General features: G+C 64.5%; 3 protein-coding genes across 10 annotated transcripts in view; 2 read left to right on the forward strand and 1 right to left on the reverse strand.

Moving 5' to 3' along the window:
- Nucleotides 1-1,394, reverse strand: part of SEMA4B (semaphorin 4B) — an 8,256-nt gene extending 6,862 nt beyond the window's left edge. Inside the window, exon 1 of the mRNA XM_082005445.1 lies at nt 1,258-1,394. Within this exon, the coding sequence (XP_081861571.1) occupies nt 1,258-1,366 (109 nt within the window). The 5' untranslated portion in view covers nt 1,367-1,394. The remainder of the gene's footprint in view (nt 1-1,257) is intronic.
- Nucleotides 1,395-10,019: 8,625 nt separating this feature from the next.
- IDH2 (isocitrate dehydrogenase (NADP(+)) 2) lies at nt 10,020-13,556 on the forward strand (the record flags this gene model as incomplete). Its single annotated transcript, XM_082005170.1, has 10 exons — nt 10,020-10,706; nt 11,058-11,223; nt 11,624-11,784; nt 11,872-12,015; nt 12,141-12,277; nt 12,392-12,543; nt 12,635-12,747; nt 12,839-12,936; nt 13,091-13,183; nt 13,469-13,556. Exons 1-10 carry the CDS (start codon nt 10,656-10,658, stop codon nt 13,554-13,556), a joined length of 1,203 nt encoding a protein of 400 aa, XP_081861296.1. The 5' UTR covers nt 10,020-10,655.
- A 36,852-nt stretch (nt 13,557-50,408) lies between these two features.
- Nucleotides 50,409-57,465, forward strand: AP3S2 (adaptor related protein complex 3 subunit sigma 2; the record flags this gene model as incomplete). 8 transcript variants are annotated; one of them, XM_082004892.1, is made up of 6 exons in its annotated part: nt 50,409-50,740; nt 51,053-51,144; nt 51,254-51,365; nt 52,949-53,020; nt 56,648-56,773; nt 57,337-57,465. In XM_082004892.1, the coding sequence occupies exons 1-6, from the start codon at nt 50,672-50,674 to the stop codon at nt 57,463-57,465; spliced, it is 600 nt and encodes a 199-aa protein (XP_081861018.1). In that variant the 5' UTR covers nt 50,409-50,671. The 8 variants fall into 8 exon arrangements, with proteins under 8 accessions (XP_081861018.1, XP_081861017.1, XP_081861019.1 ...); XM_082004891.1 differs by having other exon boundaries at nt 56,648-56,755; nt 57,304-57,465; XM_082004893.1 differs by having other exon boundaries at nt 56,648-56,755.
- Between the last annotated feature and the right edge of the window lie 2,697 nt (nt 57,466-60,162).

The following is a 60,162-nucleotide window of genomic DNA, read 5'->3' on the forward strand; positions in this document are numbered from 1 at the left end:
ACCGGTCTGTGCAGGCAGGGCTGGGCAGCGCGGCTCAACGCAGCGTGGCACGGCATGGCACGACGCCGAGCTGGGCTGTCCCGCTGGCTCCCGGGGCTCCTGTCCTGCTCGGCGGGTCCCAGATCTGCTGGTGCCACCACAACCGTGGCCAGCCGTCAGGGGAGCACGTGACGGGGCCACGTCCATGCCGAAGAACCGCAGTACGCTGAGCCAGGGAGCACTCCCAGCTGCCCACGCCTCGCTGCCAGAGCCGTCCCAGCCCAAACCACTGCACCCTCCCAGGCTGCCCAGCCAGCATGGAACGCGCTCCACTGGCCATCAGCAGCTGGATTTAGCCACCTTCTCCTGGCAGTGCAGCCAGCCCAGACGCACACGAGCGGCCCCCATGCCACAGCCCCAGCGCCGGACAATGGAGCTGGGCCCAGCAGCTGCCGGTGCCGAGCCCCAGCTGCCCATGGAGCATGCCCTGCTGCTCACCCACCCCACATCAGCTGCTGGGGTGGGGTCTCTGCAGGGCAAGAGGGGTCCACAGGCCAGGCCCCCCATTTGTGAGAGGCTCTGCCGACCAAGCGGCCTCCCAGCTGTCCTTCCCCAGCCCCCTGCCAGGGCCACGCTGCTGATGTGGCTGCCACCACTGATGAGGGCTGCAGTGGGTCCTGGAGCAGCCTGGGGCTGGGCACAGCACAGCAAGGGGCTTTGCAGCGCCCCAGGGAGACAGCCGAGAGGGGAGGGGGCCCGCAGGCTGCCCAAAGGAGGATGAAACCACACAGCAGAGCGGGCGGGCAGGCAGAGCCCCCATGGCCAGCTCACCCCATCCCACGCTCAGACAGGACGTGGCTGCCACCACTGCCCTGGGTGCCCCAGACCCGCTCGCGCCCTCGGTGCGGGTCCCGGTGCAGGGAGGCATGCCTCTGCTCCCCGCCTGCTGTGCTCGCAGCCCCGCAGCAGCCCGGGGCTCTGCCCTGTTCAAGCAGCACGGCCCCAGCCCCTGCTGCCGCGCCCCACTGCCTGGGGGTCCCTGCTGCCCCACGTCCCCCTGCATCCCTGGGGAGCGCGGACGCCCCAGCCCCACGCGGGACACGAGCCCCGGCTTGCCGGGCCGGCCGGGAGGGTGCTGTGCAGCCTCAGCACCGCCGGCTGTCACAAGGGGGTTCCACGCGGGGCCACCCTGTCCCGCGGCGTGGGGAGCCCGGGGGGGCGGGGGGCCCGGCGGAGCCGCGCGGGGCAGGCACTCACCGTGGGCAGGCGGATACTCACCGTAGGGCAGGCTGACCCGCGGGACGGGCTCCTGCGCCGCCGCCAGCGCCGCCGCCAGCGCCGCCAGCGCCGCGAGCGCCAGGACGGGCAGCGCCGGCCGCGCCGCCATCCCGGGCCGGGCCGGGCCTCCGCCGCCTCCCGCGAAGCCGCCCGGGCGCTGCAGACCTGCGGGGAGAGAGCGGCTCAGCGGCGCGGCCCCGCCCCGGCCCGGCCCCAGGGCGGTGGGGCGACGCGCCGAGCCCAGCCCGGCCCAGCCCAGCCGTACCGAGCCGAGCCCGGACGGCCGGTGCCGACCCGGGCTGTGCCGAGCCGCGCCGGTGCCCGGGCGGAGCGGGAAGCTCGGAAGAGGAGGCGGCCGGTTCCCCCGCGGGACCGCCCCCGCCCCGCCCCGCCCCGGCGGGACCCGCTCCCGAGGCACCGAGGGGCGGCCGGTGCTGCGAGATGCCCCGCAGCGCCCTGCCCCCGCCCGGCGGGTCCCGGTCCGGCGGGAACGGCGCTTTGTCCCACGCAGCCGCGGGCCCTGGGAACCGGGGGTCTCGCCGCACCCACACTCCTCTCCCTGCACCAGGGAGAACCGGCTGGCCTGGGACGCCGGGGATGTCTGTCCCGCAGAGGTCTGTCTGTCCCGCGGACGTCTGTCCAGGGGACAGCTCAGCCCCAAAGGGCCTGTGGCCGTGCGGGCAAGCACTGCTGCGCCCACAGCCCCTCAGCTCAAGCTTTGCTCCGGCTCTCTCTCTGCAGAGGCTTTCCCTGGCTGCCCAGCCGCCTGCGTGCAGCGGGCTGCGGGCTCTGTGGGGGCCCGTGGGCTCTGTGGGGGCCCATGGCCCCTGCCCCGGCACAGCCCAGCGCTCCCTGCCCTCCCTCGGGGTGCGATGGCCTCCCACGGGGCACAGCACAGCAAGGCAGTGGGATGCCCATGCCAGCCCACCCCATGGGGCACAAGTTGCCAGCACCAGTGTCCACACAGGGCAGCACCCAGGGGGCACGGGACACGGTCCCTGCCCACCCCAGTGGCCTGTCCACGGGGATCTGGGATGAGCATGGTCCTGGCTCATCAGCGTGGGCATGCCATTGAGCAGGCAGTGTGGGGCAGGACCCTCTACCTGGGCCCATGGTGAGCTCTGCACCCTGGTCAGGGTGCGCTCGCAGCCCCCCAGCAGAAGCACATGCAGACCTCAGAGAACCGCCACTCGTCCAGCGGTTGCCGTGGCAACATGTTATTAATGACAGCTGCTTATTTTGCCATGGCAACGGGGGGAAAGGGTCTCTCCTCACAGCAGGCAGTTCTCCTGGGGCTGGGGCCGCCCCACTGCTGCACTCCCTGTGCGGGGCAAAGCTCCACACCACCCTGCTCGGCCAGTCCCAGCCCTGGTGCCCCCGGCCAACGCCACCCCACGGGCCAGACCCCTGTGAGCCCCCCGCCTGGGGGAAGCGCTCCCCACGCTCGTGGGATGGCTGTGCCCACGCTCCCGTGCTCTGCTCACTCAGCACTGCCGGACGGTGCCCGCTCCCCAGGCCGTACCTGGCACCCAGGGGCTGGGGCTGCCGGCAGCGCCCCTGCCTCCCGCTTTGGCTCGGCTCCCTTCCTGCTCCCGCTGCGCTCACTGGCGGCCGACGTCCCTTCCTGGGCCAGGGACAGCCCCGCCGGCTCCACCCCACCTGCCTTATCAGCACCCTTTGCCCGGGAACTGCCACAGTCGGGACAGGGCTCTACGTCATGGAGCCAGGCACGTCACCCTGTGTGGCGTGAGAGCAGACACTCACCCCCGTAGCCATTTGCCCCCCCATCTCGCGGCACCCCGGGGGTCCCTGGGGGCTCTGGGGATCTGGCCATCACATGTGCCTGGCTGTGGGAGCGCCGTGCCAGCACCCTGGTGTGATGGCATGCAGCGACGGCAACCCCCCGCAGGGAGGCCAGCTGCTCTCGAGGTGGGCAGGGAGGGCGGGCAGGGAGGGCAGGCAGCCCTGGCCCAGGCTGGGCAGCGAGCAGGCAGCAGAGCGAGGCCAGAGCCTGCGCCTTTAAGCGAGGCGCTCCCCGCCGCTGCTGGCAGCCAGGCCTGTTTACGACAAACTCCCATTTATCTCCTCCGCCTGCCCACGCAGCCTGCCAGCGCGGGGCAGCGCCAGGGGCACCCTGCAGCACCCTGCCCTGCTCGCACACCCGCGCAGGCGCAGCGCCCGGCCGGGCCGGCATGTGCGTGCCTGCGTGCCCTGCGCGGCTCTGCAGGTACCTGCACGCACAAGTGCGGCAGCCACGCCGCCGTCCCAGCCCACCCTCCGCCTGCAACAGTGGTTGGCGATGGGGAAACTGCTTGGGGTGCTGGGCCCGGGCAGCACCAAAACCTGTGGCCTGGGGTCACCAGGTAGGTGCGGCGGTGGTTTCTGCACCAAATTCCCACGCCAGCGCCCTCCACCCTGTTCCCGCAGGCAGCAGCTGCTTGGGAAGTCGGCTGCGGAGCCGGGTGCTGCTGCCTGCGAGGAGCAGGGCCGGGGCCGCGTGCACCCCGCTGCTGCCTGTGTGCTTACGCCTTGCTTCTGCAGGCTGCCCCAGCACAGGCAGCAGCGCAGGCAGCAGCGCAGGCAGCAGCGGAGGCACGTCCCCTGCTCAGAGACCTGCACTCGGCTTGCACGCAGCCTACGCGCCCGGGCTCTTCCTTCTGACCCACATCTCCCGGGGCTCGCACGCACGCCCCCGGCTCGGCTCTCTCCTGGAGGCTGCCAGACAACACCAGGCAGTCCCCCAAGCCTCCCTCCCACCCACGGCCTCCTCTCGGCCGCGCACACGCGCAGAGCGTGAGCACGCTTGCACGCACACCTGCAGCCACGCAGGCTCCCGGGCCGTGCTGATTCACGCACAGATGCTCCCAGACCCAGCTGCTCAGCGCCAGCAGCTCGGAGAACGCCGCACGTCCCATTGGAGCCAGGCTGCCTCTGACGGCACAGCCACGGTCAGCACGGCAGGGAGGAGTGCGGCGCAGGCACGCCGGCTCTGCTTCGCTGCACCCCAGCAGCCGGCAGCCCCGGGGGAGAGGCCCCGCTTGGGACGAGGGGAAGGAGCAGGGGCTGGAGCAGCCTCCAGCCCACGGCACAGGAGGGCAAAGCCCAGTGCTGGCCCCCATGCAGGGCCCATGGGGCATGGCCAGCGGGGCAGGGCACCACAGGGCTCTCCACAGGGCCCTGGGACCCCGGGGCATCCTCCCTGTCCCCCGAGCACCAGCCGTGCCACCCTGGCCGAGCCAAGAGCCTCCCACAGGGTCACAGCTTTGCTCTCACACCCTCCAGCAGCCACACAAATCCTGCCTGCCCCCGTGCCCCCTCAGTCAGCTCTGACCCCACTGCCAGGACCTCCCCACTCCCTCAGCCGAGGTGCCAGTGCCTGCCCTGTGGGTGCACACAGCCAGCCCCACGCTGCCCCACAGCATCCCCTTTGCCCCAGGTAGGGTGTGCTGCGGGGCCCCTGGACTCAGCTTGCCAGGCTCTGCACAAAACGCACCCGTCCCACCGCTCCCCTGCCCCACGCTCCTGTGCAACATCAGGCTTGGCTCTGAGGACCACGGGTATCCCCACGGTCCAGCTCCCCGCTCAGTGCCAGCGCCTGCCTGCACCCACACGCTGCCTGCCCCTGTACACCGCCTGCACCCCGCATGCTGCCTGCACCCACACGCTGCCTGCCCGGGAAGCTGCAGCCCCCCACTGCTTCTTGGGCACCCTTGGCACTGGGCAAAATGGAGACAGCGAGCACCCCTTGGAGGGCAGGTACATGGTGGACTCAGTTCAGGCGCTTCTGCACCCAGGGGTGCAGGAACTGGGGGGTTCTGCCTCAGGGGTGCGTGACCCCTGCCCAACCATCCCCGGCCCCACAGAGCTCAAACCAGTGCTGGTCTCCTCGGGCCTGCTCACCCAGCACAGTCCGGTGCTGCCTAGGGGAGGAGGGGGTGCCAGACCCCAGGAGCAACCACAGCACCAGCTGCAAGCAGACACCTGGGACCAGCGGGGAAACCCCACAGCCCACGTGGCCCCAAGTGTCCCTGCGTCCCCCAGCCCAAGGGCTGCTTTGGCACCTAACAGCATCATCAGGCACAGTGGCCACACGGCTAGGACACACAGCATGTGTACAACCTGCAAGCACCCGGGGCACATCCGCACAAGCGGGACATGCAGCACACACGCGTGCCCCATACCTGACACTGTGTGCACACACACCTCCTTATGAGCAGCCCGTAACACACATCCAGAGCGCTGTGCGTGCTCTTCCGTACCCGCAGCCAAGCACCGTGCGTAGCACACACCCGACACGCATGTAAACACACGCAGGGCGGCTTACGGGCTGTACACTCCCCAGACGGCAAACACACACCTGGAAACACCCCCACAGGAACAGCCCCACGCTGCGGGGCGGGCTGCCATCCACGCACCCGCCCCGAATGCGCCTGCACCCTGCACACACACACGCGGACACACACACGCGGACACACACACGCACACACACGCACACACACGCACACACACGCACACACACGCGCACAGACACGCACATGCACACACACGCACGCACACACAGGCACCCCCAGGTTCTCCGCCGCCCCCCGCGCACACGTCCCTCGGGGAGCCCCGTGCACGTGCACAAACAGCCCCTTGCACAGCCCCCGTGCACGCACACCCGCTGCACGCCCGCACGCGCTGCGCGGCTGCACACGAACGCTCGCAGCCCCGTGTACACACACACACGCACACACGCGCGCGCACACACACGCCCCCCTCGCACGCAGCTGCCCGCGCACACCGCCTTGCACACGCGCACACCGCCTTGCACACACGCACACGCACCACCACCCCCCGTGCCCGGCGCGCCCCCCCCGCTGCTCACCGGCTCGGCGGCGGGTGCGGCGGGACCCGCCGGCAGCGGGGGCGGCTCCGGCGGCTCCTCCCGCCGCTCGCAACAAAGGGCCGCCCCGCCCGGTTGCCGCCGCCGCCCCGGCTCCCGCTCCGCCACCGGCACCGGCGTCCCGCCCGCCGGCTCCGCCCGCCGGGGGGGCGGCTGCTCCTGGCGCGGGGGGGTTCAGTCCCGGTTCTGGGGTGGGGGAGCCGGGGGGGGCGGAGGGGGGGCCTGGCTCCGCGTTGGGGGAGGGAGCGTCCCGGCGTGGGGCCGGGCGCGCCGCCCCCCGCTCGGGGCTGGCCGAGCCGCGGGGCGATGCCGGTGCCCCCGAGCGAGACCGGCCGCACGCCGCCCCGAGCGCGGCGAGGGGCTCGGCAGCGCCGTGGGGCCGGCAGGGCGCGTGGCTTTGGGGGGCAGCAGCGTGGGCCCTGCCGCGGGCCCTCCCCGGGTGAGAGCCGGCAGGACGGGGGCCGCGGCGGGGCGGCAGCCCCGGAGCAGAGGCCGCCGTGCTGCGGGCGGCTGCGGGGACACCCGTGTGCACGTGGCTCCGGGCGTCGCCGTGAGGCCTTCGCGGCGACACCGGGCTCCAGGCGCTTTGGGGCAGCTCACGGCTCCGGGCATCTCGTGGTGACGCGTAGCTCCGTGTGTTCAGGGGTAGCCCACGGCTCCAGGCGTCCCTGCGGTGACGCACTCGGAGCTGGCGGCTGCTGGCCCGGTGTCAGCGCTGCCAGAGCCTGCAGGGAGCCCGGCAGCACCCGCAGTGGCATGGGCAGGGGTGGGCAGGGTTGGGCAGGGCACGAGGCGGCCGTGCCCTCGGCACAGAGGGGTGAGCGGGGCAAGGCAAGCGTGGGATCCAGCAGGCAGAGCCCCCCCAGCCCTGGAGCAGAGCTGCCAGCACAGCCATGGCAGTGGTGCCAGCCCTCCCCCAGAGCCAGTGTCATGGGCACCAACCTGCTGGCACTGGGCCAGGCAGGGGTCCCGGGCAGGGCTCCCAGGGCCAGCTCACTGTGGCCCTGCACCCCCCTTCCCAGAGCGTCCTTCCAGCCTGGCCGTGCGGTGCGCAGTTCCTGTCCCTCCTTCTGCCCCTGAGCGCTGCCGTCTGCCCGCCCGGCCACCTCATCACTCAGCAGCCCGGCTGCTCTGCCCGATGTCACACTGTGTCCCCAGAGCAGCCGTGCCACCTCGCCCCATGCAGCGCAGGCGGCACTTGGCTGTGCCGCTGGCACGTGCAGAGCTCTGCTGCAGGCCTGCTCTGTGCACCCCTGGGCCCGGCGGGGGTGCGGTGTGGTGTTGCTGGTAGGGGCTGTGCCCCTGCTCCATGGTCTGTGTCATCCCTGGCCCACGCCACGGCCCGGTAGCCCTCGGGGGAGGCGGACTGCTGCCGAAGGGGGGCCGCAGCCCCCACCCCGCAGCCTGCAGGCCAGCAGCTCAGAGCCGTGCCAGTGAGGGAGGCCCACGTTTGGGGACAGCACCGCTCGCACAAGGAAACACTGCATTGCCCCGCCAGGCACGCAGCTCCCTTCAGCCTCCCATGCGGTGCCCGCTCCCACGGGCAGAGGCACAGGGCTGCCTGCAGGCAGTGGTGCACGCGTGGACAGAATCCCCGCTCCAGGACCTTGCTCTTCCTTTGGCTGGGCTCCCGGTGCCCCCAGCCCACTGGAGTCGGATCCCTCCTGGGACACGTTGCTCCCGAGAGCTCGGCCCTGGCCCGCCGCAGCCAGCCCTGCCAGCCCCCCGGGACCCTCCCAGGGCCAGCCGTGCTTTGGGGAAGCTGGTTTGGCAGCAGCCTGGGGCGTGTGGATTGGGCTCTGGCCAGGGATGGACTGCTTTGTTTGAAGGCAGCCCTTCCCTGGGATGGTGCCACATGGCAGCTCTAGTCAGTGCCGGCAGAGCCTGCGCTCCACAGGGGGATGGCCGCCGCGCTGGCGTGACCTCGTCCCTGCAAGAGCCGCGGTCACTGGGCGGCTCTGACCGCAAGGCCAGGGCGAGGGCAGCTGGGGGGGCAGTGCTGCGGCCGGGCACAGTTGGGCAGCCCCCCGGGCCCTGCGCTGGGGAGACAACATCCCCTGCTGCGGGGCAGCCCCAGCAGTGCTGGCCCTGTGGCTGCAGGGCTGCTGGTGGGATGAGGTGCCACAGGGAGGGCAGTGGGAGCAGGGACACCCAAGACCCCAGCATTGCCTCAGGGCAGTGGCTGCTGCCCCCCCCCCCCCGTGGCTGGCAGCCCCGCTGGCTTCTGCTCTGGTTAATGTTAAAGCCAGGCAGACGTCAGTGCGCCCGGCCCTGCCGCCCCCCCCCCCCAGCCCCTCCACCGGGGGCCGGCAGCTCCAGCAGGACTGTTTTTCCTTCCAGAGCTGGGATCTGCCCATCCCCTGTGGCTAAAAAAAGCCATTGGCTTGGCCGGTGCAGAGGAACAGCAAACCTCCCAGGCCGAGCAGCCTCCTGGCCGCCCCAGCACACCTCCCGGCTGCCGCGCACGTTCTTGGGGTGCACCTGGGGTGCATCGCCCCCCTCCTCCCCATGCCAGGGTCAGGCGAGGCGAGGATCCCCCCTGGGACATGGCGGCAGCTGCCCTCCCCTGCAGCCGGCCGTCCCGCTGGGTCCAGCTGCCTTGAGTCACGCGCTGGCAATGTGCAGGATCGCTCGCTTCTATGTAGGGACAGCCTGAGCCGGCTCCAAGCCCCGGGCTCGGCGGGCAACGTGTCCCTGGCCCAGATGTGCCCAGGGTGGCCATGTCCCTTTGCCAAGAACGGGGGCCACTGCAAACCCCCCGGCTCCACACACCCCACACCAAGCAGAGCCGGGGGTGGGATGCACACAGCGACACACGCAGACACAGGCACACACACGACGCCCTTGCCACCGCCCTCCCAAGGACCCCGGTGAAAGCTGATCCCGGGCTCGCCGGTCACCTTGTGCTTTGGCACCGGTTGCCCCAGCAAGTGGCATCTCCCCCCACCCGGGGGGGGCACCCTCCTGCCTCGTGGGACACCGCAGGAGGGCACCGCGCGCCCCCGTGGGTGTTTTGCAGATGGGGTGCGCTGCGTGATGGAGGGTGGGTGAAGCAATGGCCCGGGCTCCCCCGTGGGACCCCGCGCGGGCCCCAAAGGGGCCCGCGCGGGGCCCCACGGGGGGGCGCGGGCACGCACCGCCCCGGGGCGGAGCGAACCGCGTCCCCGCTCCGCCGCCACCGCCTCCGTCGTGTCCGCCCCGTCGCTGCCCGCCATGGCCGCCCGCTACCTCCGCGCCGCCCCGACGCTGAGCCGCCTGGCCCGCTGCCCCCTCCCTGCCGCCTCCGTGGGGCAGCGCCGACACTGTGAGTGGGGGTGACCTTGGGGTGAGTGGGTGTGTGTGTGGGGAAGCCCTCGTGTCCTTGGGGACGGAGAGGGCGGCTGCTCCCGTCCTGAGTGGGGTTTGCACGCTGGGTCGGGTCGCATTTTTTTTTTTTTCGGTGGCGTGGGTGGGCTTGCAACTGGATCCGTGCCCACGCTTACAGCCGGTCCCGGGGGGGGCCTTGCTACCGGTCACGGACCCACGCGGGGTTTTGCTCCCAGTCCTGGTCCCAGAGTGGTTTGCTCCCGGTCCTGCTTCCATGTGGAGCTTTGCAGCCCGACCCGCAGCCCAGCTTGTCCCCCAGAGGGGTTTGCTCCTGGTCCCGGTCCCACGTGAGGTTTTGCACCCAAGCTTGTACCCGGTTTGACCCTGGAAGAGTTTGTTCCTGGTCCCGGTCTCACGTGGGGCTTTGCAGCCTGACCTGCAGCCAGGCTTGGCCCCCAGAGGGGTCTGCTCCCCGTCCAGGTCCCACTCAGGGACTTGCACCCCGGTCCGGCCCCGAGGGGTTTGCTCCTGGTCCCAGCCCCACGTAGAGTTTTGCAGCCCAGCTGCACCCAGGTCCCGCCGTGGAGGGGTTTGCCCCAGGTCCCGCTCCCAGTCCCACACGGGGCTTTGCAGCCTGACCCGCAGCCAGGCTTGGCACCCAGAGGGGTCTGCTCCCCGCCCAGGTCCCACTCAGGGACTTGCACCCCAGTCCGGCCCCGAGGGGGTTTGCTCCTGGTCCCAGTCTCGTGCAGGGTTTTTCACTCCAGCTTGGACCCGAGTCTGGCCCCGGAGGGGTTTGCAGCCGGTCCTGGTCCTGGTCTCCGGTGGGGCTTTACAGCCCAGCTTGCACCCGGGTCTCGCCCCGAGAGGGGTGTGCGCCCTGTCCCAGCCCCGCTCCCACGTGGGGTTTTGCACCCTGACCCGCACCCAGGCCCAGCCCCGGGCAGGGCTGGCGCCATGAACCGCCCCAGACCCAGTGGGGTTTGTGCTCCGACCTGCACCCGAGCGGGGTTTGCACCCTGACCTGTGCCTGGCCCTGAGCAGGGTGGCACCCGAACCCTGCCGGACGGGGCTTGCGGTTACTGCGGTATGACTCCTGGCCCCACGCCGGGGTGGTGCCAGCGGGGCCGGGCGCGCACCCCTAACACCCCGCCGCCACTCCCCAGATGCCGACAAGCGGATCAAGGTGGCCAACCCGGTGGTGGAGATGGATGGAGACGAGATGACGCGGATCATCTGGGCCTTCATCAAGGAGAAGGTAACGGGGTGCTGCCTGGGGAACAGGTGGGTGTCGCACAAGTGGAGCTGGCGGGTGCGGTACAGGGGAACAGGTGGCTGTTGTGCAGGGAACAGGCAGGCCCTGCGCACTGCCCTCCCCGTCCGTCCGTCCTCTGTCTGTCCGCCCGTCTGCAGGAAGCAGGTGGTGAGATCAGCGCAGCTTCCGGCGGGACCTGGAAGCGAGAACGTCCTGGGCGGGGGGGACTGTCCCGGGGCAGCAGCCAGGGCCAGGCTGGGGTGGGGGCTGTGGCTGGCCATGCCGCAGCGCACAGTGCTGGTCCCCGGGCACCCTGCACCACCACCCCCTCTGACGCTCTCCCGGGACCCCCAGCTCATCCTGCCCAACGTGGATGTTCAGCTGAAGTATTTTGACCTGGGCCTGCCGCACCGGGACAAGACGGACGACCAAGTCACCATCGACTCGGCGCTGGCCACCCAGAAGTACAGCGTGGCTGTGAAGTGTGCCACCATCACGCCGGACGAAGCCAGGGTGGAAGGTGGGCAGGGGCAAGTGTCGAGCTCCCGCCACAGTGGGGGTGGTGCCGGCAGCCCCCGCGGGGTGCTGAGCCCCCCCCGTGTGCCCGGCACCTCTGGTTCAGCCAGCGCCTCCCCCCCGCCAGCTCAGGTTTCTGCCGCTGCCTGTGCTGGGGGCCCCGGAGCGCTCAGGGGTGCTGCGGGGACTCCGGGGGCACGGGGCTGGGGACAGACCGGCCTCTGCGCAGTGCCAGTCACGAGCCCGCGCCGGCTGTCCCGCTCCTTGTCTGGCCTGACAGCGGGGCTCTGGCAGCAGCCCATGGCACGGAGGAGCTGGCGGGGGCCGGGCGCTGGGCTGGGGTGACTGCAGGGGCTGTGCCTGGTGGGGGGGTCCCTCGGGGGCCTCACCTCTGCACACCTCAGAGTTCAAGCTGAAGAAGATGTGGAAGAGCCCCAACGGCACCATCCGAAACATCCTGGGGGGGACGGTCTTCCGGGAGCCCATCATCTGCAAGAACATCCCCCGCCTGGTGCCCGGCTGGACCAAGCCCATCACCATTGGCAGGCATGCCCATGGCGACCAGGTGAGCCCAAGTGGCGGCTGCCTGTGGCGCGGCAGCATCTGGCAGCTCCTGCCAGACCCTGCCTGATGCTCTGCCCTGCCCTTGCAGTACAAAGCCACTGACTTCGTGGTGGGCAAGTCCGGGACGTTCAAGATGGTCTTCACGCCGAAGGACGGCAGCGGGGTGAAGGAGTGGGAGGTGTACAACTTCCCTGGTGGCGGCGTGGGCATGGGCATGTACAACACGGACGAGGTAATGGGGTGGGCCAGGGGCAGCAGGAGGGGTCCCCATGGGGCGGCATGCCCTGCTATCCGCAGTGGACATGGCCAGGCTGGCGGGATGGGGGTCCCACAGTGGTCTGTGCACTTCCCTTGCAGTCCATCTCGGGCTTCGCTCACAGCTGCTTCCAGTATGCTATCCAGAAGAAGTGGCCTCTCTACATGAGCACCAAGAACACCATCCTCAAGGCCTACGACGGGCGCTTCAAAGACATCTTCCAGGAGATCTTCGATAAGTACGAGCTCAGAGGAGCTCGGGCTGCTGGGGGGGGAGCTACGCTGTGGGGGCTGGCTGCCCCTCCTGGGCTGGGCACGGCCAGGCATGGCTGACGCCCGCCTTGGGCTCCCAGGCACTACAAGACGGAGTTTGACAAGCTGAAGATCTGGTACGAGCACCGGCTCATCGACGACATGGTCGCCCAGGTGCTGAAGTCCGCCGGCGGCTTCGTCTGGGCATGCAAGAACTATGACGGGGACGTCCAGTCAGACATCCTGGCCCAAGGTGGAGCAGAGGGAGGGCAGTGTGGGGTGGTGTGGGGTGGGCTGTGCACATTTGCCCTGCCAGGGCCGCCCTGACCCCCATCCCGCCACAGGCTTTGGCTCCCTGGGGCTGATGACCTCCGTCCTGGTGTGCCCGGACGGGAAGACCATCGAGGCCGAGGCAGCCCACGGCACCGTCACCCGCCACTACCGGGAGCACCAGAAGGTGTGTGCGCTCCGCCCGCGGCAAGCTGCCCGCACTGGGTTGCCCATGGCGTGCGGCCTGCGCCGGACGGCTGAGCGCTCTCTCCGTGCAGGGGCGACCCACCAGCACGAACCCCATCGCCAGCATCTTTGCCTGGACGCGTGGGCTGGAGCACCGGGGCAAGCTGGACAGTAACCCGGACCTGATCAAGTGAGCGGGGTGGGGGCACCTGGGGGGACACATGCTGCCAGCAGCCGCCCCCGGCACCAACCACCCTGGTCCCAGCCGTGGCGGGGTCCGCGGCACGGGAGTGCTGGTGAGGTGCCGGCTTTGCTGGAGCCGCGCGCGCTGCTGCCGTCCCCAGGTTTGCTCAGACGCTGGAGAAGGTCTGCGTTGAAACGGTGGAGAGTGGGACGATGACGAAGGACCTTGCTGGCTGCATCCACGGCCTCGCCAAGTACGTGTGGCTCACGGAGCGGAGCGGCGTGGGGCAGCTGCCTGCCACGAAGGCAGGCTGGCTGTGTGGGGTGGCCATGGGCGGCCACCGGCCTCCGGCCGGTCCCGGGGGACGCGGGGTGTCTACAGCTCAGGGGGTCAGGCTGTGCCTGCGGCCGGGCAGGGGCCACGTCTGCGCCCAGGGCTGCGCTGCCGGCCCGGGCTCTGCCCCGCAGCGGGGCCGGTTGCTGCCTGCGTTGGGGGGTGGGCAGGGACCCCCCACAGCCCTTGTCTGTACCGCCCTCAGTGTGAAGCTGAACGAGCACTTTGTGAACACCACCGACTTCCTGGACGCCATCAAGAACAACCTGGACAAGGCCCTGGGCAAGCAGTAGGGGGGCGGGGGGCCGCCCGGCCCCGCTGTCACCCGGATGGACGGGGACCCAGCGCTGCCTCCAGCTCACCGACACGGCTCAGGAACAGTTGAATAATTTTTATAAGCAGTTTTCTTACGAGTGTTTTTAAAACCTTTCTAGCACGGGGGGGGCTGGGGGGACCCTGTCCCGCAGTGATTCATGTACCCTCCCACCTCGCGGTGCCAGCAGCCATTAAACACCTCACCGGCCTACGGCACGTGGTGGCGGCGCGGCTCTTGCGGCGCGGGCGTGGGGCAGGTGCCAGCGCAGGAGGCAGCCAGCAGCTAAAGAATACGCATTTATTGGCACTATTGCTAAACAACTCTTCCGAACCAGGAGGTAAGACATAACCAAAACACAGTAGGGCTTTGCGCAAGGGGCGGCTGAACGCTCTGCGTACGCGACGGGGGGACGCCAGGGAGCCACGCGGCCGCTGGCGCCTGCTGTGCCACTGGCAGGAGGGCCCCCACCTTGTCCTGCGGGGAGGACCCCGGTGCCGCAGCCGCCCGGGGCTGCCTCCCGGCCGCAGCGAAGGCCCCCTTGGCCTCGCCAACCCATCCTCGCCCCACACCGGGGGGACACGCATGGCAGCTTTTTGGTAACGGGACTGAGGTAGTGTGTGTGTGGGAGGCTGCGCTGGCTGGGAGCACGGAGGGGCTGTGGGGAGGGGGCAGCACTGCTGCAGTGCAGGAGGGGGTCCGGGCTGGCCCTCGCTGTGGCTGTCTCCATCCTGCCCTGAGGCTGGAGCATTTGCTGCCTGGGGGCACCGTGCGGGGCTGGGAGCGCGGAGGGCTGAGTGGTGCCAGCCCCCAGCGCCAGCCCGGGGCCGGCGGGGCCGGGGCAGAGGGTGCCCTGCCCCGGCGAGCGTGGTGGGACCCGCGCCTGCTCGGCCCGCTGCAGAGCGCGCAGGGGAGGCCGGCGCGGGGGGCTGCACCCTGCCCCTGTGCCGCAGACGCCCAGGACGTGCCGGTGCCCGCCAGGGCCCTGCCTGGCACAGGTCGCACTGGGGGAGCGATGCTCTCGGTGCCGGTCCCTGGCCCTGCGGCAGGCAAGGTGGAAAGATGGGGGGGGGGTGGTCCCAGACCCAGCACTGCCCCAGCCCCTTTCTGCCCCCTCCCCAGCACCTGGGAGCGTAGGAGGCAAACCCGCATCCCCTGGGCCATGCTGCCCGAGCGAAAGCCTCTGCCCGACCCCGGAGCAGCTCAGAGGCGTGAGGAGGGGGTGCCAGCGGCACAGAAAGCGGCTGCAGTTCGTTAGCGTGGCCCTGCCAGTGCTTGGCCACCCCCTGGGCAGCAGGACCCCCCTCTGGTCCTCAGCCCCCCCGAGCACCATCGCAGCCCCCGCCGCTCCCCGTGCACAGACCACACACGTTACACAGGTTTACAAAGCACATTGGTTGAAGGAAACTGAACTCAGTGAAAAGATAAATCCAACCACGCGGCACGTCTGAAAAAAATAAATTACTTTCAAAATACCATCATTTGCTCAAGTTGAACAGGGTTTGCCTTCCTTTAAATACACCACTCGCCCCAGCTGCTCTATACCCAGAGCTGCTGCTTCCTCTGAGCTTTGCCATTAGCTTGTAAGAAAATACTCTGTTTTGTATGTGCCCCGTGGCCTCGTGCAGGTTGCCACAGCTTTGCCCCTGCCAGCCTGCAGCCGGTGCCAGAGCAAGCGGGATGGCTCTCGCCTGCCCAGGAGACAGCGAAGAGCAAGACACGCAAACCCACCTCCTCACGTGGGCAGAGAGGCTTCTGCCCCACCGGGCACTCGGAGGGGGGGAAAGCAGGGGGCCGGCCGGGCTGCAGCCCCAGCACAGCTGTGAGGGAGGACCCAGGAGGTAGAATAATTAGTAATGCTCATCATCTTCTGGGATGTGCCTGCCCCTGCCTGCAGCTTCAAGTATGCTGGATGCTGGACCACAGGCAAGGGTGAAGACAGGAGCAAGGTCCTGGCTTGCCCCCGCACGGTGGGGCAGGCGGGAGCAGAGCAAAGGGAAGTCAGTGCCGGGCAGGAGAGCTGCAGGCAGCTGGTGCACAGCTCAGTGCTCCCTCGCTGGGGTGGTGGGGAAGGAGGGAAGGACGCCAGCAATGGCAAGAACTCCACCGAGGCGCTGCAAGGGTCTGGCAGCAGCTTGGGGCCGAGCCCTCGCTGCACCAAGCTCGGTGTGCCCATGGCAGGCAGCAACCGCTGCCCTGTGCCGCCTCCAGCCTCCACTCCAGCCTTCGCCCCAGCAGAGGTTTTTGGACATCCCTGTTTTTTCCTTCACCAAGCTCAGCAGAAGCCTCCCCTCCCCAGGGGCGGTGGTGCAGGTCTGGCTGGGTGCCGCAGCTGCCGGCAGCAGCTCCTCTTACCACACAAAGTCCATGCAGGCCCCCAGCAGCCTCCTCCAGCCTCGGCTACAACATGTTGTAGTACGCCATCTCCTTCATGGCCTGCTCGGTCAGGGTGTGCTCATCTGGAGGGTTGCCCACCCCGCCGTAGCCGTAAGAGTTCTCCTCCTCGAAGTCATCCATCTCCTGCTGCCCGTCCAGTTCGGCGTGGTCAGCCCCAGCCAGGTCCATCATGGGATCTAGGATTCAGCACACGGACACTCAATGATGGACCTGCATGAAGGTCCATGACCAACAGCACCCCTCCTCCCTGGGCACCTTGGGTTTAGAGCCCAAAGCTCCCCAGGAGCTACAGCTCTGCTTGAGCCAGGCCACCCACGGGGGGCTCTCAGCTCAGGGCGTCCCCACCCCTGTGCTGTGGCAGGGACGGGTTGCCGGCAGAGCGCTGGTGGAGTGGAGAGCCGCCACGCGTGCTTGCCCCTGACCAGTGCCTGTGCCCCGCATGGGGGTCTGCAGCGCCCGTCCCACCACGGGGGCTGGGGGCAGGCGAGGAGAGGACAGCAGTGCAGGAACGGCATCCTCCCAGCGCCGCGGTGCTGGGCACTGGCTGAGGCTCGGCCAGGCTGGGAGTTGTCCGAGGTGCGGAGGAAGAAAAAAAGGGCAGGAATGGGGGATCCTGCTGAGTCTCCTCAGGATGCGCTTGAGGTGGGCATGGAGCTGCTGGGGAAATCAAGGGGATGAAACAGCTGGAGCTCACCTCCAGCTCCCTCCGTACGAAGCAAGGGTGGTCCTGCCACAAGACCACTGATAGAGCATCCATGCTGATGCTGTGCAGAAACCTGTGGCAGGAGCATCTCCTGTCCCCCCAGGGTGCCTTTGGGCAGGTGCAGAGGGGGCAGCTGGGGCAAGAACAGCGAGATTTACCCCTCCCACCCTTCAAAACCCTTTCACCAAGATCACAGTTACCACATCACCAGAGGGCACCATCGGGTCCAGATGCTGAAGCCTCAATGGCTCCTTGAGGAGCTATTTGATTTAACTTATTTTTTAATGAAGTTTATTTATTTGTACCAAGTTTATTAAGCTTAATCCAGGTCCCTCTCGGTACCTTTCTGTGGAGGACGGGTGCTTGAGAACAGAGGGGAGGCAGCATGTGTGACCATGCGGTGCTGGCAGGACGAGCAAACTGAGGGCAGCCCTTGGGTGACAGAACCTGAGCTCGCCGAAAGGCACTTGCCAGAGCCACCACGGCACGGCCCAGCTCCCAAAGCTATCAGCTGAGAGCCGGGCGCTCCCAGGAGGGGCCGCAGAGGAGACCACAGCGCCCAGTCTGCGACAGGCAGCGCCAGAGGCTGGCCACAGCCCGCACCCACCTTGGCTGTCCAGGCTGATGTCCATCACCCCGTGCTTGACCTTCATGTGCCGGCTCAGGTTGCCCTTCAGGTTGAACTTGCTGGAGCAGTAGGGACACTTGAAGGGCTTGCTCCCCGCGTGCAGGTGCATGTGGCCCAGCAGGTTGTACATGCGGTTGAAGGACTTCCCGCAGACCTACGGGCAGCGTTCCTGGGGTCAGCGAGGGCTCTCCCACTGCCGCCCCCAGCAAAGGGGGACAGCGGCAGGCACTCGCCCACGATGGCCAGTGCTTCTGCAGGGAAGTGGGCTTTTTGGAGCAGTCCTCGCTCCTGGGGTCCCGCATTGCTCCCACCGACTTCCAAGAGTAATGGGGCTGCGTCCCTGCTCCCCCACCGTGGTGGGAGGCCTGAGGAATGCTGTACTGGTATTGTTGGGAACTCCAGCACATCCGGTGCTGGTCAGAGAGAGGTACTAATTGTCCTCCCCCGTTAGTGGTGCCCGTGCCCTGCCCGCAGCAGCCGCTCCCCGCTGCACAGCTCTGAGCAGACGCGTGAGGACAAGCTGTTTGCCCGAGCGAACAGAGGGAGGCATCACAAAACTGCTTTCCTTTGACCGAGGACTGAATCCAGCCTGGTCGCGTTTCTCCAGGAGCACGGTGCACCAGGGCCTGCGCTAAACTTGCCCCTCCCCGATCTGCTAACCCCCCCGGCCCCCGACGGTACCTTGCATTTGAATGGCTTCACTGGTGAGTGCACAATCATGTGGGTCTTGAGCGTCTGCTTCTGCACAAACGTCTTGAAGCAGATGTGGCACTGGTAGGGACGGACGCTGGTGTGGATCAGCATGTGCCGCTTCATGTTGGCCTGCAGGGTGAACTCCCGCCCGCACACCTCGCACTTGAACTCCTTCACGCCCTGCAAGGGGTTCGGAGAGCTGTGAGCGTGGGGCAGAGCCGAGCCCCGGGCATGGCGGCAGCGGGCAGGGCTCTGCCTGCGGCGGTGGGGGCCAGCGCTGCTGGGGCACTCGGGGCACGGGAGAGGAGAGGGGTCTCTGAAGAGACCCCGCAGGAGCTGGGGGCACGAGAGCGGTGCTGGGCACGGTGCAGAGCAGGGACCTGCGCTCCCCAAGGGGCATGGGACAGGCTCCTCGTGCTAAGCCGAGCTGTAGGGACTGTCAGCAGGCTGGATCGCAGGAACTTGGGGGATTTTCCCTCAGCTTATCTCACCTTCTCGAGAGTCTCCTGCTCCCCTCTCCCTGCCTCTTCTGCAAGTGCAGAGCACTACTGGGAGCCTGGGGCCATCCCCACACTGCCCCAGGGCGTAACTCGCGCTGCATGGTCCTGCGGCAGGCAGGATCCTGCCTTGCCCCCAGATACCATTGTCTCACCCGCTCTGGAAATGCATTTGCAGCACTTGGAAAAAACAGTATTAGGTCACTGCTGCTGGAGCGAGAGCAGCTCTGCAAAGCGGTGCCTGCAGGAAGGAGCTGGATGGGGACCGCGGCCACCGTACGGCAGCTGACCTGGCACGGGGTACGTTCAGGTGCCTGGCTGGAGCCTGGCAGTGTGCAGGAAACGGGCTGTGGGGAGTGTGGGCTGGATGGGCTCTGCGAGCCCAGCTCTGCTCTCTGGCTCAGGCCAACAACAGCTCTCCCTTGAAATAACTCCTGGAAAAGAGAAGCCCCTCACTCACAGCCTGCTGGGAGGGTCTGTGACAGCGCATGGCCAGGGTGCCCCAAGTGACCCTGCCGCAGCACCTGCAGTAGGTCTGAAACCCCCCTCCCTGAGGATGGAAACCCCCAGGAAGAAAGGAGGCTGGGCAGCCCTGGGGCCCCAGCCCACAACGATGCCCTTTCACTGCTCATCAGTGACCTTACAAATGCCAACCTCGGGTGCCTGCTGCCTACCCGCCTTCTGGGGCTGGCCAGGACCCCGGGGCACTGGGACAGCCCTCTCCCCCAGCACCCGCATCCAGAGCCAACACATCTCCTACGGGCACGGCAAGGGCAGCACCCCTCGGGTGCCCTGGCCCCTACCTTGTGCGTGAGGGAGTGCTGCTTGAGGTGGTGGATCTGGCTGAACTCCATCCCGCACTCGGTGCAGACGAAGGGCCGGACATTCTGGTGCTTCAGCATGTGGTTCTGCAGCTGACTGCGGTAGTGGAAGGACTTGCTGCACTCCAGGCACTGGTACAGCGTGGGGCCCTGGTGCGTGGAGAGGTGCCGCTTCAGCTGGGTGAGCGTGGAGAAGTCCAGCCCGCACTCCACGCAGACGTGGCAGCGGCCGCTCTCGTGCTTCACCTCGTGCGCCTTCAGCTCGCTGGGGTAGGCGAAGCCCCGGCCGCAGAAGCGGCAGCTGTAGGGCTTGATGTCGGTGTGCAGCAGCATGTGCCGCTTCAGGTGGCTGGTCTGGGTGAAGGCCTTGCTGCACACCTCGCACTTGTGGGGCCGCGTGCCCTGGTGGGTCAGCAGGTGGGTCTGCAGGTGGCTGGGCTGCTTGAAGAGCTTGTTGCAGTGTGGGCAGGAGTGGGGCTTGATGCCGTTGTGGCCCAGGATGTGGGTCACCAGGTTGTACTTGGACGTGTAGGACTTCTCGCACATGCGGCACTGCCAGCGCTTCTGGCGGTCCCCCGCCTCCACCAGGTAGGAGTCGTCGATCTGCACATTGATGTCCAGCCGGTCCAGCTGCGCCTTCTTGTTGCGCTCGCTGGTGGCACCCGCCACCTCCGCCTCCAGCTCCCCTGGCTCCTGCCAGGCAAAGCCCTGCTCGCTCTTCACCTGCTCAGGGGATGCCGGTGCGGGGGCCTCCGCCTCGCCGGGGGACGGGGTGCCCGCCTCAAAGGCGCACTCGGTCCGCAGGGCCCCCGCGGTGCCACCCTCCACTGCGCCAGCCGGGTCGGCGTCCCCGAGGCGGCGCTCGGTGCCCTCCAGCTCCTGGCGCGCATGCCGGCGCAGGTGCCGCAGGCGCCGGGGCTTCCTGCTGAAGGTGCCGAGGTCGATCATCTTCATGGCACTGCTCTGCACCGTCTGCTCCTGGCCAGGGTCCGGGAGCGGGGGTGGGCGGCTGCCCTGCTGCTCGCCCTCCTCGTCCCCAGGGACGGACACTTCATACAGCACCTCGTCCTCCGCCTCCGCCTTCTCACACTTGACCTTGGGCACCAGCCTCACGGGAGGCCGCTTCCTCCTCCGGGCGTGCTTCTCCAGGGAGGACTCTGCCTCCAAGGCGTCCTCCTCCTGCCCGTCTCCTGGCGCCTGCCCCTCGCCCTCCAGCCGGCACTCGCCCTCCGGCTCCCCGGGCTCCACCGCGGCGGTGTCTGGCAGCTCCCTCCCCAGCCCCGGGAAGAAGCCGGCGGGACTGATGGTGGCCCCAAGAAGCTCATTCTCGGACACCAAGCCCAGAACCGCAGCCTGTGCCAGGGACAGCACCACCACCGCGTCCGTCTGGGTCCCGCACTCGGTGAAGCGATCCATCTCTCGCCGCCTGCCTACGCTGTCATGGCTGGGGAGAGAGAGACAGCCGTTAGGCCTCCTGGCACCCCCGCCACCACGCAGCCGCTCCGCAAGGGGCTCATTCCAGCCATCACCCCTTTCCTGATCACTGTCCCCAGCAAACCCCGGACCGACGCGGGTGATGCCAGCATGGCTCCCCGGCACCATGCGCCCCAGGATGTGGGGGCAGCGCGGCCCCGGGGGTCTCAGCTGCAGGGGGCACCGGGGAGCCAGGCTGCGGAGGGGCAGCTCGGCTCTCTGTCTGCTGTCGGCCTTTCTGGCTGGGCTATCGCACCCCGAGGCTGAAGTCTGGCTCCACATGTGCCCCAAAGCTCTCCGCCTGCGACTCCTGGGGATGGGTGCCCGTACAATTTGGGGATGGGACAAAGGAAAACAGAGTGAAATGAGAAGCCGGAGAGATGTAAAGGCGCAGGTAGGTCTGCCAGCAGAGCAGCCCGCCGGTAGGCTGGGGAAAGACGCACCAGTGCCAAAACATTCCCTTCAGCTGGAGGGGAGTTTAAGCGTTTTGCCTGTGAGGATTAAAACAACACTTTGAGAACATGCTCACGCTCGGCTCACTCGTGCCCAGGGGCCTGACAGCCCCAGCCCTGTACCCACCCCAGCGAGGATGGGGCAGGGGCCCGGAGGGATGCAGAGCCCGGAGCAGCGATGCTCGACTTCCCCAGGCCAAGGCAGCCCAGGACCCCCATCGATGGGATGCAGCGCAGGGGCCCCCCCAGACCCCCCCAGCAGCCCTGGACGGGGAGGGCAGGGGACGCTTGGAGAGGACGGGCAGGCAGGCGCTTGGAGAGCTGCCACCGGATGAAAACGAGGAGGCTGCCACTTCCTCCTGTGGCGAAGAATGTTATCCTAAATATAATTATTTCTGCAGCTACAACAAAGAGAAATCCTATGGGGGAGGTAAAACAGGAATAAACTCTAAACCAGATTACGTTGCAGTCCCAGGAGCACCTGCACGGCACGAGAGGCAGTCGCGGGCTAAACAACCACTCCCTGAGTGGAGAAACCCCGCTTTATCAGCTTATCATCCCCACGGTTCTCCCTGCGGCACCCAGGCGGCCTCCATGTCGCGTCCCGCCGGCAGCTTGCCGGCCAGGCCGGCCACGGGCCGCAGGGACAAGCAGCCCTGACCGGAGCACCTTAGCCTCTCCGCTGCAAACACGCCACTGCAGGCAAAGCCACAGGCAGCTGCCTGCTCTTGCTGGTTCCTGCTTGGCCCTGAGGAGCGTGGCCTGTGTGTCCTCTCGCGCCGGCTCTGCGCCCACCAGACACCAGGCCACAGTGCAGACATCCCTCTGGGGAAGGGGAAGTGATGGGGAAGGGGAGAAGAACCAGGGTGAAAACAGGAAGAGCCAGAGAAGGGGAGAGACACCGACCGTGCCGGGTCGGCTGCCCACGGCTCGGCATCCGGGGTGCCGGCCCTTCCTTAGCACCCCCCGGCATGTGCAGCAGCCCCCACTGGGCTGGATCCGGCTGTGGCATCGGCACCCTTGACCCAGAGTCCGGCGAGGGGACCCTCCGCGAGGCTGAGCCTGCGGCCCTGCCGGGGGGGAGACGCTCGGGGCTGGGGGGACGTGGGCTCTGCTGCCCGTGGGGACAGCGCTGCCCCCAGCCCCCTGTCCCTGAGCTCCAACCGCCTCTGCCGGGGCATGGCGGCCGGGCCCCCCACCAGCGGCTCCAGCACCCTCCAGCCCTGGCCCGAGCAGGGGGAAGGGCCCAGCCGAGCACCCCCGCCTGCTCGGCCACCCCCTCCCTGGGGCGGCCAGGAGGGAGACGGGCTGTGCAGAGCCAGCGGCCAGAGACCGGGGTCGGGGGGGGGCGGCCAGCAATGGACGGGAGACAAGGGGGGGGCGGCTCCAGCCCCGCGGAGAAACCCTGCGGAACCGGGCAGAGAGGAGGATGAGGGGGGAGGAGGAGGAAGAGGATGGGGGGAGGGGGAGTGCGGAGGTAGCGAAACAAAGCGAGGAGCGGGGGAGGGCGGCGGCGGGAGGAAGGATGGGGAGGAAGAAGAGGAAGAGGAGGGAGCAGACGAGGGGGGCGGCTGCCGGTGCGCACAGACCGGCCCCGGGGCCGCCCCGCGCCGGCACCCCCCGCCCCGGGACCCCCTTTCCCGGGAGGCTCCCGGGGGGCCTGGGCTGACCAACCCCGCGGCCCGTCGCCCGCCGCCCGGCCATGGCGGAGCGGGGGCGGGTTGTCCTCCTCCTCCTCCTCCTCCTCCTCCCGGGGGCTCTGCCGCAGTGAGGCCGGGGGCTCCAGAGCCCCCCGCCGCGGGCTGCCCGCCCGGGCCGGGCTCGCTGCTCCCCCCCAGAGCATCCCTGCCGGGAAGACAGCCCCGCACAAGGCACCCCGCACGGATGTCCCCGCCAGTTCGCCAGGACTGGAGCGCTTCCACCTCCCCGACGGGGCAGCGCGCCCGCCCGCCGCCGCTGGGCGCCCACCTGCCCAGCCAGCCCGCGCTCCGGGCCGGCTCCCAAGCGGACGCCGGCCGGGGCCTTGGGTGTCGGGCAGAGCCGGGGCTCTGGGGAGGCCGGAGCTGAGCGGCGGCTTCCCGGAGGAGCGTGCGAGCAGCGCTGCTGCCCTCGGGACCTGCCAATTCCTGCTGGAACTGCGGAAGCGGAAACCAAGAGCCCGCTCGCCGGGGCCTGGGCCCAGCAGGGCAAGCTGGGGTCCCTCTGCTCTGCACGGGCGAGAGGAGCTGGAGGAGGCTGGGAAGCAGGGAAGGATGCCTGACTTGGGCTTGGATTTTGGTTTGCTCCTTGGTTTGGGGCACCGCTTCTATTTCCACGTACACTGGATGTCTCTTCTAACCTCTGACTAACCAGTCCAGTTAAGATCTCGCCGTTCCCAAGGGTTTCTCCACAGCGACTTACACAGGACGATAAACACCCACAGCCTCCTCCTGCCGCGGCGTGCTGTTACCCCAGCGCCCGGCTGGGGACAGGAGGGCACCGCCGGATCCTGCTCCCCGTGGTAGGTGCCAGAAAGCGCCGTGCAAGGGCAGTGCAAGGGCAACACACGGCCCGGGCAGCCCCGCAGCCAGCTGGCAGCCTCCAGGACGGGAGAGAGGAGAAGGGACACGAGACGGGACCCAACTGCTCTCCCCACGTCTCCAGCACTGCAGAGGGGTCACCCGGACCCCCCAGCACAGCTCCGGGTCTCTGCCCCCGAGTACGAGCACCACAAGACAAGGAAGCTGGAAGAATGACGCACTCCCATACGCTCCCGAGACCAGCACCGATGTGTTTTAAGAACAACCACCCTAAAACAGAGGCTTTTAGAAGGAAGTAAACGGTGGATTCCTACTCTGGGGCATTCTAAGAAAGGGGACGAGCTCTGCTCCTCTGGGCCCTCAGTATGAAAATAAAAGCCTTGTGTTACACAAATCACTCTTTGCAGTTTTCTCTATCGAATGCACGAGCGCCGGTACATGAGAAATGGAGCTCTGCTATTCAAGAGAGCGAGGCCACAACAGCTCGCGGAGCTGCTGCTGCAGCTGCACAAACACCGCAGGCAGAGAAGTGGGGAATGGGACAGATGCCTTTGTTTCGCTTCTCACTCTCACTTCCCTGTTCAGCCTTCTCGGGTCTTGCAAAGCGGTCTGGAAACGCTGTTTCCCAACACACTGGCAAGTACAGCTGGGTCACGTATTTCAATTCCCCCAGGAATGACCCTGACACCTCCTGGGGCACAGAGCACTGCCTAAACCTCCACTCTCCAGGGAGCCGCTTCCAATCTTGCTCAAGGAGCCAAAGCAGCGGCCTCGGGGGCCTCAGGTCCGGTGCTGTGACTGAGCACAGACCTGCCACAGCCAGCCCCATGTGAAGCAATCGCTCCTGGGTGAAGCAAGGCGATGCAAGCCCGGGGCTGAAGCACACAGAGCGGCCAGACGCTGGGCAGCGGTGCCCGCACGCCCGAACCCAAAACCCAGCTGGAGAGCTCAGCCTCCCAGGAAGTCCCGGAGCGATCCCCGTGCAGAAGCCCTCCACAGCCCCGGCACCGTGGCCCTGAGGGCTGGGGACCGCTGCGGCTTTGCCCCTCAAGGTGCACGGCCGGGGCAGCGCAGCAGAAGGAACTCGCCTCAGCAGCACCCACTCAGCCCTGACCCACCTCAGCTGCACGAGAAGGGGCAGGGGAAGGAAAATAAGTCCTTCCTGGTGCTGACAAAATACCACCAGCTGAGCTGTCTCAAAGACTCATCCGTCCAAGGCTGGGGGCCAGGGAGCTGCAGCACCGCAGCACTGGGCACACCGGGAAGACCCATGGGCAGCAGAGCACGGGCAGGAGAGGATTCTGCCGGCCCGTCCTGGCAAAGCGTTGCTCCAGTGCCAGAGCACCAGGCTGGTGTCTCCAGGAGCTGTAAGGACACTTTAACAAATAAACTCCATCCCTCTGTGGAAGAGGAGACTGTTACGAGCTTTACAAAGGGCCGCACTGCCCTGATAATGCCCCTAATAAATACGTAAACTCTGTCCAGCGAGCGGGACGTGCCTGTTCCTCTGCCCGAGGGGGACACGCAGGCTGAGTGGGGAAGGTGGGCTACGGGCACGCGACCCGAGAGGAAAGCCGGCAGGCTGAGGGTAAGAGGAGGAGCTGGGCAAATCCCACTCTCCCCCATCTTCCACTCCATGAAAAGCAAAGGATGCCTTGAACTGAACTCCCCCCTCCCCAGTCCTGCAGACATCTCTTCTCCTGCCTCCGTGCCCACCACCCCACACGTTCCTTCACTGGCCTCCCCCATCTGCACTCAAGTTTTTTGTGTAATCCAAGATCCGCCTGTCTTTTCCGTACCCACAGACTGAACTTTTCAGTAGCTATTAATCGTTCCACAGTTTGATTTGGTGCAGAGCTCTGTGCCGCGCTGGCGGGCAGCGTCCAGCTCCCGTCAGGTGGGTGGAAGACCCTTGTGCGGGAGTTGCGTTGCTGACTTCTCGCTGTGACCCCGCTCCTTCTCCCTCCCATCACTCGGCTCTGCACCAGGCACGAGCTGCCTTTTAAGCCCTTTCTGATCCCATTTCTCCTTGGTTGCCGACGAACAACTGCACCAGCAATGACAAATTTCACCACCCCATTTTTCAACAAATTCACAACTTTTCAGGGGACTAATTCTACGCAAGAATCTGCTACCACACCGATTTCAAATCTCTTCTTAGAGCACGCCCCTGCCTTGCCAACACCCAGCAGCGATGGAGCAGCTCCAGCAAGGCACTCGTGTCTTTGTGCTCCTCTGCTCACCCCGTCCTGCCTGCGTCGGCCCGTTCTCTGGGGGCAAAGCCGAGCCTGTTTCGCTATGTACAATGCTGTGATCCCTTTTTGAGGAAGAGTTGTGAGTATTACTGTAAAAAGGCACGTGCACAGTAGTGCTGTGGGTACTGATTTTTTAAATACTCCTGGTGTTGCAGTATCACGCCCTTTCAGCAGCGTCCTGCCCCCAGCCCGGGGGGACAGGCCCTTCTGCCGGGTGCCGCGTCACGCGCTGCTGGGGAGGGGTCTGCTCTCCCACAGGGGTCTGCTCCATCGTCACCTCTCCACCTCTCCACACGGACTTCCCTAATCCCCTTTTCCAGCTACTGTTTTGTGCGTTCAGCTCATCCCTCTGTCCCACCTCTCAGATCAGAAAAACAGAACATAAATTAAACATGTCTTAATATTGATCTCAGTAGCAACACAAGAGCAGCTCCTCCTCCTCCTCCCCAGCTCGCATCTCCAGACCCTTCCCATGGCTGTACCCGGCAGGTTTTTCGCTCAAACTCAGCCGTCCCTGCCCGCGCACCACAGCTGGGCACGGGGCTCAAAGCAAAACCTCTAGTTCAAGTTTAGGTGCTCTCCAGCTCGTTTGCCGATGGAGACACTCACCCGCCTGCACCTTTCCCGCACGTGGAGTTACACAAACGCACTTTTTGGCATCCCCTCCGAAAGCCGCGCGTGCCGTGCTCCCGGTCCCCCTCATCCGCGTCTCCCCGGCCGCCGGTCTGCCTTCTCCGACGCCCGTGGGAAGGACGCACGCGGGGCCGGCAGCAGCGGCTCCCATCCCTGCTCCTCTGGGGGTTGTGAAATTCGTTTTTCTTTCAGCGTTTCTCCTCCCACTCCTGGGAGGTTTTTGTCTCGGTGCAATCTCTCTTCTCCTCCCGTCTCTCTGAAGGCAGCGGGGAAGAGTCAGGCTCTGCCCTGGCACATCCCTGCGGCTCCTGCCTGCCCAGCCCCGGCCCACCGGCCGCCGCCTCAGAGCCTCCACCAGCTCCTCGCTCACCTCCCGCTCTTTAGGCACGTAAAATAGTGGTTTTTTTTTTTACATAGCTTTCACTTCCTTATGTCATTTCACCTCCGTTTACCCCTCTTGCTTCATCTTTAACCACCCAAACACCTCAGTCTCACCTGGGGCCCCTGACACCAGACAGGTCCCCTCCTGCAGCGGCGTTTTGCCCAACAGCCTCTTCATCCCCCAGGACATTTCTCGCTGGATTCCAGATTTTCCAGCCACTGCACCGGACTAAGAGCCGTCCATCCCTGGACACTTCTCCCTCCCTTCCCCTTCCCTTCGCTGTTTCCACTCCCTCGGTTTCACCCGGCCGCTCCCGAGCGGCTCCACCGCCTGGCACCAGCCCTCCGCCAGCGCCGGGGGCAGCCGGGCCACGGCGGGCGCTGCTGCCGCAGCCCTGGAAGTGAGACTCTTGGTAATCCTAAACGGAGCAGCCTGCGACAGTTGTGCCTGGTTCACGAAACCGCAGCCGCGCGCGCACGGGAGATCTGTCTGCAGCACCCGCGCCGGGCGGGGAGCGGCGCAGGAGCAGCGCCCACGCCCACGCCGCGCCGCCCCGGGTGCTGCGCGGGGCCGCGGCTCCCGGCCACCGCGCTCGGCCTCTGCTCCCTGCTGAGGAATTAACCGCTGCAGAGACCCTTGTCTTCGGTCAGGCTGTTTCCCGACCAAACGCCCTTCTCTCCGCCGCTCCTTACCTCAGCCCGCGGGGCAGCCGGCTGAGCAGGACGGTCACTGAGCTTCCCCCAGCCCTTCCTGCAGGACAGGCAGTCAAGGGCGTCCAAAACCCAAAGGGCTTGTGAGATTCACCTTCGGCAGCCCCCCCGAGCAGCAGTGACCCCCCCGCCGGAGCAGGAGCCCTCCCTGCCGCCGGCTGCCGCCCCGAGCCACCTCGGCCCCGTCGGAGGGCGAGTGCAGGCGCGTGAGCGGCCGCCCGGGCCCAGCCGGCGCCAGCAGCAGCTTCTCTCACCTCACACCTCCCCGGCGTCACCGCCTGCCTGACAAACCCCACGGCGGTCCGAGAGGACCTTCAGGACGCGTTCCCCGCTGAAAGAAAACCCACGGCACGACCCGAGCGATGCGGTCAGGCTGCCCCGGGCGGGCAGAGAGCCCGTAAAGCTCCCCGGCGCCAAGCCCGGCAGCGGCCGGTGCCCGGGGCTGCGGGAGCCCAAGCCGCGTCCCCCGCTGGCCGCCCGAGGGGCAGGAGACGCACCCCCCGCACCTTAACTGCGCACGCTCCCACCCCACGGACGGCACCGTCGGGGCCGGGCGGCTGCCGGACCCCTGCGCGGGACCCCCTGCGCAGAGCCCCTGCCGCAGGCGCCCCGGGGGTCGCAGGCTGCCCCACAGCCCCCGGCGCCTGGGGCAGACACGGCGGCGGAGGTGCCGTGCAAAGCTCCTGCGGCGCTGGGGTGGAGCACGAGCACAAGTCGGGGGGCACGACGACTGGGTGAAGTCGGGCACGTGGGGTGGAGGTGCTGAAACTTTTCAACAATTTTTAACGGAAAATGGCTGATCAACAGGTCTGTAATATATGTGAGAATACCTTTGATTTTATTTTTCCCCCTTTCTTAAAAGAAGCTTTCATTTAAATTTAATAAAGGAAAATCAAATCAGTCTTTCATCTTTTTTGCGGTTTTCACATAAAGCTGCTCAAAGCACCCACAAAAACTCTAAACAGAAAAATCTTTTTTCCCGAAAATCACAACAACTGACATTATTCACAAAACCGACCCAGAGCATTTGTCCTGCACCAGGCCTGACGACGTACGAGTCCATCTCGGTTTCACGACACGCGGGGCTGGGGCCGAGCGAGGGCAGGATGCGCGGGATCTCCCGTGCTCTGCCGGGGCCACAGCGGCTTTCCTGCGCGGGACGGTCTGTCCGAGCCTGCGCGAAGGGCACGCTGCAGCAGGCTCGAACGCCGGGTACCTCCAAGTCCGCGCGTCCGTCCCGCCGCATGAGCCCCAGCGCCGGGGCTGGCCGAGGCCGGGAGCTGCAGGACGCACGCACCTGACCCTGGCTCCGCGCCGGGCACGGCAGCGCCGGCAGCCTGTGCCGCGGGGCTGCAGGCACGCAGCGGCTGCTGGCCACCGCTGGCCAGCCCGCCTCAGCCTGCGGCAGAGCCGAAAACACCGCTTCTCGCCTCCCAACCGACACCTGACGCAGGTAAACTGGACTGGGAATAGCGAGCCGACAAACCCGACGTTCATTCGCTGCTACCAAATGAACTCCGCGTTTTGAAGGACATCAAAACAGTTTTTAAATTAATCCAATCAGTGCAATCAATTAGGTACTACCTAACTCCATTTTTTATGGAAAACTTTTGTTAATAACTTCTTTAGGAAAAAAACAAACCCCTACTTATTGCGAGTTGATTAGAAAGCAGAACTGCTCCCTTCAGCTTTGGACACGCTTTCTGACAGGCAAAGACGTACGTGGTATCACGTGTACCACGTGAAGTGGTTCTGGGAGGAGGAATTATTGTCTTTGGGGGCTTTGATTTTAAAAAAAAAAAAGGGGACATAACCTACGATTTGCAGCATGATATAGATAACGTTGTTTAGTAAGAATGGGTGGAAAAACAAGTTGGGGAAAATGACGACTACAGGCCCGAATGACAATGTTTTGGGTAAGGAGCGGCACCGCTTCATCCCATCACCTTCAACCCTTCCCCGACTGATCTGTTGATATTTCTTTTAGCGATTCTTACCCCAACCACGAGAAGTAAATATTTATGTTCGTAGCCACCAGGTTATTGGCAAACTCTGGAAGGGAAAAAGGAATGTTTTTCCAATAACTGGGGATTACCATTTCTGCCGAATAAACGGGCACAGAGCACGGGGCCGCCTGGTCGCCCTTATCGCCAGCCCAGGGACGCGGGAGCAGCCGGCGCCTTCGGGACCTTCCCAGGAACCGGCCGAAGCCGCTGAGCACAAAACTCTCTCTGGGCTTTGAAATGACACCCGTAGTGCCACGGGAGGAGGGGTTCTGCTTTGCAGCACCCCGCTCGTGAGCGAAGCTCCGCTGTTACTGCAGGGCTGGTTTTCAAGCAAGTTTTTTCTTTTCCCAGCCCCGGCCCCGCGCGCCGCCACGCCGCGGGCTCTGCCCGGCAGCCCCTGCTCTGGCTGCGGTAAATTACACCGGGATTTATTCCGACCCGGCACTCGATTTCCGCTGGGGAGCCTTCGCTCCGGGGATGGGAACGGGCCACCGCCCTGCGGCTGCGAGGAGGGGGGCAGCGCCGGGAAGCCGCCGTCCTGCTGCCGTGAGGCAGGGGGGTGCTCGGCCGCCGCTGCACCCCCGGCACCGGCCCAGCGCAGGCACGCGTGGCGGCCGGGCCGGCGCCGGCGCGGCTCTGGCGCTGCCCTCGCCCGCCGGCACGGCGCGCATGGCACCGCGGTGCCCGTCCTCCCCTCTGAACGGGTCGCTGCGCTGCCCTCGTGGCCTCACCGTCACACACTACCTTTTTTTAATCTTGGAAATGCAGCAGCTGGAAGTGGAATATAAATATCGAGGCCAAGCACAGGCAAGGGCGCTCCCGCCCCGGTCGCTCCTCTCCCACAGCCAGCGCTCCAGGAGCAGGTCCACGTGTCTGAGGAGGAACGGGCGCGCCGTGGCGTCCCGTTTCTGAGGAAAGGCTCCCTGCGGCGGGCGAGAAATGTCTCAGCTGATGGAAAGTCGGGGTGAGCGGGGTCAGCCGGGGAGCAGCCGCAGATGATGCCGCAGCCGTTCACCGTGGAGGGACGGAGCCACGACCCCAAACGCCCTTGTGGCTTCCCAGCAGGCAGGCACCCACGCCGGCCCGGGACATGCCCCCTCCGGCTTCCCCTTCTGCTGAGAATCCGCTCTCCTCCTCCCCCCGAGGCCGAGGCTCCATCCCTCCATCGCCTCTCCCCGCCCCCAGCATCCTCCGCTCCTCCATCCCTCCTCCATCCCTCCCTCGCTCCCTCATTCTTCCCGTTTCCCTGGCAACGCCCATCTCGCGCCGGAGATCCGTCCCCTCTCTCCCTCTTATCTTTCTCCTTTCATCTGTCTCCTAATCTCCCTCTCTATTCCAAACCTCTGTCCTTTGCTTCCTTTCTTTCTCCCTCCCTTTTCATCTCCTCCAGTGTCTTCTCTATCTGGGGGTTACAATCATTCGAATCTCACTTTAAAAAAATAATCTCCTTCATTAACCACCGTGCCGCCGGCTCGACTCCCGCTCCTCCCGCAGCCCACCCGCGCGGCTCAGGACCCTGGCCCGTGCCCGAGCCCCCAGCGTGCCCCTCCGTCAGAGGATGACGAAGTCCCCGTGCTTTGCGAGGCCCTTCCAACCCCCCTCCAAAGCCCTGCAAACAGAGGGGAAGCAGAATCCTCCTCCCACACTACCGGCCGTTCAGGATCGGGCAAGCAGATCCCCCTCCTGAGCTGCCCGCAGGGCTCATCCGCCCGCATGTTGCCGCGCGAGGGGTCCCCGCTTTGCCGCAGCTCCTGCGCGTACGCTACTCGCCAGAACCGCTGTTTCAGCCGGAGAGGAGCCGCCCCAGGCACACACCCGCGCCCTCGGCCTCGCGTTCCGCAGCAGGACCCGGCGGCCCAGCGCTGCCCGAAGCCTCGCCAGCCCGTCCCGAGCCCCGTCCTCCCGCCCCTCCGAGACAGCCAACGTCAGCGCCGGCGGCTTCGGTCCAACGCCCGGTCGCGTGTCTTAGAGCAGCCCTCACTTCCACGTTATTTCAAAGCAACCAGGGGAGACCGAAATTAATGGGGAAAAGATGCTTTCTGAAAATCAGAGTCCTGATTGCATCAGTTTGGCCATGGGGGTGATGGATGGACAAGAGCTGCCGGGGAGGACGGGCCCTGCCGGGGCCTGGGGGACGGCAGGAAGGAGCCGGGGAGGCCCGGCTCTGACTTGGCAGCACAGGGTCACTTCCAGGGCACCCCCGTTCTGCGGTACGCAGCGCGGCGAGGCGCCCGGCGCAGCAGGAGCATCACCACCAGCGCTTCCCTGCACCGGCGAAGCCTCCTTCGGAGACTGCTGCGCCCAGCCCGTCCGAGCCAAAGCACACGCTGCAGCCAGCGCTCTGCTCCGGCCAAGGGATCACGGAACCTTTGCTCCCGAGCAGCCAAAGCTGCACCAGAGCCTGCTGACGGTTAATGCCTGGAGCAGCGCTCGGGCTGGCAGCGCTCGGGCTGGCAGCGCTCGGGGAGGGGGATTCTCGTGGCCCCCCACAGCTGCCTTCCTCAAGGAACTCCTGTCGCTTCGCTACGTGGCACAACAACATCCCTTCTTCAGCAGACCAAACTGATCACGCTTTAGGCCTGATTTATCCGTGCTTCTGCCTAGGCAGCTCTTCTCCCGCACAGCAAGAGCTGCCAGGAGAGCGCCGACGCTGAGCTGCCGGCGGCCCCAAAGCGCGCCCGGGCAGCCGCAGCTCGGGGACCAGCCTCGTCCCGCTGAGCCAGGGCGCTTCCCTTCGACCCGACCGGAATCTACGTACGAGACCCTTCCTGCTCTCGTGCTGTGGAAGGGCCCAAACCCACGGAACCCCGGCGCCCCGAAGCCCCGCGTCCATCAGACCTGAGCGCAGCGGCTCTCCATGGGCGACGGCCGCGCCGCGCCCCCGGGGACTGGGCACCGCTCCCCGGTGTAGTGCTCCGGCACGTCCCACGCTTCCCCATGAGCTACTTGTGCTGGCACAACATTCCCCCTTCAAAATGACGCAAACGTGGCCTCTCCGTGCCCGTCCATCTGCCCCCTCCCCAACGCCGCGCGGGGACACGCGCCGCAGCAGCGAGCTCTCGGGGTCTCGCTTTCAGAGCTTGTTGCCACGTCACGTCTTAAAATGCTGCCGTTCAGTCGCACGGGAGCACCAGCCACAGAAATAGCCATTAAATACAAGCAATTGGTGTCCGAAGGCGTGGGGCAAGCAGCAGCCGGGGGCGAGCCCGGCTGGAGCTGAGGGAGAGGGGCTGCTCCTGCCCGGACCCCCTCTCGCGGCACGAGCACCCAGACCCCAGCCGAAACAGCACCGACCTGCAGACCTGCCCGTGCGTCACGGGGCTCTGGGCGTTTGCCAGTTTGGGACCGACGGTGTCTGTGGTGTGGCGAGGAGCAGGGAGAAATCCCACCCCGGCCAGCCCCGTCGCCGTCCCAGCCTCGCTTCGAAGGCTCTGCACAGAAACCTCGCTCTGCCTTGGAAAACAGTTTTTGCTTTTAAGTGAAATAAACAGGGAAAGAAAGACTTTCAAGTTCCTCCTTGCTGCAACGACTTCCCTTCGACATACTCCCTTTCCTCTCCGAAAATAGAAGAGCTATTCAAAAAAGATGCGAGAAGAAAAAAAAGGAACTGAATAGAGGAGAGAGGAAAGAAAAAATGGAGCCCCAAGGGGGTGGAGAAAAACAGAATGAAAAGACAGCAAAAGTAAAGAAAAGGGATGAAAAATAAAGGAGGGGGAAGAGAGAGACAGACAGAGGAGCTTTGAAAGGAAAGAATGCTCCCAGCCTGAATACAGTGTGCATGAAAAAAAGAGCGCTTGAAAAGAAACAGCCAGATGAAATGACCTCTCATTCACAGCCTGTGCCAATCACCACCACAATGTAAATCCTTTCTTCTTTTCTGCATTCTCTCTCTTTCCAGCGGGGGCAGAGGGAAGAGGAAGAAAGGGGAGTTAATTCCCAGCATAGCAGAAAATAAATCTGCTCTTTGCTAACTCCCTGAAAGAGACGCCGAGCTACTTTTAAAAATACCTCTCCCAGTAATCACACATGCCGATACGCAAAAAAAGTAAATGGAGTTCTGCCGAGAGCGGCTCCGGGAAGGCCCGTCCTCGCCGCCGGGTCTCCGAGATGAAAAGCCGCCGCGCCGTCCCTCGGAGCAACCGCCGAGCGGATACCCGCAGAAAACGCGTCTGTGGAAACGAGCGTGGCCACGAGCGGCAACCGGCGCCAGAGATTTAGGCCAAAACCCAAACCCTGCAAAGAAAGATGGGGGATGTTTGTGACAGACGCAAAACTGGGGGCCCGACTCTGGGCCGGGCGCTGCGGGGAGCGGGAGGGCGAAAGGTGGGCCGGTGCCCGTCGCGGCCCCCCTCGCCCTGCAAACCCCGAGCCCCCCAGCTGACGAAAGCGACGGCAGACACCCCTGCCCCGAGAGGCCAGAGGGGCTTTTACCGCGGTCGGCGAAGCCCAGCACCGTCCCGTTTCGTTCAGCACCTTCGGGGGGGGGGGTAGCAGACCCTCGCACGTGCAGCTGAACCGCGAAGCGCAGCAAGGAGAGAGGCACCGCGAGGCGGGACGAAGGCAGAGTAAAAATGCAGCGAGAAGAAAACGCTGAAGACGGAGCCCCCGGGAGAGCAGGTTCCCGCAGGGCAGCGGGAAACCGAGCGAGAGCGACAGGCAGCCGGGCTCTGCGGGCAGCGAGCTGCGTGAGGAACCGCAACGCTGCCCGGCCGCAAAGCAGACCCTGGCCGGCGAGAGCCCGCCGCAGGCGGAGGACGAGGGTCCTGCGCGGGAGCCTGTACAGCAGCCGCTCGGCATCGCTCCTGCTCAGCGTCCGCCGGCGCCAGCGGTCGGTCACAAACCGCGCGGACCTCAAAGCGGAGCCCTGAAGGCGGCTGGAGGTCAGAGGAACCGATGCACCAGCAGGAGCTCAGGCACCTGGTGCGCGGAACCCGGCTGGCTGCTCGCGAAAGGGGAAAACAACCAAAACGTCGTAAACGTGAGGTGTGTGCCCCCCCAGGAACAGGAGGGGAGATCCCCGCAGCAGAAGGCGGTCTCACTTTTGAGAGTGTTGCTGCCCTTATCTTTGGAAACAATCGTAATATATTTTTCGTATTCCCCGTGTGTGGGGCTGGCCCGCCGCGGCAGCCCCTGGGCCCGGCCGCCCCCTCGCCCCCCGGGCCCTGTCCTGCGCTGGGCCGCGAGAACGGAGGCACTGCCCGGGTCCACGCAGGGCGGCCAGAAATTTCCAACCAGAGCTACAGGCCGGGAGGAAGGTGAACACCTGGGACTGCTCGTGGTTTTGCTGGTAAGTTCAATCTTCCCATGCGTTGCCCGCGCCCGGGCAGGCGATACCCCCGACTGCGGCGACCGACGGCCCCGGGGAGAGCACGGACAGGAACCTCAGCACAACAGCCAGCACGGTCACGCGAACTCTCTTCTGCTTCTCAAACAGCTGCTCCCGGTGCTGGAGACAAGGGGTCCCAGAGTCCTGCCAGGGCTGGAGCCTCCCCCGGCCCCCCGCTCCCCGCCGGGATGGCACCGCGGCCGGGTGTTGCGTGAGCTCTGCCGCCGCCGCCGCGCCACCGCGCAGCACAGGGATGGACGCTGGACAGGGCAGCAGCGCCGGCGGCTGCACCACGCGCCCGGGGAGCCGGGGCTGCTTCGTACTGCGACGCTCACCGCGTCCGCGTCACCTCTGCTGGGCCGGGTAATATGATAATCATAGCTGAGGGGTTCTAATTTAGCGTGTTAATTAATACTTGACTGGATCATCTTTCACATGTAAAACTTGTCAGAGCTGCTCAAGCCCACCGTTACCGATAGGAGCCAGGTCCTGCTGCCGGCGTGGAGCCTGCTCGGGCGAGCCGCTGCCGGGTGGGAGGACATTTCAACCACGTCTCCATGAACTTCAGATTTTCAGGCTGTTCTGCTTTGGAGAAAACCGCTGCCAACCGCACCGGCCCCCGGGAGCCAGCAGCCGCCGGCAGGTCACCGAGCACGTCGCCACCGACTGCGGTTTGCTCGTAGCGAAGGCAAAAGACCCCGATAAGCCTTTGCAAAGTACAGCCAAAACAGCGGGGAGGAACGCAGGAGCTGCCGGCTCAGTGCCCGAAGGACCTTCCTCCAACACGCGAAATGGCCCCTGCAGAACTCACAGGTGACCCCAGCCGTGGGGGTAGAAATGTGAAACAACAGACACACCGAGGGGGCTGAGGAGCCGCTGTGCCCCCTCCCACTCACCCCAGGCACCAGCCCGGGACCCCTGGAACGTCCCAGTTTCCTCCGGTAACAGCGTCATGAGGCGCGTTGCGCCCTTTTAGGAGCACCGCTGGCTGCTCAGCTGCAGACGCCGCATTACTTCAGACCCACCGGGTGAAGAGCGCGTCGGATCCTCTCCTGAGCCGCCGAGCAGTGCAGAAAGACGCGTGTCCGGCAAGCGCGGCTCAGGGCGGCGGACCCCGCCGGTGGCGGTTTATGACCTCTCAGCTCAGGACCGACCCAAGGCAGCGGTCGCGCTAAGTCAGGTATGAAAAATACGGCACCCGCGGCAGCGCTGGCCCGGCCAGGAGAACGACGGCCGCGGGCATCTGGGGATCTGCTGATGGGGCACACGCAAGGCAGCCAGATTTGCGGGACAGGGAACAGCCATGCAGCCCGGGGGACACGGGCGGCTCTACCCAGCACCAGCGCACTCTCGGCTCTGCCCCGCACCACCTCGGGAGAGGCCCAGTGCGGGCAGCGAGGGTGCAGGCAGCGAGGGCGCGGGCAGCCTGCCCTGCTCTGGTGCGGTGGGAGCATCTGCCCCCTCCAGCCGCGGGTGCCTCCAACCCCCCAGGTTTTAGGGGATGAACCCAAGCCGGCCGCGTCCGCTCTCCTCCCCCGTCCCCGACGCTCTCTGGCAGCCATGGACACCCAGAGCCGTCGCCGGGGCTTCGCGCGGGCTGCGGGTGCTGCTCCCCGCCCCATCCCCGAGGTGCCCCTCTGGTCCGCCCAGCCCTCCCCCAAATTGCTGCGTGGGGTGCAAACCCTGGGGGGCGAGAGGGGAGACAGACGAATGAAGGGCACCCCCAGAGTGCCCCCCCGAGCCCCGCCAGCCTCAGCGCCCACCCCGGCAGCCGTGGCTCCGGGCACCCTCACCGCAGAGGGTCTCCAGCGACACCTGAACTGGAGACACAAAGAGCCGGAGACAGGCGGCCGTGGGACCCGGCCTGAAATCCTCCCCAGCCCTGGGGGGCCCGGCTCCATCCCCGTCGCCAGGAGCTATCGCCGCACGGCCACCCGCAGGGGACAGCCGGCGTACGGTGACAAACAACAGCCACAGCGCGGCTGCAGTAGCCAAAACCTTGTCCTGGCAAGCAGGGCCATCGCAGCCGACGGCGCTGCCCTGCTCCGTCCCACCGGTACCCGGCAGCACAAGGACTCCACCCGCGCCGCCGGCCATAGCGAGGCCGATTCTGCCTCTGGCTGTGCCCACGTGCCTTAGGGGTCGAGTCGGGAATACGGCGAACGCCCTGCATCGCTTTTGTTTTCTCAAAGCTCGGCAGGTCTCCAGGCGCCGGCGCACGCACGCCGTGCCCCTCCACAAGCACCCTCCGCACGCCCTGCCGGCGGCCGGGGCAGCGGCTCGTCCCGAATCCCCCAGCCCCGAGCAGCGGCACCGCGGGAACAGAGACTCTGTTTCAAAATACCGGACTTTGTCATTCGAGGAAAAAGGCCCGCAGCACGCAGCCTGACCCGACACGGATGAGAAGCGACAGGTAAAATTGACAGTGGAGTCAGAGTGACCGGTACGGAACGCGCCTCCCCGCGCCGGGAGGCACCGCTTCTGCCCTAACGACGGATAACGAATGTACGGCAGCTACAGGACGGGCGCTTCAGAAAATAAAGGCCGTGTATGTAAATTCAGCCTATTTGAGAGCCTATGAGAGAGCAAAGTTTGGGGATTTTTCTTCATTTAAGCTGACCTAAATGAATTCAAGCTCCACCTCAGGCACATCGGCGACGAACCCATCGGTGAGGTCTCTGCAGGACGGCTCCCTGCACGAAGGACTCCACGTCTGCCGTCCCTCACGCTTCTGGTGACTTCAGGGGAGCAGAAACTTGGATTCTGAAATCTGAGTCCTGAAATGCACCAGACCAGAGTGCCCGCGAGCAGAGGGAAGAGCGGTCCCCAGCGGCATCTCCGCTCTCCCGGAGCTCCAGGAGATGCGTCCAGCAGTCGGGTACGTGGGTGCTGGGTGCCGTCGTCTGCACGTTCTCACGAGGACGGTGTGTGGAGCCCACGCCGTTGGATCCATGTGCTTGCCACCGGCCGCCTACAAACCATAAAAGCAGTGGCCTTTCTGCATGGCCGGTGACTCTTAAAACCACGGCAGCCCGAGGACCACGGCTGCGTCCCTCGCGGGGCGAAGGCAAAGGCTCTTGCTGCTCTGGAGGAACGTTGCATTAACCGCGTACTTCTGTAGGGTTTACTCGGCCAAGTTAAAAAGGAATTTCCGCTTGTTGCACTTACGTTTTTGTGTACACTACCATGTCGTGACAGTTCATCCAGCACTCCTAACCCTGAGCGGAGGCCGAGATTTTACACAAGACTCTGTATTTTTTTTTTTTTTTTTTTTTTAAATGGAGTTCAAAGGAGAGTTTGGCACCGCTGTCCGGAGCGTGTCACACCAGCTGGCCCGTCCGGCACGGCCACAGCCTCGCACGCCTGCAGCTCGCAGCCGTTCCGCTCCCAAAACCGGAGCAGATGTTGGGCAAACCTGGGCAGGGAGCTGCCACGGGCACCGGGGGGAATGAAACACCCACCCGGGATGATGCGCTCGGAAAGGGCTCCCCGGCGGAGCTAAGGCAAAATGCAGTGCACAAACGCTGGCCGTGACCGAGGGGGTGGGGAGGTTTGTTCTTTTTACTCATCTCAGTGAATATTTTATAATGCACCTACAAGGCCGGTTTTGTCTGTAGGCGTTTTGCCTTTGCTTTGGCAGCACCAAGGGCCGGCTCACACTCGGGTCTGCTTGAACCATCCCAGCCCCATTTTCAGCACAATCTGCATATTCGCTGTATTTTGCATTCTTTCTTCTTACAGCAAGAAAGTCCTGTAAATATACAGAATATTCAGCTGTTGAAATAATTTGCTTATATGTGTCCCTTGTTGATAATCATAAAATGAAACCAAACCACTCAAGCCCCCATAAATCAAGGCTTGCTCTCTGCAGACGAGTTCTGCAATTACCCTGACGGGTTTCACAAGCGCATGCTGAACGGCCAAGGCGTAAAACAGGGAAGGGCGAGAAGAAATTCAGCAAGGAGGCTTGGCACCACCAATGGAAAAGGCTCTTTCACTTCTGCCTACAGTTCTGTCTTCCAGAAAGTCGTTTTTCTCTGGAGGGCACACGTGCCTACAGACCCAGCCTGCCATGAGCTGGGCTGCCCACGGCAGCCGCGGCGGCTCGTGAGCGAGGGCTGAGCCTCTCGCACGGCGAGCACAAAACAGCCACGGAGAACATATACCGACACCTCCAGAGCAAAGCCAAGGGGCAAACCAAGGAGGGCAGGTCGATCGGTGCCTGAAAATGGTAACTCTCAGACGGCTCAAAAAAAAAAGATTGCAATTGGCACAGAGTAGGGAGATATTAAAGTTCGGATTTTATAGTGTCCCCGTTTCAGATGGCTGAGGGGTCCGTGCTCGAGAGCGGCAAGTCCTCTGCGAGGAAGGAGAGTCTCAGTCCCCGTGGATGTGTGTCCTGGCTGGGAACGGGAGCCGGCTCCCCGCAACACCCGTCCTTACAACAGCAACTAAGTCTTCCCAAGCGCAGCGGCCGGCCGGTCCGGTCCTGGATGCCTCCAACCCACCCGGCCACGCTCAGCATCGCCCCAGCAAGGTCCGGGACGAGCGCGGCCGGGCTGCCCGCAGGCAGGCACCTGCCGGCCCCTCTGCCGGCTCCGCTCCGGTGGGCGCGTTACGGCCCAACGCTACGCTCAGAACACGATGCGGCGCGCCGGCGTGGCGTGGTGGGCGAGGGGAAGGCAGCCAAGGGAAAGTGCTGAAGCGGCGGCGGGTCGGAGGCTGCACCCATCGCCTCTCTCGGGGCGGGAGAACAGCGTATTAAGTGTTAAACAACGGCCTCCCCAAGGGAAAACATCCCAATGCCGTCCTCCAGCTCGTGCCTGTATTTCCAGTCCTGGCAGCGCTGAGCCCGCAGGCGCTGAGACACCCCCCGGCCGGGGGCTGCTCCGGCTGCCCCCCCCGCCCCTGCCGAGGGGGCCCCGAGTCAGCGGCCGCGGCACAGGGGTGCGAGAACAGACTGAGGGTGAAGGAAGGGAAACCAACCAGGGAGCACTTAAAGAATTAAAAATTTGAGAGAAAAAGCAGGGAAAGGACAGTGAGCTCATTAAACCCAGGATAATATGGACGAGATGTCAGGAGAAAGGGCAGAGAGGGGAGAAATGACCCAGCACCACGGAGCACGGACACGAGACGCTGCTACCGAGAAACAGGAAAGATAAATTTAGAGGCAGGCAGCGAGCGCTCTTCCTCCTGCAGCTCTGCCCGTCCTTCCTCCCCCTCCCCTCCCTCGCCGGGCCACCCATGACCACGGGCAGGACACAGGCTCCAGCCCGGTGTGGCTTCTGCCTGCTGGGGCGAAGCCCGGCGCTCCCCGAGCCCGGCACTGCCGCCGGCCGGTCCTGGCCGCGCCCGGGGAGCAAACCCAGCCATGCCACCGTGCCGGCCGTCGGAGCGGCGTCGGGAAACAGCAGCACCTGGTAGGGAAGGATGTTAAAGGCTTCAGATGGACAGCAAGCAGCAAGCCCTAAAGATTTCATTTCTGCACCAACTGTTTGTGGCCTCAGCCTGCAACCCCCACGAAATTCCCCTTTTTCACTAAGCAGCTCTCACACTGCCCAGCAAAGTGCATCTGGGTGTACAATGCCGATGCAGAAATATGGTTTCCCATACACAAGATGTGGAAGTAAAACAATGAACACGTCCATGTGCTGCTTCCTAGTTAAAACACATTCTTCCTCAAACTGACGTGCTGAGATAAAGCCTTTAAAGGACTGACTTGATATTTCCGTCTTAGTCAAAACCTCTTTGTGTCTGTCATTCGCAGGCTGCGCTGGAGATACTCACGGCTTTGCATGCAAGAGGAACGCGTGCTGTTTGTCAGGGCACAGGCGCCCGCAGAATGTGCTGAAGAGCAAAGGGAAACAGAGGAAGAATAGAGTTTTGATTTTAGATAAATTAATTCATTTCAGTCACTCTGTCTCACAGCGTCCATTTAAAGCACACTTGCACTGGAAGTTGCTTTTCTCGCTGCAGCACTGAAGCCTCCAGCCCCAGTGGTATGGACCCACCGCGCAGCGCCCACACCACCGAGACCCCCGGCCCACAGGCGCATCCAAGGGGGCAAACACACATGCAGCAGTGGGAACTGGTGAACGGTGCCATTTTTAGGCCATTTTTGGGCCAGAGCTGTGCCGTGTGTTTGGCATCAGTAACCCGGTCCCGGTCCTTTCCAGCCCCCTGCTCTGAGGGTGGGTTTCGGTGCTGTGCCCCCTTCCCTCTGCAGCCCCAGGCAGGCACCCCCAGCCCTCCCCAGCACTCTGCCTGCCCCCTCCAGCCGTGGCTGGGGGGTCCTCAACCCACTGGGGCTGCCTCCGAGCACTGATGGCCAGCCTCGAGCCCACGGCTCCTCTGCGGCAGCACAGACCTGAGGCACGGCTCCACGGCTCCCGCTCCACCGTCCACCCACCTGCTTCAACTGCCGCTGCCCCAGCGCTCTAAGGATCCCTGTTATGGAGTGTTCTCCACCAAAATCTGTCCGCTTGCACGTCTGTCCTCACCAGCATTTTTCATAGCTCACGTGTTACGCTCCCAGCACCTCAGACGGATTTTCATTACTAAGACCCCGCACTGCCGCCACCTCCGGGGTGGGTTTGTCAGACCTTCCCCGCCGCTCACGCTGTGACCACCTCGGCACCACTCTCTGCCTGAAAACTTCGTGGCTCTTCCAGTGGCATCATCCTTCCTGCTTAATTTAGGCAGCAGCATCCCACCCATCACGTTTCCCATCATGGCTGGATCCCAAAGCTCCTCACCTGAGCTGCCGGCAGCAACGCTCAGGTCCAATTCTTGGCTGATTCAGTGAATTTTTAACCTTCTAAGGTGAAGAACATTTACAAACTTCCTTCCTTTGCAGGTTACTACTCAGCTACCCACACGAAACGTCACCGTCACTGTGCTCCGCACCACGCTGCCCTTCCCTCCTCTGAGCCACTCCCGGAAAGCAGGCATCACTTTTGGGCGTAAAACAGGGTTTCACAAATTTCCTACTCGCCCCTGCCTGCGTGATTTGTGCATTGCTGAGCCACACAAGGCCCGGCACGAAACCCCGGCGCGAAACCCTGGCGCTTCTGCCCCTCACCACCCCACTCCGCGCCGGCAGCCGGCCACCCCGCGCCGAGCGGCTCCCCACCGGCCGCCCCACTCCGGGACCTCCCCAGGCCCTCGGCAGCCCGAGCAAGTGACGCCCCGATCCTCCTTCACCCGCTGCCGCACCAGCAACTCGCACAGATCCCGTGCGCTGCGGGAAACCGCGCTCCATGTTGGCCGGATCCTGCCAGCTCAGGACTCCCCCGGCGAGCCGGGAGTGGGTCTGAACGTACGTCGGTCCCTCCAACTCGCCACCTGCGAGTGCGAGACCCCCCCAGGCTCCCGATCCCCCATCTAACTCCCGCAGACTTGCACAAACCCAGCGTAACATTTTCGGCTCCCCAGCTTTTGGGGAGGACATCGTCCATTTGAAATGACAAAGGAAGCGTTATCTTTTTTTTTTAAATCTATTTGTACAGCTTTGATGCCCCTTGAGACTCCAGGAAAGACCTCAGGGCTGCAGGATGTACCTTGTTCTAATTTAGCATCCTGCCCCTGCACGGCCTCTGCTGCTCCTCCATCACCGAATCATCTCTTTTTTATCTCAGGAGCAACTTTTGCAAAGTTTCATATAAGCTTTCTACGAGTTTTTCCTTGCCCTACACAAAAGAGCCTGCCTGCCTCCCTCGGTTTCTCTGCTGCGAAAGTAGAGGTGGCCTGAGAAGGGAGGAAGGGAGGGAGGGAGGGAGGGAGCGAGGGAGCGAGGGAGATGAGGCTTTTCTTCCCACTTGAGAATGTTCACAGCAATCCAGGAGACCTGGCAGCTAAGAAGAAGGAGGCCTTCCCCCCACGGTCACTCCTTTACTGTAAAGCTATGATACTCTGTGGAGAACGTGCAAACGTTCAGAGAAACGGGAGGACAGCGATAGCATAAGGGCATCGTGGAAGCTACGTGCTTTACAAAGAGATTTTTAGGCCCAAGGATTACATGTTGTTTGTAATTTTTTGTGTTAGAAATACTCTACTGTCCCTCAAATGCCGGACAGACAGTTGAGAGTAAAGACCACCACCAGGAAAATTTAAAATCATGTTTCCCTTGCTCCTTAATTTAAAGTTTGGGAAAGAAACTGCATTACGTGCTGTTTCTCTCAGCGGGAGAACCTCGCTCCTCCACCAAAAGCAGGGCACAGAAGAGTGGCAGCCTCCCAGTTTCTCGAACACAGAAGCCTCCCCACAGCTGACTCCGGCCAGAGCACCACTCCCCACCGACTTCATGCTTTCCACGCCACTGCACCATGCTCTTGACAGAAATTGTTTTTTTAGGGAAAGCCACGCCTGGAGGCGGGCGGGCTGAGCTGGGTCCATCTCCCGGCACGATGCCGCCGCGACATGCCACCGGTTGCGAGGACCAGGGGAGGAGGAGAGCTGCACACAAGGCTGGAGAAGGAAAATCTGGGACAGCGGGACAAAGGGAAAAGGGTCATCACCGGATCACGGTCCTCTGTCCCCAAGGTCAAGCCCTGCGGGAAAGCTCAGGGACCTGAGCGGACCCGAGGGCTCTTGGACGCAGGCAGGCACGAAGGACGGGGCCGCGGCGCTCCTGGCACGTCTCAGCCACCCAGCAACGTTCTGCCAGTCCAACCCGTGCCGCCTCCACGGCAAGCGCGCCCAGAGCAGGTATCTGGGGCGTTTCACGTGCTGCCCTCGGTGCTGGCGTACCCCCACCCGGGCAGGGTGGGCTCTGCAGGCAGAGCTCCCCGTGTCACAGGAGGAGACGTAACGGGTCAAGGGAAACCAGAGCCCGGGGTGAGCAGTGGAGGGAAGGGGGAGCAACGGCAACAAAACCGGCAGGAACCCCCCGCTCCCGGCCCGTCGGGCACGGCGCTCACAGCTCTCCCCTTGCCTCTGGTCTGGTAGGACACCCACGGACATGGCCCACTCAGCCGGTACTAAGGAGATGCTCAAGCAGCTGCTGAATTGGAGCCTACTTCTCAACAAAGAATAAAGTAAAATAAATGCACAGAGTGTAGGCAGCACTCTCACTCACGGGATTTTGTGCTGGCATGTTCTTTGCGGTACAAAACCACCGTTTTGCCTATTCCTTAACATTTCCAGCTGTACAGTAGAGCAGGATAATGTTTGCGTGCATCCCTCTCTACACTGTGTTTCCCAAACGCGTTTATAAATGAAAAACCTTTTTTGCATTGTGGTCCAATAAAACCAACTAAAAACACTTTCTCAGAGATTTAAGCCAAACCTTGCCAATGTCAAAAGGAACAAGAGGAGATGTGCTACCCGGGGACCGCAGAAGATGCTCCCGCTCCTGCAGGTACCCACCTCCGATCCTCGGAGTCACCTCCCAAGTTTAAGCTGGGAATGTTTCTCGGTGTGTAGCAAAGCTCAAGTTACCGTGATCTAATTTACCATTTTATGGGGATATAATGTGATCACTATTCAAAGAGGGCGTTCATGGAAGCTGACTTGCAGAAGAGGAGCCCGGCCCAGCCAGGCCATGACCTGGGCTCTGCCCGTGGCGGCTCTGGCTGCGGAGCACGAGCCTGGCTCCCGCGGCAGCTCCCACGGCTGGGGCAGCTGTCACCCAAGGGTGGGAGCGGGGGGACCGGTCACAAGAAGGCGTTTGCTGCCAGAGCTGCGGCTCCCCGACCGTCAGGAGTCGGCCACCCCCAGGGGCTCCAAGGGGGACGCCGAGACGCGCAGCCCTACGGCGACGGCTCAGGAGCCCCCCTGGGAAAGCCGTGGCTGAGGGTCTCCTCCCAACCCAAGCTGCAGCTCTTACAACCCCACAGCTGCCCGGGCGACCTGCGCAAATAAGACCAAAGCCGTGTGTGCTGGAACCGTGGAGCACACGGCATCGCCAGGCCTGTTCCCACTGGCGGCACGAGGCCGGGAGCGCGGGAGCCTGGCAGAGTTCACGGAGCTGCCGCGTCCGGAGCTGGCGGGAGGTCAGGCTGCGGGATGCCGCCTTCCGCTCCCGCTCCTCTGCCCGCACAGGCTGCCTACAAAGAAACTACTAACGATTGACTAATTAATTAATTATAACTAATGTAACCACCGCAGCCTGTTGATTAACGGGGAGCTACCGGAGGGCTGCCCCGGCAGAGCTCCCCAGCGAGCCGCCATCCCGGGCAGGGTGGCAGAAGACAAAGCAGCCCCCGGCCCGGCGGCGCCCCCAGATCCATGGAGCCATCGGGGGGTCCCGACACCGGGAGGTCTTCAGGCGCCTCCGTGACGGGGCCCTGCCCGGTGCGGGACGGGGCGACCTGGGCCCCGCGCAGTGCCCCCCGCAGTGCCCCCCGCTGCCGTCGGTCCGGGGGGGGGCGGAGCGGGGGGGGCGCCGCCGGACCCGTCCCCGTCACCTGCAAACTGTCCCCAAACTTCAGCCGCGACTGCCCCGGCTCCCAACCCGCCCCCGCCCCGGGCACCCTCCCCCCCCGCGTTACCTGCGCGGGCCCCCACTCCCGGCCGCCCCCCGGAGCCCCCGGCGCTGCAGCCGCCCTCGGCAGGTAATAGCCCCGCCGCCCCCCCCGCGGCTTCCCCGGCCCCGCGACCGCGGAGAAAGTTTGCGAGCGGCGACCGGGAAACTTGTCGGCGGGGAGCGGGGGCGGGGGGGCGGCGGGCCCACGTGCGGAGCGGGCACCGCCGCCCCCCCGTCCCTCCCGCCGCCATCGCTCCCGTCCCCGTCGCGGGGCGGAGGTGGAAGCGAAAGCGAAGGCGGCGACATCGCGGTGGCCCCGGCTGCGGACCGGCGAGGGGGGGCGCGTGCAGGGGGGGGGCGCGTCCCCCCCGGTGGAGCGGGGGGCGGGGGGTGGGCCAGCCCGGCGGCGGGGACTCACCGAGCGCGGCTCCCGCGGCGGCGGCGGGCCCGGCGCCGGGTGCGCAGGACGGAAGGGGGAGGGAGCGCGGCGGGGCTGACGTGGGGGATGCAAAGCGGCTCCTCCTCGCGCGGCCGCCCTTGATCTCCCCGCCGTGCCCCCGCGCCCCCCCGAGCTTCCCCAGCACCCCCAGCCCGCTCACCCGCCGCAGCCGGGGCCGCCCTCGGCGCCGGCTGCGGGGACAAAGCTGCGGGGCGCGGCCCGGCCGACGGGAGCGGAGATGGGGGCGTCCGATGGGGCCCCCCTCGCCGCGCGGGGCACCTCCTCCTCCACGGTGGCCACCGGGACCCCCCACCCCAGCGGGTATTTTACCCTAGAGAGAGGTGTCGCGTAGTTTCGGGGGGCTTATCGCCGCACAGAGGGGCGCTTAGGGGTGTCACGCGCTGCCCGGCGGAGCCCGTCTCCCTGGGGATGAGTGACGGGACCCCGCTTTCCCGGCTGGCTGCTGGGCATCGCTCTCCTCCGCAGTGATGGTAGGCATAAGGGACAGGTCACCTGCGCCCCAGAAGCCTCGCAGGGGTCATGTTATACCGGCTGGTGCCTCTCCCCCAAGAGAAAGTCTCAGCCTCCGGGTCGAGCAGAATCTGGGATGATCCAGAAATCTGAGGGTGCTGTGGCAGGGGCACGCTGGTTAGGCCCCCGGGGAGGCGGCGGGCTGCTAGGCAGGAGCACAGAGGGAGAGGCCGAGGTCGGAGGCGGTGGGGCGGATGGGGCTGGGGTGGCAGGGGGTGGCAGCTCCCCGAAGGGAGGACCAAGGGCTGTAAGGGGAGGGGAGGGGTGGGCAACTGCAAACTGTCTTACAGCTGCGACTGGGGTATGGGAGTGCTGGCTGCCATGGGGAGGAGGATGAGGGTCTCCTCCCCATGGGGGGAGCAATGGAAGAAGGTGTACGTGAAGGCAGCTGGGACTCAGCTAGTGCGTCGGGAGATGGAGATTCTCATCTCCATGGAAGCAGGTGGAGCTGGACAGACTAATCACGGCAAAGAGTTTGTCTAAAAATGCAGTCCTTTGTCTGGCGGACACACTTCTCGTTTTCAGTGGTTTTTTTCTATTCTTGGGTGAAAATTGATCTTGCCAATCTGTTTAAGCTGTCAGTGCCTCTGCTTATGGCTTCCTACCTCCGCCACGCGTGTTGGAGGTCTGGACGAGCACCTCCTGTCACGTTATCGCTGCTGTCTGACCGGCCCAGGCCAGACACCGAACCCGGCTGATGTGAGCATTCCCCTAACCTGACATTTCTCTCCTCGTTTGCAGTCCTGCCTCGCCCCGTCAGCTTTGCTAAGGACCGAGTTTGCCTGTGCAAATATTTGCAAATACTAAAGGATCAGAAACGCAGCTGAAGGAGATTCGCTCTTCTGAAGTCCTGCGGACGCGCCGGCCGTTGCACGCGCCCAGAGCGCACCCGGCACCCCGGTGGGACGTGGAGCGGGGCGCGCAGGGAGCGCCAGGCGTTGGTGTGGGGCGGCCCGAGCGCACGCGGCGGGACCGGGCGCCGCGGGTGCCGTGGCCGGAGGGAGCTGGGGCAGCAGAGGTGGGGAGCAGCCCCCCAGCCCACCCGCCTGTTGGGGAGCTGCCCCGCGGCAGCCTCAGCCAATCGGGATGAGGAGACACGGGGCTGCAGCTGCCTCAGCCAATCGGGATGAGGAGACACGGGGCTGCAGCTGCCTCAGCCAATCAGCATGCTGGGCCAGGAGTGCCCACAGCCTCTTGCAGTTGAAGTCCTCCAGGCGTCTGTGGAGGTCTCAGCCAATCAGAGGTGGTAGAGGTGAAGCTCAGCCAGTCGGTGTCCCCGAGTGGAGGCCCAGCCAATCGGAGTCCCTCAGCGGAGGCCGGGAGGCCGGTGCCTCCCGTCGCTCCCGGAGGCCGTGCGGGTGGGACGACCCCTGGGCGCCGTGGCCGGGCCCTGCTCGTGGACGGGGCCAGCCCGGGGACAGGCTGGGGCCGGGGACCCCCAGAGGTCCCTTTTATCTAAGGCGGTCTTCAGCCCCCAGCGAGAGGTTCTGTCGCCAGAAGGGTGGGATCTGCGACCAGAACAGCCGAAGAGATGAGATTTCCTTGCTGCCATCGAAGCTGATTTCTTGTTTCTCGGCCCATAGCACCCCGCAGGCAGCAGCAGAGCACTGCCACGTTTCCTCTCAGCCAGCTTTTGTGGACACCTGCAGTACTTTCCCTCTCCTTTCCTTATGGGCCAAGTTCTTGGGCTTCTTGTCATGCTTCTGCTCCCTCCTGGATTCCCCCTAATTGCCTCCATCCCCGATGAAGTGCGGGGTCCCAAACTGGGCACTGGCTGGGGCCAGGGCTCCCTCTGTGCTCAGCAGACCAGCGATTGCCATGCTTGGGGTGCGAGGGGGCACTTGCCTCCTGCAGCAGCCCCCATGGTTGCTTCTGGAGGTGCAGACCGTGACGCTCTGCAGCCCTGCTGCACGGCAGCTGCTCGCCTCTCCATGCCTCCAACTCCTCCTTTGCAGAGCAGCTCCTCACACTTCTCCCTGTTGCATTTCAGCTTGCTGGTTTTGGACAACGTCTTGCCACGGCGGGTTTGAGCCTGGAGCTCGTCTTGCCCAGCACTTCAGGCCCCTCCTAGCTTGCTGCTGCCCGCCATTTTGGGAACTCCATGCTCTGCTCCAGGTCCTCAGGGAACCATGAGCGAGACCAGGCCAGCCCCGATGGAAGTGCCCTTCTCTGGCATGGCCACTGTCTGTCAGCACATCCTATCACCCACCACTTCTGGGGTGCAGTTGAGCCACCACCTGGTGCTCCTGTGTGGGGCACGGTTCATTGGTTTGCTGACAAGGACCTCATGTGGAGGCATGTCGAGACCCTCGGTGGGATCAAGGCACATGGCATTTGCCACTCCCCCGTCAGAGGAAGCGCTCCCGCTGCCTTGGTGTCATCCTCAGGGACCGTTGCTTATCACCATCCCGTCCTCTGGGGCACGTGCAGTGATGGGCTGGTGCTGTGTTCAGCATTGCCACGGGAGTGGGTGCCAGGGCAGGACAGCAGCACGGCCCCAGGGATGATTCCCCTCCATCTTCTAAACATGGATGCTGGGATAACTCTTCTCCAAACCTGGTGCCTCTCAATGTCCTTTCCCCTGGCTCCCCTCCATGGGGCCCTGCACTCCTTCTCCCTTTGTTAATGTTGTTCAGTCCCTGCTCACAAGCAACCTTTTCATACAAAGGCTGGAGCAATGCGGGTTTCCCTGTACCCTTGGTTATTTCCTCCCTTTCCCCATTAAGTTATGGGTCTTTATTTTCCCCTGTCTCCTCCTTCCTTTCAGTACTGCTGTACATTTAATCATTTCCTTGTTGCCCTTGATGTCCCTTGCTACTCCTAACTCGGTCACGCCATGGTCTTTAGATTGTACCTTACCCGCTTGTGTGATTTCTTTACATTAATCTGGGATCATACGCCCTTTGCTGTTTGCTTTTTGATTTCCTGGTTCTTAAAAAGCACCTGGTGCAACTGCAATTGTCGTATGTGATCCTTTCTCCCTTTGCTCTTCAAAGTCACTCTCAAGCAGATTGAGTTATTCAGAGATCTAACAGCTGTTTGTCTGCGGGTGGTGCCCATGCCGCCGTCGCCTTCCCCGGGGGCTCGCAGGCTCTCTGGGCGTGACCCCCTCCAGCGCTGCGGCTGATCACCTGGAAGGAGTCTCTCCCTGCCGAGGGTTGAGGACAGCCCAAGGCTGGCAGCCCTGTCAATAACACTTGTCCCCCGAGCAACCCCAACGGCTCGGCCCTGCCGGACGACCACGCTGCAGCGGGAGCTTTACCCGGGGGGAGGAGAGCCCACAGGAGCAGCCGTGGCCCCGAGCAGCCCCCTGGGCCATGAGTGGACCACCCTGGGCACCGCGGCTGGCGGAGCTGGCCTGCGCCTGGGGGGTTGGGGGGGCCGGCGGGCTACGGCAAGTGCAGAAAATGGCAGGCAGACGAGTGTCCTCTGGTAGAGCCCTCGGTGGCCTGTCCTGGCCGTGCCCACGCAGTGGGCCTGGGTGGCCTCTCCCCTCCTGGGGCTGGCCAGGGCAGCGGGGAGAGCCGCAGCCAGCCCCGCTGGGTGCCGGTGGCAGCAGCCCCGCCCGGTACAGGCCAGGGTCTGCTCCGGCCGCCCGCACCGCAGGCCCCGCCGGTGACCTCTGACCCCGCCGGTGACCCCCGCCCACGAGCCCGCCAGGCAGGCAGGGGAGCTGGCGCTTTAAGAGAGGGCGTGGTCTGCCGCCGAACCGCGCCCCTTGCGCGCCCGCCCGCTGGCTCCGCCGCAGCCTGGTGCGCCCCCTGGCGGCGGGGGCCCCGGCTGCGCCAGCGGCCGCCCGGCTCTAGACCTGCCCGTGCCGCTCCCCCGCCCCCGCTCTGTGCCGGTGTCTGTCGCTGTCGCGGAGAGGGCCGGGGCCGGGGCCAGCCCCGGTCCAGCAGCCCGGTCCCGGGGAGCCCCCGGCCTTGGCAGTGGGAGAGCGGCTGCGTCACCGCCCAAGGAGCGAGGGGCTCTGAGCGTCCCCTCTTCGTCCGGTCCCCTTGGCCGGGTCCGGCGGCTCAGGCTCCCGGCGGGCCCACCCGCGTTCAGCCTCCCGGGCCCCGGGGCCGGGCCGGAGCGCCGCCCCGCCGCCGCCGCGTTTCCGGGGCGGGCGAGGGTCTTCCTGCGGGCAGGCTGCGGCCGCCGCGGCCCCGGTGCAGCCGCCGGCATGATCAACGCCATCCTGGTGTTCAACAACCACGGCAAGCCGCGGCTCGTCCGCTTCTACCAGCGCCTGGTGCGGGCCCGGGGCTGCCTGTGGGGCTGGCGGCAGCGAGCACCTGGGCCCGGTGTGGGGGTGGGGTGGGGGAGCCAGGCCCGTGAGGGGCTGGGGGTGTCAGTGGGGCTCGGCTGGGGCTGTGAGGGGCCCCGGGTTGCAGGGGCGATCGCTGTGGGGCTGGGGAGCGCTGCCTGCCTCAGCCCGGTGCCCCGTGGCCGGGTCCCCCGGGGCGGCGCCGCGGCCGCGCCTGCGGTGCCAGGGCTGGCGGGAGCAGGGGACGTGGGGCCTCCAGCCATGGGCCCACGGGTGCCTGCCCTGGCCTCCTTGCAGGCGGAGGAGGTGCAGCAGCAGATTATCCGAGAGACTTTCCACCTGGTGCTGAAGCGGGACGACCACATCTGCAACTTCCTGGAGTGCGGCAGGTAACCCCTGCCCCTCCTGCGAGGGGCCGTGCAGGGCTGTCCCCTCGGCCTGGGGAGCGCCCGGGCGCCGTCCCCACGAGGCCCTTCACCTCTCCTCGTCTCTCCGCAGCCTGTTTGGCGGCTCGGATTACAAGCTGATCTACCGCCATTACGCCACGCTGTACTTCGTCTTCTGCGTGGACTCCTCGGAGAGTGAGCTGGGCATCCTGGACCTCATCCAGGTCGGTCTTTCCGCAGTCACGTTCGCCGCCCCAGGGCGGCCGCTCTGCTCGGCCATGGGCGGTTGGCAGGTACCTTCCCCCGAACCGTGGTCCTTGCTGGGTGGTCTGGCCCCGACACCTTTCAGGTGCACTTTGTGTCTGTGGCACGTGTGCTGACCCTTCTGGAAGCGACAGAAGCTGTTCAAGGGTCCGCAGTGGGCAGGGGTTGCAGCACATGTGTTAGCCAATACACAGCGCCTCTGCATGGAAGAAGTGGGTGAAGTGAATCTGAATTAATTTATTTTAAAAATAGAATTATAGAATCATTTAGGTTAGAAAAGACCCTCGAGATCATCAAGTCCAACCGTTAATCTAACACTGCCAAACCGTGTCCTCAGCACCACATCTATATGTCTTTTAAACCCCTCCAGGGATGGTGACTCCACCACTTCCCTGAGCAGTCTGTCCTCGTGCTTGACAACCATTTCAGTGAAGAAATTTTTTCTAATATCCAATCTAAACCTCCCCTGGAGTAACTTGAGGCTGTTTCCTCTTGTTCTATTACTTGTTACTTGGGAAGAGAGACCAAGCCCCACCTCGCCACAACCCCCTTTCAGGTAGTTGTAGAGAGCGATAAGGTCTCTCCTCAACCTCCTCCAGACTGAACACCTCCAGTTCCCTCAGCCGCTCCTCATCACACTTGTGCTCCAGACCCCTCACCAGCTTCCTTGCCCTTCTCTGGAGACACTCCAGCACCTCAGCATCTTTCTTGTAATGAGGGGCCCAAAACTACGAGTACATTTTAAAAACTGTGTTCAAACACTGTGGACTCACAAAGGGACCTTTGCTAAATCCAGCTAACAGCAGGCGTGAGAGCGACAGCACAGGAGCTGGCAGGAGGCCGCCTGCCCTCCTCAGGTCACCCGCCCTGTGGTCACGCAGTTCCCATAACTTGGCCCCTTTCAGGCTGTTTTGGTGGGCTGCAGCCCTGCCCCGGACACGGTGACCAGCAGTTGTCCCAGCGCTGCGGTGGCTCAGGGCATTGACACCTGGGATTCCCCGCAGAATGGCTGAGTCCCATGTTTCGGTGCCCTTGACCTTGTGCCAGGCCCCTTGAGCTGGGACTTGCTCAGATCCTTGCAACAAGGTTCTGGGTGTGTGGGCAGCACCAGCAGCGCCTCAAAGCAGCAGCGAGTGGGCCCTGCCCCCGCAGCCGGCCCAGCAGGGCAGGCTCCCGTTCCAGCCGCAGCCCTTTGCCAAGACCAGCTCTCTCCTAGGCAGGTCTGGGCTTCTTGACCTGGTTTCTGTGGTGTATCAAGGACTGGCACCGGTGCCCGTGTGGCAATCCCCCACCTCCATGCTGCCTCCGGCTGCTGCCACGGGTGCTGGGGCTCCTGGCCAGCCCCTGGGCTGGATCTGCCTGTGGTTGCTCTGAGAACAGGCACTTTCCTGCCATCGGAGGGAGATGGAGTTATTGAGAGGGTTTTGTCCCCGCTCAGGATGACCCCCTGGGGCGCAATGTTGGGCCTGCAGGCCCAGGGGCTCTGTGCGGGAAGCATCTTGCGGTGGTCTCCTGTACTGACCTTCCTCTCCTGCCACCTCAGGTGTTTGTGGAGACACTGGACAAGTGCTTTGAGAATGTCTGTGAGCTGGACCTCATCTTTCACATGGACAAGGTGGGTTGTAGGCTCTGTGTGTTCCTCTGGGCCAGTGCCGTCATTCCTCCCAGTGCTCCCAGTGCTGGGTGCCCTGGAGCCCAGCCCTCCCTAGAGCCTGTGCTCCCGCAGGCAGGAGCCAGCCCAGTCTTGAGTTCTGGAGCTTCTCAGGAGAGGCCACTGGTATGTTAGTGGTCACTTTTTGGGGAGAGATGGAAATGCTGACTGGGGAAGGGGTCAGCCTGGGGTCTTTGCAAGCCGCTCACATCGTGTTCTCTGAGAGAAACAGGTTGCTGGGCTCTGTTCCGAGTCCTCTGTCGGTAAGCTGGCTTTCGGCTCCCCGTGCTCGCCCCGTTGCTGGCCGCATTGCTGCGGCAGGGCTGCGCGGGCTGGTGATTGCCACCGATGCTGGGTAACCGTCAAGTGACGGGGATCTGCGCTGAGGCTTCGCTCTTGTCTTCTGCACGGGCTGGCGCCGATGGAGCTGGGCAGGCTTGGGCGTTGTGCAGGGGCGTTCTGCCTCTTCTCACTGTACTGTGGGACTCATTGGGAGTCTTGTTAACATTTTACTAGAGCTGCAGGAAAAAAAAGGGTAAGGAACAATGGGAATGTGTGGAATACAAAGTGTTCAGTAAACTTTCGTTTGAACCACAGCCTTTAATGCTTCCTCTTTAGCTAGACAGAGTTTCTGGGCGGAAACCTATCCTCTTTGATCATCTCAGAGATGGGGCTGAAAATAGCTGTGACTGCTTAGAGAAAGGAGAGACTTAGCTGACGTGCACTGGACTTATGCTGCTGTTGATAAGGGTTTTCTTGCTTTATTGAAGACAAAACATGCCAACAAAAAAGAGGAGTGGAAAAAATCAATAAGGTTGTAAAATATTCCCTTTCTGTTTACAATTACACCTTATGAACTGTGGCAAGAGAAATGGAGTTAGCAAATCTTCTTAGAAGGTGATCTGGATCAGCTGAATACACTAGCAACTGGTGGAGTAAGACTTTGCTTTGATAATTTGCCCAGCTGTAGACTTTTAGAACTGTTACAAGGTTGATTATCTCGTCAGGAAAAGCATTCTTACCAGAGCGCGCAAAAGGAGAGGAAGGAGGAAGTCAGAAGGATGGAGGAGTCCCTGCGGGAGACGTGATGGTCCAGATCACCGCTGGCCACGTCTGGGGGAGGATGTGCTCTGGTTACTTACTTTGTGGCATGACCAAGACCTGGCAGTTTTACGCTCCATCTGCAGCCCACAGGCAGAAGAAATTACCCTGTACCCTCTCTGTTTTGCCAGCAGTAGCACTGACTGCCCTTCCTCTGAACTCTCCTGCCAAGCAAAGGGTTCCAAGGAGATGGGAATGGGGAGGGTTTCTGATAGAGGAGGCTCTGGGCTCAGTCACCCCGAGGCTCTCCTACCAGCCAGGCTTGTTTACTTCCCCTCCTGTGCTCCCGCCGCTTCCCAGCCTTGACTTCAGTCCTTGGCCACTATCGCTTGGTCCTCTCATCTCGCTCTCTATATTTGGCACATATTTATTTCTCAGACGTGTTTGTGCTGAGTGCCCGTGCTTCCCAGAGCTTGGTTACAGACGGGTGGTGTGAGGGGTGCTGGGAATACGCAGGTGTGTCCTGCTGGTCCCTGGGTCTTGCCCCTCGGCTGCCCGGGCAGGGCTTTCTGCAGCTGTGATGCTGCCCCAGCGCTCCCGCGGAGCCCTGCGTCCAGGGCTTCAGTTTGTCAGGAGCCGCGCAGGGCACGGTGCTACCCTCCGCTGTGGCAGATGGATTGCAGAGTTTGCGAGTTCCCCACTAGGAGCCGGAGAAATGAGGCCAACGTCAGCGGGAAAGTGCTGATGTGTCAAGCAGAGGCTTTGGCTGTGAACAGCCCCAGCCCAGCAGGTTCTGGCTGGGATTTGGGTGCAGCCTTGTCTGGGTCCTGTGATTTTCTATTATTGCCTTAAGGTACACCTTACACTTTGTATGCAGCACAGGGGCTGTGAAGTGAGAGCTGCTGCAGGTTTCGGGTCCCTGCTCTTGCAGCGGGCAGCTGGATGAGGTTGTTGGTTCTGTGGTTCCCTAGCACCCGTGACTCCAGTGCTTTTAGGCTGTCGGCTTTGGAAGCAGCAAGCTCAGAGCTGCTGGGATCTCTCTTTCGCAAGGGGAGGTTGGAGCCGTGAAGCCGTGGGGAGGCTCCGAGGAGGCTGTTGCCCAGCCCCTGGTTGTGCTTCGTACCTTGGTAGGGGAACGTGACTTTCGCTCAGCAGCTGTGAGGTCCCGGAGAGGACATGGTTTGTTAAGGAAGTGCTGTGTTTTGGTTTGGAAAACAAAGCTTGCTTGGGATTTCTGCCCTGTTGGTTTTGGTCCAACTTGGGCTGAAGCCAGATCTTGAAGGAACAACATTTCCTGCAACCCAGATGCTCTCCTGTTGCGGGGAGCTGCTAGCGCTGTCTGGAGCGGTGTTTGCCATGGCTGGGCTGAGCTGAGGTTGTGCTGCGGGATAGCAATTCCTGTGCTGCGGGTGTCCCAGGAAGGTGCTGTATCACCCATGGCTTGCCCTGTGCAGTGCTGATCCCGCACACCTTGCTGCTTCTCGTGCCGTCTGAGCAGGACGGGACCTGCAGGGCCTCAGGCTCGCCATTTGTGCAAAGCTGGGTTTCCCCCTTCTAGCACGTTCTCTAGCTTTATTTTCACAGCAGTTTCCCTGGCAGTATTTGCCACACAGTGCTTGCAAGTGCAACCTGCCCTTCTGAAACTATAAAATGGTATAACTTAACCATCTTCCAGTAATAGCCTATTTCATGGAAGCAACCAGAGACCCATAAATTCATCATCTGCGCCGGTGGTTGTTGGGAGCTGCTGACTTAGCAAGGAAGCCTGCGCCATGCGGAGCCAAAGGTGTGTTGCAGCTGCCTAGAGCTGCTGCCCTGGGGCTGTTTGAGTTTTCTTGGATTGCAAACCACGATGGGCTCTTTCTCCTGTGGCTGCGGGGTATCGCCAGCCCTCCCCAGTGGGGGCTGGCAGGAGGGAGCAGCTCACTGCCTTGAGACTGCTCTGTCATGCCTGGACCTGGGTGGACCCTGGGGAAGGGAGCAGACTCTATTAGCAGTTTTGTGTTTTTTTCTGTGCCTGTGTCACAGTCTTGTCTTTCCTAAGAGAAAGCAAAGAAGCTGGGCTCTGGCCTGGCTTTCTGGGTAGAAGAAACTGGCTCTGGGAAGAAGTGTCCTGCCTGGGGACGCTTTCTAGGCAGGGAGCTGTTCCCAGGTGTGACCCGGGTGCTGGCCCAGGGAGGGATTAAACTTCGGATGAGATGTCAGAGATGGAGCAGCCGGGGTGTGCCAGCAGGCCGGGTTGGACCTAGCATCTCTGGGGGCTGCCTGTGCCTGGTGGTCCAGTGGGCGGTTTGCTCTGGCCCCTGTGGTAGGTGTCCTCTAGAGCAGAGGCCCAAGCAGTAAATTGGGCTGCCCTGTGCTGAGGACCAGGGCTGCCGGGGCTGTGTGGGCTGAGGGGAGGATGGGGCTGGATTTGCATCTCTTGGGGAAATGCCAGCTCCTGACACACTTCCACACCAGCCTGCGAGGCACTGTGGCCGCTGCCACTCCTGGCCGGTCCGTGGGCTGGGCTGTCTTCACAGCCTTCCCTTCCCTTCTCTCCACTCGCAGGTTCACCACATCTTGCAGGAGGTGGTGATAGGCGGCATGGTGCTGGAGACCAACATGAACGAGATCGTGGCGCAGGTGGAGGCCCAGAGCAAGCTGGAGAAGGCGGAGGTGAGTGGCGATGCTGCGGCTCTCCCCCGCGGGAGGCTGATGGGGGGCAGCCTGTGGGGTCTGGAGCTGGCGCATACGGGGTGTCCCCGGTGTCTGCCTGTCTGAGTCTTCGCGGAGAGGGCCGGGGGCATCCCTCCCCAGCTGCGCTCCGTGCTGTCTAGGAGCGTAGGTCGTAGCCTGAGCATGCAAACGGCTGTTCCCATCACGGTTAATAACCTGTGGTGGTGAAGTTTATTGCCTCTGTTTGCACTGTCATTGTGAACATGTGGCTGTACTCTGGTCGCGGGGAAGCGCCGCGCTGCCCCTGCCGCTCCCGAGCCTGTGCTATTAACAGGACCGTGTCCGTCAGCGGGGTGGGAGGCGGGCATGGGGGCTGCTCCTGGGTGCGCCCCTGTCGAGCCGCGTGTGGGGGGACGGGGCTGGGCCCTGAGCTCGGGGGAGACAGGGCAGCACGGGGCAAGGCTCAGTTTGGGGATGCTCCTACGGCAAAGCATGGGGCTGAGCCGGGAGCAGCGTGGAGCCCCTCGCAGGGGGACTGTGGGGGCAAGGGACCGGCGGTCACTGGTCCCTCCTGTCGGCAGGGAGGCCTCTCGGCCGCTCCTTCTCGTGCGGTCTCGGCTGTGAAGAACATCAACCTGCCAGAGATCCCTCGCAACATCAACATCGGAGACATCAACATCAAAGTGCCCAACCTGTCGCAGTTCATGTGAGCGTCCCGCGGCGGGGAGGGCTGCCCATGAATGCGGGCCGTGGCCTGGGCTGGCTGGGGAGAGGAGCTGGGCTCCCGCTTCCCCTTCTGGGTCTCTGCCAGTGTGGCACACGGTGGGCCCGGTGTGCTGCCGGGGCGCCTGGGCTGGCTGGCAGAGGGTAGGGAGCAGTGACGGGGCTCAGCTGGTCCATCACCTTGGACCTGGGCTCAGTTCTGCTCTCTGGGCTCCCAACAACAAGGATGGCCTTTCTTCTCCCTCCTCCTCACTCCCCATGGACACACAGCCTCTCTCCTTGCTATGGGGGAAGAGCCAGGTCCTGCCCCTCCCAGGACTTCTTGGGACTCCTGGTTGTAAAAGTGCACCTGTAGCTGATGGCTCCCAGAGGTTGTGGTCTCCTCCATCCTCCCCGGGCTGGGCTGTCGCCTGCCTGGCATCCCCCTGCCCCGGTCCTGCTCGCTGGGTCTGGCTGGAATTGGTACCAGCCTGGTCGGGGTTGCTCATCGGAGCTGCTGCAATGTGTGGAGCTGGGGCCAGCGTGGGTGGTTCCTGCTGGACCGGGAGGTGCCGGCCGTGGGAGGGAAGGCAGCTGCCTGCTGCCTCTGCCTGCACTGGGCAAGGCTGTGCCGAATGCTGCGGGTTGATGAGCAGCCGGCTTGCGGGGTAAGGGCCAGGCGTGTCTCTGCCTCCTAATAAACCGCTGTGTGAACCTCTCTGCTGTGAGTGCTGCTGGCCCGGGCCGGTCCAGGGGGGAGCACTGGGAGGGGGCTGTGGGGGCCAGGGGCCTCTGCGCAGCCCTTGTGGGGCAGCTGCAGCCCTGGGGGGCTCTTGGCTGGTGGAGGCTGGTGCCTGGGCTGCTGCATGGGGGTGGGAAGTGGGGGCCCTGGAGCCCACCCGGAGGGAGGGCTGCGATTGCTGCAGGTGGGCTCTGGGGCAGAGTGTCTGCAGCCTGCCCTGCTCTCCGGAGCAGGCAGGGGGGAGCACGATGGCCCCTCTCTGGGGCTGTGACAGCAGCGTCCCCTGCTTTGCGCCTTCAGAGGCAGAGTCACCAGCCTGTGACCTGCCAGTGCCCGCTGCCCTCCTGCCAGCTTTCCTGCCTTCTCTCTGCCACAGAACATCCCTGGTCTGCTCTCAAGCAGAGCAGCCGAGAGCCCCATACAGCTGGGTGGGGGCATGTGGAGGCTGTAGGGCTGGGGCCAGTGTCCCCCCGAGGCAGTGGGGCTAGTCCCGGGGACTGAGTGAGCATGGCCACAGGGGACGCGCCAGGCAGTGCAGTCCCTGAGCAGCAGGGCTCCTCGAGCCGGGTGCCCCACGTCCCTGGCTCCACTGCCGCTCCATCTGGCCACCAGCCTCCGGGCTGGCTCGGGGCCCCTTCCTCTGCTTCCCCTCCGGCCGGGCCAGCTGTGCTCCCGCGGGCTCTGCCTCCACTTCCCCTGGCAGGGAAACCGTGACTCTGCCTGGAAGGAATTTTCCTGCGTCTCACCTCCTTGCAGCTTAACCCTTCCCCAGCTGGCCATGAGCCACTGCCAGCAGCTCGCAGAGGTCAAGAAGCCAGGCAACCTGCTGCTGCTTCTCCACCAGCTCTCCTCCTCCTCTTCCTCCTCCTCCATCTCATTCTCCTCCTCCTCCTATCGGCTGCCAGAGCAGCACGGAGGACGGAGCAGGTGAGCGGTGCCCCAGGCTGGGACATGGGCTCCGGCAGGCACTGTGACCATCCGAGGAGAAAACTCTGGCTGCCCTGCGGTGAGGGACTCGGCGCGGTGCCTGCATCCCGCTCTGCTGCAGGCCTGGGACGCAGCGGTGCTGGGGGGTCGGGCTGGGGCAGGCAGCCCTGGCTGCGATGGGCCGTGCTTGTGTCCAGCCCCACACCATGGCACGGCAGTCCTCGGTACCGGATGTGTCCGGCCACACGTGCTTCCTTCGCAGCGAGGAGATGTTGGCACACAGCCGCCTTCAGTAACGGCTCTGGCCTCACTGCCCCTTCCTACATTCTGCGGGAGGCCGAGGACCGCGCTGGGGCAGGGTGAGTCCCTCTGCTGCTCCCGGCCGCCCCCTTTCCCCTCGCCCGTGTGGAAGAGGGCAGAGATGATGCGGTGGCTCACCCGGGGGTGAGCCGGACCAAACCCCTGGGCCCCCATTCCCCGCCCAGGAGGGATGCAGCCCTGACCCCAGCAGCCGCGGGGTTGTGCGGCAGCAGCCCCAGCCGGGCCAGGGCAGAGGTGGCCCCATAAGCCCTGGCTCCTTGGAGGCCAGCAGGCCAGCTGCCCGGGGACCCCGTGGTCCTGCCTGGGGACACAGGAGCCCCGAGTGACCTGGCAGAGCGGAGGGAGGAGGCCATGCTGAGGGTGAGACCTGGCTCCTGCGGACAGCAGCATTGCTGCCTGGGGCAGGGCTGTGAGGCACCCGGCACTGGCAATGACCCTGTGTGCCCCAGGGTGCTGCGGCCAGGTCACCAGCCCCCTCCCGCACCCTGAGGTGAGCCGGGGGGGATGCAGCATGTGCAGGGATCTGGAGGGCAGGGGCTGCCCCGGGGCTCAGTGCTGTCCTGCCTGGGCTGCCTGGGTGGTTGGGAGACGGGAGGCGGCTGGGTTTGGGGCTGGCTCCCGGCCCCTTGGCCCATTCCCAGACGGGCTGCGCTTTGGCACCGACAGGTGCCGGGTTTCACTGAGCTCAGCCGGGGTTCGCTTGCCGGAGCGTGTC

The sequence above is a fragment of the Phaethon aethereus genome, assembly GCF_964289735.1.
Source record: "Phaethon aethereus genome assembly, chromosome: 12".
Lineage (NCBI taxonomy): Eukaryota > Metazoa > Chordata > Aves > Phaethontiformes > Phaethontidae > Phaethon > Phaethon aethereus.